Genomic DNA, 72089 nt, shown 5'->3' with positions numbered 1-72089 from the left:
TGAAATAAATGATAGCATAAGTGAGTGAGAAAAGATATGCAAATAGAGTATTAGAAAGAGTGCAAAAACATGAAATTGTCCATTTTGAACCATAGAATCCCTACAGTGTAGAAACAAGCCCTTTGGCCTAACAAGTCCACACTGACCCTTGGAGCATCCCACCCACACCCATCCCGTTATAACCCACCTAAGCTACATATCCCTGAACACTACAGGCAATTTAGCATGGCCAATCCACCTAGCCTGTACATCGTTGGACTGTGGGAGGAAACCGGAGCACCCGGAGAAAACCCACGCAGACACAGGGAGAATGTGCAAACTCCACACAGACAGTTGCCTAAGGGTGGAATTGAACCCAGGTCTCTAGCGCTGTGGGCCAGTATTGCTAACCACTGAGCCACCGTGCCACCTGGCAGGAAAAAAATTGAAAAACAGAAGCAGATTATCTAAATGATGAGAGATTTCAGATCTCTGAGATGCAGAGGGATCTGGATGTCCTTACACATGAATCACAAAATATTAGATTGCAGGAAAAACAAGTAATTAGCAAAGCTACTGGAGTGTTATCATTTAGCATGAAGGGAATAGGATTCAGAAGAAGGTAGGTTATGCTTCAGTTATATAGGACATTGGTGGGTCTACATCTGGATTACTATGCACACTATTTCTCAACTTATTGAAAGAAGGATTTAAATGTTTTGAAGGCAGTTCAGAGATGGTTGACCACACCAATACTTGCAATGAGGGAAGGTTGGACAGACTATGCTTTGTATCCACTGGAGTTTAGAAGAGTAAACAGTGACTTAAGTGAATCATAAGATCCTGAGGGACTATGATAGGGTAGAGGCAGAGAGGATATTTCCTTTTATGAAGGAATTTGGTACTGGGGGCTCACTGTTTAAAAATCAGCAGTCACCCATTTAAAACAGAGATTAAGCAAACTTTCATCTATCAGAGTGTCATGAGTTTTTGGAATTCTGTTCCTGAAAAAGAATTGGAAGCAGAGTTGTTAAACCTTTTTTATGGCAGAAGTAGTTAGATGCTTGGTAAACAAGGGGCTGCTAAATTATCAGCAATAGGGGAGGGGGAATATGGATTTAAGGTTGAAATGAGAACAGCCACGATCTTAAGTGACAGAGCAGACTCAAGGGGCCTAATGGCTGACGTCTGCTCCTTGTTTCTATGCCTGGGGTTGCGAAACTAATCAAATTTCTCATTGGACAGGCAGTAGGTGACTGAAGAGGTGACATATCAAGGCCCTTAAGTGGCAATTGACTGACCATCTAACAGCCTTAATTGCTGGAAATCTGAAAAAAAAATGCTCATAGACCTCTTGTCCAGCACAATAGTAGAAGTGGGAAGAAGGGACAAATTTCTCTCCAAGCTATACTAGCTCGTTCTGAATTGCCCTTCTCACCCCATCTCTCACCATCTCTAGGGGGGGAAACATTGTGGCCTATGCCAATCATGTAATATCCTTTCATAGTGTTGAGAAGCTATTTCAGGTTACCTCTCAGCTTTGTCTTTTCTGAAGGGAAAGCATCAAGCTGTCCAATCTTCTCCAGTAGTCACAAATTCTCAGTTCCTTTTAGGTCCACTATCTCCAGTAGTTCAGTATGTTCTTTGTAATGGAAAGACCTTCTCTATGAAGGGCTGAGAACCATAACATGTGCCAGTGCAAAAGTTGAAAAGGGTTGTTGAAGGAAAAGGCGAGTGTTAAATGGGTAATTCTGAGAGTGTGGGGAGAGGTAGTAGATGGGATTCAGGAAGATTCAGATACATACTTCCAGAATCCCAGCCTCCCCATAGGAGCGACTGACCCCTCTGCCATACATTTTCAGATGTAAAGGATTAAACACTTGCATTTTGCAGAATACAACAAAACATATCAAAAAGGCAGTTGATTGATTTTACTTTAGCTTCATAGTTACAATCAAAATCTTTTAGCATTAACATAAGAAAAACCAGCTCATATAAGTAATAATGTTCAGTTTAAACATCTATTATTTCTGTTATGAGCTTATGAATTAGGAGCAGAAGTTGACCATACAGCCCTTCAAGCCTACTCCATCATTCAATGAGATCATGGCTGATGCGTTTGTAACCCAAATTCCACATTGTCATCTATCCCCGATGTACTTTAGTTTACTACCTATACCTGCTTTAAAAATAATCGATGACTCCATCCCAACCACCTTCCGAGGCAGAGAGTTCCAAACTTGCACAACTCACTGAGAGAAAAAAATTTGACTCAATTCTATCCTAAAGGGTGACCATTACTCTATCCTCTCCTCTATCCATCTTCTATCCGCCTCCCCCTCTCTCCCTATTTATTTCAGAACCCCCTTCCCCTCCCCCTTTTCTGATGAAGGGTCTAGGCCCGAAACGTCAACCTCTCTGCTCCTATGATGCTGCTTGGCCTGCTGTGTTCATCCAGTCCTGCACCTTGTTGTCTCGGATTCACCAGCATCTGCAGTTCCTACTATCTCTGAGCCAGAATACTCCACCAGGTTAAGGCTCAGGCAGTAGAGCTATCAATGTGCTTATTGAAGCTGATCGCAGTTTCAGCATTTACAAAGTTAAAGAAAGACAAGGTACAAAGACAGAGCAAGGAAATGAGTCTGAGGAGCAAATGCCTTCACGTGCATAAAGGACAAAGGTCTTGTTCTGTCATGAACTGTTTATAATTTATAGCAAGTCCTAAATAAAATCATATATACAGACTCTGAACTGATTCAATTACAGTTGTAAGGTGATGCCTCATTGTCAGAGGTGCCACACTTGAGAGAAGATATTAAGCCGTTGGCCTGCTCTGTTGTTCTGCCCAATATTCCACCCAAAACCATAACCTGACCATTCCTCACTTTATCACCACTAGAATCCCAATAGATTCAAAATGGCTGCCATGCACATGCTGACTGCATTAAAATAATTCACACGACTGGAACTACTTTGGGATTTTCCTCAGATCATGAGCTAATTGGATGATTTTGCCGTGTGGTCAATGGTCTGGTGGCTCTTCCAGATTGCTCATTTCATTCTAATGAACATACTAGTCTTCCTGCTTTATGTACGCAACTTTCTTCCTTACGGTTGACATGTACAGTGAGATCTCTTGTGACACGGTGGTAGTGTCCCTATTTATGAGCAATGAAGCCTGGGTACAAGTCCTACCTATTCATAGACGTGTCACAACATCCCTGAACAGGTTGATGAGGAAAATCTCCTCTCTTTATATATTCATTCGCCACTGTCTTGGCCAGGCTGTATTGCCCATTTCTCAATAAGCTAATGTAGCTAATGGAATCCCATTATTTGTAAAGGGAAGTAGAGAGAAACAGGGAATTATAGACCAGTGAGTCTGACGTTGGTAGTGGGGAGGATGCTAGAGCCCATTATCAAGGATTTTATCATACAGCACTTAGAAAACGGTGGTAAAATCAGACACAGTCAGCATGCACTTACAAAAGGGAAATCGTGCTTCACAACTCACAATATATGTTGATGATTTAGATGAGGGAACTAAATGTAATATCTCAAAATTTGCAGATGAAACAAAGCTGGTTGGAAGGGTGAGCTGTGAGGAGGATGCAGAGATGTTACAGTGTGATTTGGACAGGATAAGTGGGTGAGAAAGTGTATGGCAGGTGAGTATAGATAAATGTGAGGTTATCCAATTTGGTAGCAAAAATAGGAAGGCAAATTATTATTTGAATGGCTATAAATTGAGAGAGGGGAATGTTCAACAAGACCTGAGAATCTCCGTGCACCAGACACTGAAAATAACTCAGATGTAAGAAGGCCAACAGTAAATGGCCTTCACAGTGAGAGGATTCACGTATAGGTATAAAAATGTCTTGCAGCAATTTTACAGGGCACTGGTGAGACCACACTGGGAATATTGTGTGCAGTTTTGGTCATCGGACATAACTTTTGTGGCTCAAGAGGTCAAGGCATATGGTGGGGAGGGCAAGATTGGGGTACTGAACTTGATGATCAGCCATGATCATCATGAATGTGACAGCAAGACTTGGGGGGTTGAAGAGCCTACTCCTACTTCTATCTCTTATGGTTATAACAGCAATTGAGAGTGAGCCTGGAGTCATGTAGAGGCCAGAACTCATAAGGCCTGTTGTTATTTCTCTGCAAAGACCTTAGTAAACCAGATGGCATTTTCTCCCCAACAACTGATCATCATTAATTGTAATTCCAGCTTTTTGTTGAATTCCCACCATCTGCCTTGGCAGGATTTGAACCCAGGGCTCCAGCATCTTTACCCGGGTCTCGGAATAATAGTCCATTGATAATACTACTGGGTCATTGCCTCCTGTTATGAGTTACTTTATATCCAGATCCATTGTAACAGTATCTTTCTACAATACAAAAATCAAGGCTGCTTCATCTAACACCTTTCAACAACACCATCTACTGACTAACAACAAAACCTAAAACAGGGCAGTGTGAAATATTTTATATTAAAGGCGAGTCGCCCAACAGCCATCATCTCATAAACAGATCCCTGATTGCAGCAATTAAGGCAATAAATATGATGATTATTGTAATTACTCAATGTGCATGCATTTGCTTTGACCTTTCAGGCAGCCCTTTTAATTATTTAATCAGTTTTGTAACGTGCTTGTTCACTTGCATTTGTGTGCGTCTTTGCCTTTATTTGCTCGGTTTACTTCAGTTGTTTATGATTTGTTAATTTTAAAGCAAACAGTCATTTTTTTTTTCTCGCTCTCCTTCTCCTTTTATTGTCATATTTGATTAAGTTAGTCCTTTATTCTTGTGCAGGCTCCTCTGAATCGCCCGGCTCACTACTGCGGGCTGCGCACTCTCCATGTTAGTGGAAGGCTTGTTATCAAGCAGGAAGATGTTGAAAGTGAAGTTTTGTTTTTTTTTAAAGAAAAACAATTCTGTTTTCTGCCATCTCCTTTGCTGAAGCGTTTGGGGTAGGGGAGATGAAGCTTATCTCTATTGTTTGGTCTGGAAGTGACCCACCTCCAATTTTCAGCCCTGATTACACAACTAATTTTGCTATGAGTTTATTTTACATAATATAGTCCAATTTCACACCCTCTGATTCACGTTGGGTTTCAGAGAATTGGAAAACTTCACAGCACAGAAGGATCCCTTGTTTATTTCAAGAATATACTTTATTCATAAAAGATTACCATATATTGGGTGACACGGTGGCTCCAGTGGTTAGCACTTGTGTCTCACAGAGCCAGGGGCCTGGGTTCAAATCCACCCTCGGGCAACTACCTGTGTAGAGTTTGCACATTCTCCCTGTGTCTGCTAGTGTTTATGCCTGGTGCTTTGGTTTCCTCCCACAGTCCAAAGATGTGCAGGTTAGGTAGACTGGCCATGCTAAATTACCCATAGTGTCCAGAGGGTGTGCAGGTTAGGTGGATTAGCAATGGGAAATACGGGAATGGGTCTGGGTGGGAGGCTTTCTAGAGGGTCGGTGTGGACTTGTTGGGCTAAATGGCCTGTTTCCATACTGTAGGGATTCTATGATATTATGTATACATACACACCGTCGGAAAAACAGTTTGGTTCTCTACAGTTGTATATCAAGGAAACAAACAAACATTGGAGTTTGACTCTATCCAAACAAACCAAAGGCATCTCCTACTTGAACCAGACTATATTTACATGCATTTGAGGCACCAGGAGGGTCTGATAACTGAGCGGAGCCCCATTTACCTTCAGCAGGACCACCTCAGACAGTGGTCCTTCCCCACTGTGCCTTGGAAGTAGTTGCCCCAAGGTTTAGTGCATCCCTCACCACATAGTCCTGGACCTTGGCCAGTCTGCAACACTCGGTCAGGGTCAACTCTCTATTCTGGAAGACTAACAAGTTTCGGGCAGACTAAAGAGCATCTTGCACCGAGTTGATGCTTGTCTCGGTGTGCGTCCTGAGGAACGGACGGTGGAGCTCAGAGTCCTACGTCACAGAGCCACTCAAGATGAACCACAACAAAAACCATCACTATTCAGCCTTGGTTGCTGTCTCATTGTCCACCATTCCATCCATCATTGCCCCTTATGCTGTTAAAATCCAGTTTGAAACAGTGCAACCATGCAGCACTCATGTTACTGCACTGATAATGCGGGCACCCAGAATAATAATCACATCCAGAAGAGGACCTCAATTTCAACCAGGACATTTTGAGAATTTATGATTCTTGCACCGAACATTAGTATCAAAAATATAGTGTGAGGTACAAAAAAAGGTCCAATTGCATCAATGATCACAAAATTCACACACCACCAGCAATTCTTAAGGTTTAAAGGATTTTAATTTAACCCACACAGAATGGTGAATGTTTGCAGTGGAGTCCTGTCAAAAGCCATTAATTCTGTGTTGCTTTAACACATTTTGAGTGGATTGAAATGAAAATCTGGTGAAGAAGAGGACCAAAGCTATAAAGGAACCATTACACAGCACAACATATGTCACACCCTCGACATCAGACTCCGGATGTCACATTGCAAACATCACACTTTGTTGCACTGGTGAATTAACAATATTAAAGAATATAAGCAAAGCCAGTTATAAAATCCAGGTCATTCGTCATGTGATATTAAAGCCAATGAGTAATTTATAATTCGACAAAATTCCTTGGGTACACAACACTTAACCTGTGACAAAACCAGAAAGCAGCGGAGAAACTCAACAGGTCTGGCTGCGTCTGCAGAGAGAAAAGCAAAGTTAACGTATTGGGTCCGGTGACCCTCCGTCTAGAGATGCTGTCGCATCGACTGAGTTTCTCCAGTGCTTTCTGCTTTTGTTTCAGATTTCCCACATCTGCAGTTCATTGATTTTAATTTAGCTCTTAAACTGTGAGTGTGCGAGGTTGGTTTAATTACATAAAGAAAAAGACTTGCACCTCAGTATATCTCAAATCACTCCTCAGCTAATAAAGTACTGTTTACCAGTGTAGTCACTGCTGCAAAGCTGATAACAGATTGCACAGGCAAGGTCCCTCAGACAGCAATGTGCTACTTACCCAGAGATGTTGACTGAGGAATAAACATTGACTGAGCTACCCAACATAGCCATAAAAAGAGAAATGTTGGAGAAATTCAATAGATCTGGCAGCATCTGTGGAGAAGAAAAAAACAAGAGTTAACATTACAAATCCAAAGATGAGATGTACTGGGCTCGAAATGTTGGTGTTTTTCTTTCTCTGTGCGCACTTTTATTTGAAGAAAGGCAAGGCGTTAGTTTAACCTTTCATTTGAAAGGCATTGTAAGCACTGCCTCAGCACTACACCAGACAGTCAGCCTTGATTTCCGTGTTCAGACCTCTGGGGCAGGGCCTGCATGCAGAACATTTCCAATTTAGCAACAGGAGTGCCACCTCTGAGCATTGACTGACTCCTGGACTTTGCTATGTTACAGCGGAACAATGATACCTTTGCAGGTAAATGTGACTGTGGTTTACAAAGTATGACAATGAATGTTAATTTACCCCGTCTGCATAGACAGGCACCATGGGGATATTATTTCTTTCTGGCCATGATTGCCAAATGGAATCATGAACATGCATCCTTGATATTGATTACAAATGACAAATGTCCCCAAGACAATAGAATGTTACTTTCCTTGTTTCACATTGAGTTAACTGAACTGAGCAGAGTACTGATGAGTGGTGTGATAGTAAGGTTTATGAATTGTGAATCTGGATAGAGATGGGAGCACCACTGTGGAATTGTTGCTCTAAGGTCTGCCTCCCTCATCTACTGATCCACACCATTTCCTGCCATTAATTCTAATGGTTAGGTAACTATTCAGAGCATGAGGCTGACCACTGGTCTTCCTGGTTTTCACACTGACACATGTGTCCACTGTGCTAACACATGGACATATAATTAACATCCAGCCTGCACACTTTCCCAAGAGCAGAACCTTCCCTTCTTCCACTGACAGGTTTGCATGTAAGACCATCCAGAAGACTATCCTGAGAGGTGTCCCCACCGGCTGCCAAATTATCCACAATTTTATGGGGCACAGGTGAGGCCTAGCATACCTTCCAAACCTCAACTACTTCTCATTTTCAAGAGTTAAACATAGTTCTGAGGGCTCAAGTGTTCACAGGGTATGGATGGAAAGCGGAACAGGATTGAATGATCAGCCATGAACTTTTGGAGTAAAGGACCAGGCTTGAAGGGCTGAATGGCCTACTCCTGCTCTTGGTTTCTATGTAACCCCACTGTGTCCCATAAGTGGCCAATGAATGTTTCAATTTCAAGGCCAAAGGGCGAAGCTAAGGGATGTGAGTTGGGGGCGTTGGGAGGAATGGGAGCCATCCAACTTGGACTTAGAGTGGGAGACATAGCTGTAGAGATGACAGAAGGATGAATGAATGTTTCAGCAGCAAATACGCTGAGACAAGGCGAAACCAGGTGAAGTTGAGGAAGTAGAAATCGGCAGTTGGAGGGATGATGCAGCTGCAAGGATGGAAGCTCATTTCAGGGTCAATAAAAATTGCAAACAACTCACTTACTCTCAGATTGAGAGGGCAGTGGGTTCTGTAGCTAGCAAAATGCAACTTGGAGCAAGGACTGAGAGCAATAGCTTCCATCTTTCAAATATTTAAACTGGGGGAGGTTTCCACTCAACCAGTCACTATAGACTGATATTTTCATTAGAGAGAGAGACAACCAGTAGTGGTTTAACCTGAGGGTCACTGCACCTCAGGTGAAGGGAGAGGTTGGGAAGGAAGTTCCTTCATAGTAACCTCAACCAGTGTGGGAACTGAACCCATTCTGGTGTCATACTGCATTGCAAGGCAGCCATTCGGGCAACTGAGCTAACCAGACCAACCGTGAGATGCCGATTTAAGCAGAGGGATCATTAGTAACGGTGGAGGAGTTGAGTGAGGTGTTGATGAGCTCCAGAAATGTAGCAAAGCAACACAGCCCACAGTAGATCATGCCAGTGAGCTGAACTATGTAAAAACGGAATGGTAAATCCCCTGAGAACATCAGCACAAAAGGTGGGAACACAGGTTATTGTTCACAGAAGAAATGAATGCGTACTAAACAAGTGCTGCCAGACTGAGTGATTTGTAACCAGTGCCAAAAACAAGAAAGGTAATAAAATGCAGGTTATTGTCAGAGGTAGGAGAATAAGAGCAGTTATGGTGCCTGGAAATTACTTCTATTCAAACACAGGATATTAAGAGGATAAAATATTATTTTTTTCTTTAAAGATGGCTGTCAGTAGCCTCTATTTTATGATGGGTTTTAAAACTTGTGGTAAGGAGAAATTCATACAACAGGTATAATTTAGATGGGCAAAATGAAACACTTAACGTCAATGCTGGAAGTTTCTAATAAACTGGATTCCCAGCTAATGGAACATAAAACAGAATAAAAGATAAATGACCGAAACCAAATGACACCATTGCACACCAAGGGTAGACAATTGGTAATATGCAGGTGTTTTAATGTGAACAGCTTCCTCGTGAGAAAAGTGCTGCCTTTTATTCAATCTCTCCCGTTAAGGTGGATATAAATAAATTAAAACTAAGCGCCCTGTCTCCACCTTCTGTGTTACATTACAAGGAGCACTGAATCAGGAGCAGAAAGTGGTATGGTTTCCGCGGCTATTCTCTTGATCAGGGGAAAGTTCCACGAGTTCAAGTCTCAGATTGGGGAAAGTGGGAAAATATCAGCCCTCAAAAAAAAGGGAAATCCAATCAATTACCTCCCCGCCAGTCTAATCTCAATTGTCAGCAAAATAATACCAGAAGACATAGGAGCACAAGTCAGCCATCAGCCCATCAAGACTAAATAAAAACCGAAAGAACTGTGGTTGCTGTAAATCAGGAACAAAAACAGAAGTTGCTGGAAAAGCTCAGCAGGTCTGGCAGCATCTGTGGAGGAAAAAACAGAGTTAACATTTCGGGTCCGGTGACCCTTCCTCAGAACTTCCTCAGCCCATCAAGTCTGCTCTGCCATTCAGTGAGATCCTGGCTGACTGATTATCCTAAACTCCACTTCCCTTCCTTTTCCCCATAACCCTTGATCCTCTTACTGATTAAAAATCTCTCAATCTTGGCCTTGAAAATATTGACTGACCCAATATCAACAGCCTTCTGTGGTAAAGAATTCCATCAAATCACCAGCCCCTGAGAGTAAGAATTCCTCCTCATCTCTGTCCCAAATGTGCATTCCCTTAATCTGAGATTGTGGCCTCTAGTCCTTGACTCTCCCACAGGGGGAAACAACCTTTCCATGTCTACCTTGTTAATCTGCTAAGAATCTTGTATGTTTCAATAAGGGGAGGCAATGGCCTAGTGGTATTATTGTTGGACTGCTAATCCAGAGACCCAGATAATGTTCTGGGGACCTGGGTTTGAATCCTGCCATGGCAGATGATGGAATTTGAATTCAATAAATATCTGGAATTAAGAATCTAATGATGACCATAAAGCCATAGCTGATTGTTGGGAAAAACCCATCTGGTTACTAATGTCCTTTAGGGGAGGGAAGCTGCCATCCTTACCTGGTCTGGTCTACATGGTGACTCTGGGCAATAAATGCTGCCCAGTCAGCGACACCCTCATCCCGTGAATGAGTAAAGGTCACCTTTAATTCTTTTGTATTCCAACTAGTTCAGGCCAATCTACCCAACAAAATAGCCCTCCATATCTGGTATTGGCCTTGTGAATCTTCTTTTGACTGCCTCCAATGCCAATATATCTGTGCTTAGAAAAGGAGCCCAAAACTGTCCACAGTATTCCAGCTATGATCAGAATAGTTTCCCACTACAGTTGTATGATGAAAAGGTATCATGAAAAATGCTGTAATAGGGCACTTACGCAGCAATAACACATCCTTCAATTTGAATTGTACAAGAGATACTCAACTACAGACCTCAGTCCAAATATGAACAAAGAAGTAGAACTTGTTATGGACCAGACCAGACTCCCCAAATTATGTTATGGAGACAGCTTCGAACCTAATCTTTTTTAAAAGGCAAATGTAAGGCGTTGTGTTCCAGATATGATTTGGTTGGTCCACCAAAAAGATCTAATCAAAACTTACTTTATTCTTACAATGCAGTTAAAATACAACAAAAAGAAGAATTGGCTTGACCTTACTCTATTGAAATACTTAAAAAGATAGTATATTCTTTAACCTATAATAATGAACTGTTCTGATCTAGGCAGCATCCCATAAACACACTATTGCCAAAGGCAATTCAGCAACACAGTTATTATTCTAACATAATTTCTGAAGAAGGGTCTAGACCCAAAACGTCAGCATCCCTGCTCCTCTGATGCTGCTTGGCCTGCTGTGTTCATCCAGCTCTACACCTTGTTATCTCAGATTCTCCAGCATCTGCAGTTCCTGCTATCTCTACTATTCTAACATGCTGTCTCTCTCTCCAGTCCAGCAGGAATGAAAGAAACAAATTTCCCCTTTTGATTTTTAAGAGAAAGCCTCTCTATCTGAGACTTCACTCTCGCAGCAGGGAACTCAAGTTTTCAGGTCCAGTAGACAGGAAATGCCATCAACTAACTGAAAGCAAAACTAAAGTCCTTTTGGGTCTGTGTGAGCCTGACTCCACCCACTTATGATTCTTATGTCTTACTTTAAAAAAAAACTAAGGGGAGAATTGAAAGCGGTTGACCCAACTGCCCTGTCTGACGGAAACATTACAGTACCGCTCTGACAATACCCCTCTGCGAGAGAAACAGGACAGAACACATCTATCACAGAATCGTCACAAACTCTAAAGTGTCTGCCCTTGACATCAAGGCATTTCTTCTTGAGTGAGACACCAACGGCAAAGTAAGAAGGTTAAAGATAATATAAAGTCAAAAGGCATACCATATGCAAAGGTGTGTGGCTGGCTGGAAGACTAGGAAAATATTAAAGATCAGCAAAGAGTTACTAAAAGGCAATAACAAAGCAAAGGTAAATCATGAAAGAAAACTAATGCAAAAATAAAATGGATAGCAAAAGCTTCTATAATTGTATAAAAGGGAAGAGAGTAGCTAAAGTGAATGTTGGCCCCTTGGAGAATGAGACTGAAGAGAAATGGCAGCGTCACTGAAACAATATTTTTCTTCAGTTTTCATGGTGGAGAATATTAGTACCAATCCAATAGTAAATGATAAACCAAAGGCTGTAGAACAGAGAACATAGAACTGTACAGCACAGGAACAGGAGTTTTTGCCCACAATGTTGTGCTGAACATGACAGTGAATTAAACTAATACCTTCTGCCTGCCCTTGGTCCCTATCCCTCCATTCCTTGCATATCCGTGCGCTTATCTAAAAGTCTATTAAATGTCCCTATCGTATCTGCCTCCACCATCACCCCTGGCAGTGCATTCCAGTCTCCTACCACTGTCTGTGTAAAAAACTTGCCCCTCACATCCTAAAGAACAAAGAACACTACAGGACAGGAACAGGCCCTTTAGCCCTCCAAGCCTGCACTGACATATTTTGCCCTTCTATATTAAAACTGTCTTTACTTGCAGAATCAATATCCCTCTATTCCCTTCCTATTCATGTATTCATCCACATTTCTGGAATGCTGCTATTATGTCCGCTTCCACCATCTCCTCTGGCAGCATGTTCCAGGCACTTTGTGTGAAAAACTTGCCTCTCCCATCTCTTTTAAACTTTCCCTCTCGCACCTTGAACCTGGATCCTGTAGTAATTGACCCCTCCACCCTGGGTAGAAGCATCATATTTTCCACACTATTCATGCAATTCACAGTCTTATAAACTTCAATCAGATTGCCCCTCAACGTCCTGCATTCCAGTGAAAACAAACTCAGTCTATCCATTTCTGAAGAAGGGTCCAGAGCCGAAACATCAGCTTTCCTGCTCTTCTGATGCTGCTTGGCCTGCTGTGTTCATCCAGCTCTACACCTTGTTATCTCAGTCTATCCAACCTTTCTTCATCGCTAAAATCCCCCATACCAGGTAACATCCTGGTAAACCATTTCTGTGCCCTCTCCAAAGAATCCACATCCTTCTGGTACTTTGGTGACCTGAACTGTGCGCAATATTCAAAGTGTGGCCTAACTAAGTTCTGTAAAGCTGCAGCATAACTTGTCTATCCTTATACTCAATGCCCCTTTCAATGATAGCAAGCATGCTATTAGCCTTTTTTTAACTACCTTATCTACCTGTGCTGCCATCTTCAGTGATCAGTGGACCTGTACACACAGATCCCTCTGCATATCAATTCTCCTAAGGGTTCTGCCATTCACTGTATAATTTCAACTTGGACTTTCAACCTCACACTTGTCCAGATTAAACTCCATCTGCTATTTTTCATCCCATGCCTCCAACTGATCGATATCCTCTTGTATCTTCTAAAAACCCTCCTCACTATCCGCAACTCCACCAATCTATGTATCATCTGCAAACTTACTAAATAGACCAGCTATGGTTTCTTCCAAATCATTTTTATAGATCATGAACAGCAGAGGTCTCAGCATTGATCCTTATGGAACACCACTAGTCACAAACCTCCATCCTGAAAAGCATCTTTCCACTGCTATCCTCTGTCTCCTGTGACGAAGTCAGTTCTTTATCCATCTTGCCAGCTCATCCCCGATACCATGTGACTTCACCTTGTGTATCAGTCTGACATGAGGGACCTTGTCAAAGGCTTTACTGAAGTCCATGTAGACAAAATCAACTGGTTTTCCTTCGTCAATCATCTTCGTCATCTCCTTAAAAACTCGATCAAGTTAGTGAGGCATGACCTTTCCTACACAAAACCATGCTGTCTATACCTATTAAGTCCATTTGCTACTAAATGCATACAGATCTTGTCCCTGTGAACCTTTCCCAATAATTTCCCTACCACTGACATGAGGCTCACATGCCTGTAATTTCCAGGATTATTCCTGTTACCCTTCTTAAACAATGAGACAACATTCACTATCTCCTTTGAACTTTCCCTGTCTAATCTTAAATGCATGTCCCCTAGTTTTATACATTTCAACTATGGGAAAAAAATTCTGACCGTCAACCTATTCATGCATCTCATAATTTGATATGCTTCTATCAAGTCTCCTCTCAGCCTCCGCGTGGCTTTATGAAGGGTAAATCATATTTGACTAATTTGTTAAAGTTGTTTGATGATGTAAAAAGCAAGCTGAATAATGGGGCTCCATTACAAATGGTAGATGTATATTTAGATTTCCAGAAGGCATTTGATAAGGTGCCACACAAAAAGGTGAATACAAAAGGTGATCACATTGGATTCGGGGCAATTTATCAGCTTGGATAGAGGATTGGCTAACCAACAGAAAGCAGAGAGTCAGGATAAGTGAGTCTTATCCTGACTGCAAGATGTAACCAGTGGGATATACAGGGTTTGCCAATGTTCATAGCTATCTACAGCGGACACCATTTCCCTAGCCCTACACTAATCCCTGGAACGCCTGGATAATAAAGATACCTATGTCAGGCTCCTATTTATTGATTACAGCTCTTCCTGAAACATGATAACACCTACCAAACTAATCTCAAAACTCTGAGTCCTAGGTCTCTGCTCCTCCTTCTGCAACTGGAACCTCAGCTTCCTGACACACAGGCAGCAATCAGTGAGGATGGATAACAGCACCTTCTCTACGATAATCCTGAACACTGGCAGCCTGCAAGATTGCGTACTCAGCCCTCTACTGTACTCCCTGTACTCTCATGACTTTGTAGCCAAATTTCGTACGAACGCTATCTATACATTGGCTCATGACACCATCATTTTAGGCCGAATATCAAACAATGATGAGTCAGAATGCAGGAAAGAGATAGAGTGCTTGGTGTCATGGTACAATGATAACAACCTCTCCCTCAACGTCGGCAAAACAAAAGAACTGATCATTGACTTCAGGAAGAAAGGAGGAGGACATGTCCCCATCTACATCAACAGAGCTGAGGTGCAGAGGGTTGAGAGCATCAAGGTCCTAGGAGTGTGATGGTCAACAAGGCACAACAACGCCTCTTCTTCTTCAGGCGGCTTAGGAAATTTAGCAAGTCCATAAGGACCCTCACTAACCTTTACAGATGCACCATAGAACGCATTCTATCTGGATGAATAATGGCCTGGTATGGCAACTGCTGTGCCCAGGACTGTAAGAAACTACAGAAGGTGGTGTGCACAGCCCAGACCATCACAGAAGCCAACCTTCCATCCATGGACACTATTTACAGTTCTCGCTGCTGTGGAAAGGCTGCCAACATCATCAAAGACCCCTCCCACCCCAGTAATACTCTCTTCAACCCATTCTATCAGGCAGGAGATATAGAAGCTTGAACACACACACCAATACATTCAAGAATAGCTTCTTCCCTGTTGTTTTTAGAATCTAATATTGATCTTGCTTTTGTGCACCTCCTGTGCAGCTGTAACCTTATATGCCTTGCGCTGTCTAAGTACCCTATGATCTGTATGCCCTTGTATGTTGTGATCTGACAGTGCTACTCGCAGAACAAAACTTTTCACTGTACTTAGGTGCATGTGGCAACAATAAATCAAATCAAATCAAATCAAATCCGGTCCTCGGGCTCCAACTACTTACAATCTATATTGATGACCTAGCTGTAAGGATAGAAAATACTGAAGCTAAATTTGCACATAACACTAAAAAAGGTGAGACAGTAAGTTGCAATAAAGAAATAAGAAATTTACAAATGGATATGGAATGAACGGACCAAAATTTGGCAGATGAACTTTAACATGGATAAGTGGGAAGTTATCTGTTTTGGTCAAGAAGACTAGAAAAATGACAGATTATCGAAATGGAAATAAATTTCAGAATGCTCCAGTGCATAAGGATCTTGATGCCCTTGTGCATGAACCGCAGAAAGCTAATGCGCAGAGGGAGCAGGTAACAAGGAAGGTCAATGGAAATAATGAGATCTTTTGCCAAAGGAATAGAGTGTAAAAGTAGGAAGTGATGCTACAACAATAAAAGGCATTAGTGAGACCAGAGTTAGTAGGAACTGCCGATGCTGGAGAATCTGAGAATACAAGGTGTTGAGCTGGATGAACACAACAGGCCAAGCAGCATCAGAGGAGCAGGAAGGCTGACATTTCGAGCCTAGACCCTTCTGCTCCTCTGATGCTGCTTGGCCTGCTGTGTCCATCCAGCTCTACACCTTGTTATCTCAAGTAACAAACTGTGTCAACTTCAAGAAAACTTGCACCCCATGTTTAATTTAAAGTCGAAAATAAGTTGGATATCAAAGGGTTATCTGCAATTGTTCACTTGGAAGGATAATGGAGCAAATTTAGGAATTTACAAATGAATGTCAATCAAGATCAGAAAATCTGAAGAAGAGTCTAGGCCTGAAATGTCAGCTTTCCTGCTCCTCTGATGTTGCTTGTCCTGCTGTGTTCATCCAGCTCCACACCTTGTATTCTCAGTGAGACCAGAGTGTTGTGTACAGTTTTGATCCCCTTAGTTGAGGGATAGAGTTGCATTGGCAGCAATTCAGAGGAGGCTCACAAGATTTATTCCGCAGATGACGAGTTTGTCTTATGAAGATAAATTGAGCAGTTTAGGCCAATACTCTTTAGAGTTGAAGAGAATGAGTAGAGATTTATTTAGGTTTATAAGATGGTGAAATTGGCAAAGTAGACCTAGGTAGGATATTTCTTCATATGAGGCAGTCTAGACTGAGAACTAACAAATGTAGAAATTGCTGGAAAGGCTCAGCAGGTCTGGAGGCATCTGTGAAGAGAAATCAGAGTTAATGTTTCAGATTCAGTGATTCTTCCTCAGAACTCCTAGAATGAGGGGTCAAGTTTTAGGATAAGGAGCAGCAGATTTAACACGGAGATGAGGAGAAATCACTTCTCCCAGAGGGCCATGAATCTGTGGAATTCACCACCCCAGAGTGCAGTGGGATTTGGGAAATTGAGTAAATTTAAGGAAAAGGTAGTCAGAACTTTAATTTGTAGTGTTTTGCAGAGTTATGGGAAGAGGGCAGGAAAGTGAACTTGAGGCCAAGATGAGATCAGCCATGATCGTATTAAATAGTACAGCAGCCCCAAGGAGCTGAATCGCCAACTCCTGCTCTTAGTTCTTATGTTCTAATGTCCTGGAGCTCACTCCTGAACAGCACTGTGTGTGTGACTACACCACATGGATGGCAGTGATTTAAGAAAGCAACTCACAAACACCTTCTGATTGGTAAATGGAGATCAGCAATAAAGGTTGCCTTTTCCAGCAACGCCTATATCCCATGAATAAACAAAAAGTGCCATCAGTCCATCATTCTTTTTCCAGCTCCTGATTGACTTGCTGTGCATTAAAGCATTTTTGTTTTAATTTTCTGATTTCTGGGAATTGAAGTTCATTCTTTTTTATTTCCGTGCAGTGTCTCAGGATAGATCCGAGTCTTCAAATAGCAGGGTAAAAAGCCCGATTGCTCAACCAATGATGCAAATCCCTGTGGTGAAGTGTACAAATAAAATTTAATGGTTAAAATTAATACTTAACTTTATAACAACAGGACAGTGAAGGAAATACTGCACCGTTTCACATTGTCAGTATCTAAGTTGTTCTTTCATAGTTCACATTATTAATCCTTGAGAGAGTGCAGAAAAGATTTACAAGGATCTTGTCAGAATTGGAGGGTTTCTGCTATAGGGAGAGGCTGAATAGGCTGGAGCTATCTTTCCTGGAGAGTCGGAGGATGAGGGGTGACTTTGTAGAGGTTTGTAAAATCATGAGGATCATCGATAGGGTGCATAGCTAAGGTGTTTTTTTCCAGAATAGGGAAGTACAAAACTAGAGGGCATAGGTTTAAGGTGAGAGGGAAAGATTTAAAAGGGACCTAAGGGGCAACTTTTCCACGCAGATTGTGGTGCGTGTATAGAATGAGCTGCCAGAGGAAGTGTGCAGGCTGTCCCAATTACAACATTTTAAAGGCATCTGGATGGGTAGATGAATAGAAAGAGTTTAGAGGGATATGGGTCAAATGCTGGTAAATGGGACTATATTAATTTAGGATATCTGGTCATCATGGATGAGTTGGATTGAAGGGTCTGTTTCCATGCTGTACAACTCTATGACTCGAAGAAGTGGGATTCTGTTTCCATTTAAAGCAAAAACTTGACGTTCTCTTCATCATAAGGTCAGAAGTGAGCTGTTCACTGATGCCTCACTGCCTCTACTACAGGGCAATTAGGATTGGGCAATGAATTATGGCCTTGCCAGTGATTCCCACATTCAATGAACCTCATTTTTGAAAAAATAAATATGGTACCTTAGCATAGTGATGTTCTGAGCAAATTCACAGGAAGGTATTCAAAGGAAACATGTGTTGATCTCACAAAGTGAAGTGAATAATGTGTGACAATACAGTGAAAATGCCTTAGAGTAACCAGAACATTGTGTCAAACTACAATGACAATCCCCAAGAGTAAACAGAATACAATGACAACGCTTCAGATTAAAGGGTACACTGTGCCAGTTATAATGCCTGAACCTCAGTTGAAGAAAATCCTGTGCTAGAATAAAGCACAAATGTTTAATAATTGAAATAATACCACAGCAGGTTACATTGTCAATCTTTCAGAGCAACAACTTCATTATCAACATACCATGAGAATGCAAGGATAGTTGAGGGTGAATTAATGATCATTAATCACCCAGCAATCCTATGTTTCTATAGTAACACTAACACCTCAAGAGACACAAAAAAACATGCATTTATAATGCCATCTCATGGTGCAACCACTTCCCATATAATGAACTACTGATGTTGTGCAGCAGAGTAGCAGCCATTTTTGTCATGATTATGAGCATCACTGAAAAGATCGGTTATTCAGTTAATGTTTTTGTTTGCGTTACTTGGGTTACTGTGCCATCCCTGATGACCGAGGAAGAATATCCATGTCGTGGGGAGGTCACAGAGGAGATTCTTGCGAATCATTTGGGTGATATAGGCAGAGTTTCACCAAGAAGAGAAACATGAGAAAACAGAACTCCTATTAGAGGCAGGTCAAAAATCATTAAAGGGCAGCAGTCAGATGATTAAGAAAAGTTTATTTCTTATGGTCAGTGAGGTAACAGCCAGAAGGCAGAAATTTATGGAAATCATGATAAAGGTTGATTTGGGAAAGGTTAGGACAATATGTCTGCACAAAACATTGTCAGGGTGTATGTAATGAACTTCCAGAATCAATCTGTCATCATGTTGTAAAGAAAAAAATTGGAAAAGAAAAATGCGGAATAGTTTGTGAAAAATGGAGAAGATGGAATTAAATGGACAGAGTTAATGAAGTGAGCTAGTATGGGAGCAATGGCTAAACATTGTCATTTTTTTGCAATTGCTATATAAAAAGGTTCATTGTAATGGAGGTAGCACATTAGCATGTAAAAAGGATTGGTGAGCTACAGAATGTAGGCATAAATAAGCCATTTTTGTGTTGGCAATATGTATTGAGCGGAGTCCCACAGGAAACAGGGTTGGGCCCTCAACTGTTTATAATATCCAATGATTTGGATAAAGATACCAAATGTAAGGTTATTGAAGTTGCTGATGGCACAAAGATCAGGAGGAGAGTGAGTTGTATATAGGACATAATGTGTTTGCAAAGGGATATAGATAGGATAGGTGAAAGGACAAAACATTGGTAGATCAAGTATAATATGGGAAATTGTGAACTTGCCCACTTTGACGGGAAGAGTAGAAAAGCAAAACATTGTTCAATTGCAGCGAGATTGCAGAACTCTAAATTACTTGCAATATGGGTGGTCCTCGTACATGCAAGTTTCCAAAGCATGTAGTTGAGCAAGCGATTAAGAAGGCAAATGGAAAGTTGTTGTTAATATTTAACAATGAGTTGGAAGGTTGTGGAAAGTGGGCAGGAAAGTGGAGTTGAGGCTGAAATGAGATCAGCTGTGATCGTATTAAATGGTTGGGTAAGCTCGAGGGACAGAATTACTTACTCCTGTTTCTAATTCTTATGTTCAATGTCCTTATCACAAGGACAATGGAATATAAAGTAGGGATGTTTTGCTACAGTTTTAGGTGACATTGCAGAGGCCATATCAAGAGGACTGTGTTTAGTTTTAGTCAATTTATTTAAGAAAGGACATGGTTGCATTGGAAGCAATTTAGAGGAGGCTAACTTGAGTGGGTCTTAGGATAAAGGGGTTATCTGATGTAGAAAGATTGGATAGATTGGACTTGTATTGATTGGGGTTTGGAAAACTGAGAGGTGATCTTGTTGAAACATAGAAGGTAACCTTAACAAGGTGGATGTTGAGAGGATGTTTCTCCTCATGTAGATTCTAGAAGTAGACGACATCGTTTAAAAATAAGAGGTCAGCTATGTAACATGGCTGTCCTCAGAGATCTATGGAGGTGTGCGAATATTTCTAAGGCAGATTTGATAGATTCTTTAGAGAGAGAAATGGAGTTAATGTTTCGAGTCTGAAATGACTATTCTTCAGAACTGCATGAGTTTTGAAGAAAAGTTGCTTTGGCCTCAAAACATTAACTCTGTTTCTTTCTCCTCAGATGCTGCCGGACCTGTTGAGTTTCTCTAGTGTTCTCTGTGTTTGTTTCAGATTTACACATTGTCAGTATTTTTGCCTTTGTTTGATAGACACTTGTCTAAGAATGGAGACAAAAAAATGGCAGGGACAGCAAAGCGGAATTCAGACCCCAACTGTGTCAGCCATGATCTTATCAAATGGCAGGCTTGAACAAGACAGAAGTACCGAAAGGTCTAAGCCTGTTCTTAATTTGCAAAGGTTCAATGATCCTATTGCAGAAGAATTGAGCAGGAAACTTAGAGCACTCACTACCCTTCTTTGAAACAGTTCCATAGGATCATTGATGTCCACCTGGGCTGGGAGTGGAGGGCATCCACTTGCTAGCTCATCCAAACAAAAGACTGCAGATCGCCAGCACTGGTTCATAGTGGCAGTAAGGACTGAATGCTCTGGTTAAAGTGAGAAAAGCCTGAACTCAGAACACTCTGAATGGGTACCCACCCCAGCGTGGTTCAAGGCGATAGCTGCTTGTTATTTCTAATAGGTTTTTGTTACAACACAGCAGGACTTTAGAATAACACTTACAATGGAATTCTCATCCTGCTAGCTCAAAATTGCAAAGAGTCAAATTGGTTGCTTGTTATTTCTCAATTACTTGTGTATTCCCATCAGTTGTACAGATTTTCTAATCAGCCAGGCTTCCTAATGTGAGGATCTAACAGAATTAATAAGAACATGCTTTTAATTAATCAGTCCTTGGCATCTCATAACTCTCTATTCCTCATTAAATTGCTTGTGACAACTTTTTAATATAAAGGCAAAATAACTGTGGAGAACATCTGTCCATTTATGCTGGCTGGATAATATTATTCAATGTACAACAGATATTTTATATATATATAATACATACATATATCCTATTTACACACTGGTAGCTTTATTAGTTTTGATTTTCCAGTCTTGCCATTTTTCTCATAGACGGCTTTTATAACACCACGATATTGTTCAGATCTACAATGGTTATGACATCAAGTGATATTGAGATAACACAGCAAAGTAACAATGGATGATCAACCATAGTCTAATTGAAAGGTGGAGCAGACACTATGGGCCATTTCTGTGGAAGTTTATATGTAAATTAAATCATCTAGTAAACCACACAAATAAGTAATCAAAAAAAATTCTGAAGTACTGTTCTCTTGAAAGCAAAACATTCAAAAAAAGTGTCCATATCTCAAATTTTAAACATGTCCAATATTTGGTAATTTTGTCCTGAACTGCCTCAGCCAAACATTTCAAAATTCCTCCCCACCTTCTCCTTCCTCATTGCTCCTCTACGGTGCTCCTTAAAACCTATTTCTTTGACCACATGAACAGATGAATAAGAGCAGAAATAGTCCATTGGTTCCTCAAGATTGCTTCACCATGCAACAAGATCATAGCTATTTGTTTGTGTTTCGAATTTCACATTCCTATCTACACCAATAACACATGATTGCCCTGCCTAACTAGAATCTATCCATCTCTGTCCTAAAAATAGTTAATAATCCTGTATCCACCACCTTGTGAGGCAGAGTTCCAACGTCACACAATGCTCTGACAATAGAAAAACCTTTCCTCATCTCTATCCTAAAAGGATGACCCCTAATTTTGAAATCATCTCCTGTGGTTTGAAACAATCCCACAAGAGGAAATATTATTTCCATACCCACCCTGTTGAGACCATTCATGACCATATACACTTAATCAAGGCATCCTTCACTCTTTTCAAATCCAGTGGAAACAAGTATTGTGTAACTTTTCCACATAAGACAGCTCACTCATTCCAAGTTCCAATCTAATAAACCACCTCTGTACCATCTCCAACATATCCACATTCTTCCTTGAGAAAAAAGAGACCAAAACTGTACACAGACTTCAAGATGTAGTCTGACCATTTCCTTGCATAACTGGAAGCATAACATTTTTACTTTAATATTCAGTTACTTTTGTAATAAAAAATAACATCCAGTTAGCTTTCTTGATTACATGCTGTACCTGTGCATTATCCTTTGTGACTCATGTGCTAGAACACCCAGATTTCTCTGCACCTCAGAATTCTGTGGTCATTCTCTGTTTAAATACATAGAAACATAGAAAGCTGGTGCAGGAGTAGACCATTCGGCCCTTTGAAACTGCACCACCATTCAATACGATCATAGCTGATCATGCAATTTCAAGATCCCACTCCCGTTTTCTCTCCATACCTTTCGATCCCTTTAGCCGCAAGGGCTATGTCCAGCTCTCTCTTGAATGTATCTAATAAAATGGCCCCAACAGCTCTCTGTGGGAGAGAATTCCATGGGTTCACAACTCTCTGAGTGAAGAAATTCTTCCTCATCTCAGTCCTGAATGGCTTACCCCTTATTCTTAGACTGTGACTCCTAGTTCTGGACTTCCTCAGTATTGGGAACATTCTTCCCACATCTAGCCTGTATAGTCTCGTCAGGATTTTATATGTTACTATGAGATTCCCCCTTCATTCTTTTAACTTCCGGTGAGTACAAGCCCAGTCGATCCAATCTTTCTTCATATGTCAGTCCTGCCATCCTGGGAATCAGTTTTTAAATTTTACATACTTAGCAAACAACTTCTCATTTTACTGCATTAAACTCCATGTGCCAGATTTTTACCCACTCCCCCAACCTATCTGGACATCTATTTGCAAACTCCCTGGGAGGAATCTTCCCCAGCCCTGAACAATGGGGTCAATGGTGAGAAATTTGGGAGAATCCTGTGGTATGTCCTAGAAGGCCTTTCTCGATGTCGATGCCGACAATTAGCATTTTCCAATTCTTGGATCTCAAGACAAGATTCTCACTAGTGAGCAGGGAGAGGTCTATTCCTGGGGATTAATGCTCATTATCACCCTGATCACTATCTTACCTCAATAATATACTGACCCCCATTCTCCCAGATGCTGGATAGAAACTAGATGCTGGGAATTCCCAACATGGAAGTCTGAGCGGGTGCTTGGCAACACTGGACATCCAACTTGGACACCTGGCAACAACACCTCAGGATCCGTTCCATGATTAGTAATCACAAAGAGTGGACCTTGGCATCTGACTGGTACCAACCTTGCACTATCAGCATGCCACATCTGCAATTCACTTAGAGAGCACTTCTGCACCTCAATACTGCACTTTGGCCTGTACCAGCACCTTTCATTGTAATACTGCTGCCGGGGCACTTAGCACACAAGGCCTGGCACCTCTCTCGTGGACTGGACTCGTGGGCATCTCAAGACTGTGCTTCAGTCTTCCCTTGCTGTTCAGTGCAGAATCAAAGCCAAGACAATTTGTTAGCAGTCATCAGTTAAAGGGGTTGACAGTTTGCTATATGGTATCAACCTTTCTCAATGTCACACCGATAGCATGAGTGAGCAAACACACTGCAACAACCAAATAGGCATGTCTCAAAGCCTAAGGAGAGTAACACCAGTCAAGTCCAGGGGATTTCCATCATTTGGGGGTTTCCTGTACAACCAGTCAAGTGATTCATTTCACATCAGTCCAGAGGCATGGGCACGTTCATTCAGCCACTTGCGCCATCATGGTCAAGATTCTGTCACCATAGCCAAATGTTGGACATCTCGCCACTCATCGTGGCTCTCTCTGCCCTACTGTGGGCTGTTTTCTCTTAGAATGGGACAAAAGCAGGAATTGAGTGAGATGAAAGTGGCTGTCACAGTTTGTTAGTTCTGGTGCAGGAGGGGCAAAGATGGTGAGGTGGCCTGAGAGTGAGCGAACAGACAGAGGAGAGGCCATGCAGGTCCATAGGTTTGTGGGATTGGGTGGATTGAGATGGCAAGTGAAGCAATATGCTGCATTTGACAGAGAGAGTGTTGGAGCATAAGCCTCATTGGAAATGATAGAGTGAGTAAAAGGTAGTGGAGAAAAGATGCCACCTTACCCTGGCAGGACAGAGAAGGTAATTGACATTCCTGCAGTTTTGCTGCCCATTCCTCTGTACTCTCTGATCCAGGCGGCAAGTTTAGACCAGACTAGTGTTTCTGCCCTAGGAGAGGAGGACAGCCCTCCTCTTCATCAGCCTTTCCACCAGGTCCCTGTTGGCAAAACAGTTTCCTTTTAACTTTTAACTCCCTTCAGGGGAGGCGATGGCCTAGTGGTATTATCTCTGGACTGTTAATCTAGAGACCCAGATAATGTTCTGAGGATCCGGGTTCGAGTCCCACCATGGCAGTTGGTGGAATTTGAATTCAATAAAATATCTGGAATTAAGAATATAATGATGACCATGAATCCATTATCGATTGTCAGGAAAACCCATCTGGTTCACTAATGTCCTTTAGGGAAGAAAACTGCCATCCTTACCTGGCCTGGCCTACATGTGACTCCAGACCCACAGCAATGTGGTTGACGTTTAACTGCCCTCTGGGAGTTTAGGAATGGGCAATAAAAGCTGCCTAGCCAGCGACACCCTCATCCCATGAATGAATAAAGAAAATAACTACTACATTCGGGGAAAATATCAAAAACCATGCAGAGAGCTGAGGACCGCCAGCATTTGACTGGGGTGGGGCTTGGGGGGCGCACAAACAGTAGGGATCCTGGAATATCTAGGTGATGGTGAGAGGGAGAATCAGGATAGCATCTGGTGGAAATGGCATAAAAGCGGCATATTAGGTGGTTAATGAGGTGAAGTTGGGATGATTGTGGGAGAAACTTGTGAGGCCCCATAGAGAGAAATCCTTCATGAAACTCAACACAAATGATTTCACCAAAATATGGGAAGATTCAATGCCTGACATCTTCTTCATGATGGACGCTCTGGCCTACGAATCCTCATCTATGACTAACTACCACGTTCTTGCTCCTCTCATCTAAGTCATTGATGTAAATTGTAAACAGTTGAACCCTGTTGTACAGGCCTCTGAGGATCTTCACTTATCATATCCTGCCAATCAGCCAATCTTCAATCTGTGCTAATCTTTTACCCCCTAATTTCTTTGGTGAAACATCTTATCAAATGCCTTCTGGAAATCCAACGATATTACATCTACAGGCTCCCCTTTATCCACAGTACATGTAACTTCTTCAAAGAACTGTAATAAAATGGTTAAAAATAATTTTACTTTTGCTTAAGAAACTTCTGTTTTAATGTTAAAACAAAACATGCATTCTTTTTGAGTGAGAAGCCACTTTGTTTAAAAAAACACAAAAAAAAGATTGACAAAACCAAATTTCAGACTGGGATCTGATTTATCCAGTAATAACATCAGCTGGGACCATCACACAACTTTTGCGTTAATGAACTTCGCCTTTTTTTGAAGAATTAATGTAGTTACAATAAATTAATGGTTTTGTTGCTAGAAACCAGATTGGTAGATTTGCATTCTGATAGGTATAAATTAGTATGTGTAACTAGCCAAACTGAAAAATGGGGAGAACATTTTTTTTTACATTTGTTATGACTAGTGGAGCACTGAGAATTTGAATACAGTGCATTTCATGTACCTTGGTTAAAACACTAATGATGTGAAATATTTTGCAAGGCATTAATATACAATTTTAATATACTGCAATAACTAAGATTAGCACTAATGTTAAGATAGCAGACAATTTAAGAACACACTCAACATTTGCCTGTCTATTTTATACAAGATCTTAGAACACAGAAAAGAAGCCATTTGACATAAAGTGCCTGTGCCAGCTTTTTGAAAGAAATATCCAATTAGTTCTACTTCCCCTTCTCTTTCTGATAGCCCTGCATATGTTCCATTGCCTTTTGGAAATTACTTAAATCTGCTTCCCCATCCTTTCATGCAGTGGATTTGCAGATTAAATGTATGAATAGCATTCTTTCTAGGCTGATGGTAGTTTTCAGACCTAAACAGGACTGATTGTGTCATTAAAAACAAAGTATTGTAGATGTTGGACATCTGAAATAAAAACCAAATGTGCTGGAGAAACCCAACAGATCTGGCTGTATCTGCAGACAGAGAAATAGAGTTATTGCTTGGAATCTAGTGACCTATAATCAGAACTGAAAGTGGTTGGGAATGGATGGTATTGGGTGGTATTAATACAGATAATGAGGGTGTGGTGGGAAGTATTGTGATGCAGGGTTAGAAGGATGAGCAAATAGATTTCATGGAGATGGTGAAGAGATAGAGGGGAAAAAAGAGGAAAACAAAAAGATTGCTGCTGGTAAGCTGAGAGGGAGATAAATGCTGAGTAGCATGAATGGCTGAAAATTGTTGGGTGTGCTGGGGCCACCCATACAAAACAGGACCTACACGTGTGACGGGTGGATCGCGAACACTGAGGAAGGTTTTCATGTTCTGAAATTGTTAAACTCAATGTTGAGTCTTAAAGGCTGTAAAGTACTTAGAGAGAAGATGAAACGTTGTCACTCCAGATTGCATTGAGCTTTACGAAAAGCTGGTGATAATTGTTTCGGATTTTTACATTTCTGGCTACAAGACCAGGTCAGGAACTAGGAGTTCTGCAGTGTGTAACTCACTTCTTGATTCCCCGAAGACTCCCCACCTGTCTACAAGTCAGGAGTGTGATGGATTACAACCCACTGGAGAAAGCGGCAGTAAGCTGCCTTCCTGAGACATTGCAGTCCATTTGCTGTAGGTTCCCCACAGTCCTCTTAGGGACAAATTTCCAGGACGTTGACCCAGTGGATTATGCACTCTTTGGGTGTAGTCTACAACAAGTCAGAGCAATTTAATGCCCATCAATCGAATTGAATATTCAGGGGATTCGAGTCAGGTGGCTGACTACTTTTACGCTCAAAATAAGGAGAAATTCTTTCATTTACAAAGTGTTTGTATATCTACCCGAACAAGCAGTTGAGGCCAGACTCAATCAGGATGATGTGGAGAGTGCGGCACTCCCACTGCATCGCTAGCCTTGTTAAAATCTGAAAGCTGTGGATGCTGTAAATCAGAAACAAAAACAGAAGTTGCTGGAAAAGTTCACCAGGCCTGGCAGCATCTGTGAAGAAAAAAATCAGAGTTAACGTTTCGGGTCTGGTGACCCTTCCTCAGAACTGATGGTAGCTAAAGAGGTGTCTGTTTACATGTAGACGATAGGGTGGGGAGAGGGGGTAAGGAGTAAATGACAAGTAGGGATAGAGCCCAGAGAGAGAAAAACTGTTGGACAAACAAAGGTGCCAACAATGATCTGGCTGGGAGGGTTGTTAATGGAGACTGTTAGCGGCTAACAATAGGTAGTGTGCAAAGGCAGGTTATGTGATAACAAGGCCTGGTTTGTGTCATAGGAGGCTAGGACATGGGGGAGTTTAGGATCTAAAAATTATTGAACTCGATACTGAGTCTGGAGGGCTGCAAGGTCCACAAGCAGAAAATGAAGTGTTGTTCTTTCACCTTGCACTGAGCTTCTCTGGAACACTGCAGGAAGCCTGAGGCAGAGATATTGTCTAGGGAACAGGGTGGTGTGTTAAAATGACAGGCAACTGGAAGCTCAGGGTTATTTCTGCAGGCAGAACGTAGATGTTCTGCAAAGCTGTTGTCTAGTCTATGCTTTGTTTCCCTAGCGTAGAAGAGACAACATTGTGAGCAACGAATGCAGTAGACTGGATTCTGGGAAGTGCAGATGAAGTGTTGCTTTTCCTGGAAGGTGTGTTTGGGCCCTTGGATAGTGGGGAGGGAGGAGGTAAATGGGCAGATGTGACACCTTTACCAGTTACAGGGGAAGGTGCTGTAGGGCTGTGGGCGGGTGTTGGGAGCAAGGGAAGAGTGGACCAGGGTGTCCCGGAGGGAACGGTCCCTGTGGAGGGTGGACAAGGGAGGGGAGGGGAATATGTGTCTGGGATGGGAAGGGAGGAGTCAGAGATAGACCAAGTGAATGTGAGGGTGGGGTAGAAATTGGAAGCAAAATCAAAGAACTTTTCCAATTCTGGATGAGAGAAGAAAGCAGCACCGACAATATCATTGATATATCGGAGAAAGAGTTGTGGGTGGGGGCCAGAATAGAACTGGAACAAGGAATGGTCCATGTACCCCATGAAGAGACAGGCATAACTGGGACCCATGTGAATACCCATGAGGCCATAGAATTGAAAATAGAATTGATTTCTCTTCCAATTTCCACCCTGCCCTCACTTTCACCTGGTCTATCTGTGATTCCTCCCTCCCCTTCCTTGACAACTCTGTTTCCATTTCTGGGGATAGACTGGGCACTAATACCAACTGTAAATCCACCGACTCACACAGGTACTCGGACTATATGTTCTCACACCCTGCTTCCTGTAAAGACTCAGTTCCATTCTCCCAGTTCCTCTGTCTCCGTCACATATGTTCCGATAAGGCCAACTTTAACAAGGGACCCTCTGAAATGTCCACCTTCTTCCTCAACCGAGGATTCCCCAGCACAAGGGCCCTCAACCTGGTCTGACGCATCTCCTGCACTTCCACACTCAGCCTGTCTTTTCCCTCCCGCAACAGCGATAGTGTTCTCCTTGTCCTTACCTACAATCCCACCAGCATCCACATCCAGAGGATCATCAGACACCATTTCCGCCACCTCCAACAAAATGCCACCAGGCACAAATTCCAATACCCTCCCTTGTTCTCCTTCCACAGGAGGTGTTCCCTCCGGGATACCTTGGTCCACTCTTCCCTCACTCCCAACAACTAGCCCCCACCCCCCACAGCCCCACGACACCTTTCCCTGCAACTGTTGAATGTGTAACACCTGCCTATTTATCACCTCCCTCCTCAGTATCCAAGGGCCCAAACACATCTTCCAGGTGAAGTGTTTTACCTGCACTTCACACAATCTAGTCTCCTGCTTTCACTGCTCACAATGTGGTCTTCTCTATATTGGGAGTGTACACTGGGTAACCACTTTGCGGAACATTTACATTCTTCCCACGACAAAAGACCCTGAGCTTCCAGTTGTCTCCACTTTAACACATAACCCTGTTCCCTGGCCAACATCTGTCTCATACTTCCTGCAGTGTGCCAGCGAAGATCAGCATAAGCTTGGGGACCCTGTAGCCCTCGGACTCAATATCAAGTTCAATAATTTCAGGACCTGTACGCCCCCATACGCTAGTCCCCTAACCACACACCAGGCCTTTTTGTCACATAGTCTGCCATTACACACTACCTATTGTTAGTCACTAATGGTCTCCATTAACAGCTATTCACCCTCCTAGCCAGATTGTTATCGACTCCGTTGTCTGTCCAACTATTCTTCTCTCTGGGCTCTTTCCCCACCTATCATTTACTCCTTACCCCCTCCCCCAACCATATCTTCTGCATATTAAACAACATTTTCTTAACTACCATCAGTTCTGAGGAAGGGTCACCAGACCCAAAACATTAACTTTGATTTCTCTTCACAGATGCTGCCAGACCTGCTTAGCTTTTTTCCAGCAACTTCTGTTTTTATTGCTAGCCTTGAGTTTTGTGCATAAGGCCTGAGGTGGTATCTGAACCTGGAAAGAGATGACCCAGCAGCAAGAGCACAAACAACAGTGTCACAATCGACTCTGGAACTCAAAGTCTTCAGTTGGTTCAGGCCTTCCCCTGATATTCTGATGAAAGTTTAATGTTTATAAATTAAAGGAATGTCAGGGCAACAAACTAGAACATTTTTACACCTTTACACAGCTAGTGGAAAGGCAATTGGAGTCAAATGGCTTGGGGACAAAACAAAAGCTGCCTACCTCTTGATGGAGATAGTAGGAACTGCAGATGCTGGAGAATCTGAGATAACAAGGTGTAGAGCTGGATGAACACAGCAGGCCAAGCAACATCAGAGGAGCAGGAAGGCTGACGTTTCGGGCCTAGACATTCCTGCTCCCCTGATGCTGCTTGGCCTGCTGTATTCATCCAGCTCTACACCTTGTTACCTCTTGATGGATATTTCTCACTAAGGCAATGAATCTATTGAACATTGAGACCCAGATAGTCAGGAGTTTTATTCAATATTTTGTTGCTTAGGGACTTGTGAATTGTTCATAATGAGAGACAGAATGCATGTGTGTGTGTGCGTATGTGTGTGTGAACATGTGTGTCTGTGTGTGTGTGTGTGTGTGTGTGTGTGTGTGTGTGTGTGCGTGTGTGCGTGTGTGTGTGTGAGAGAGTGTGTGAATGTGTGTGCGTGTGTGAGAGAGTGTGTGTGCATGTGGATGTGTGTGTCTGTGTGTGTCTCTGTGTGTGTGTGTGTGTGTGTGTGTGTGTGTATGAGAGAGAGTATGCGTGCGTGTGTGGGTGTGTGTGTGTGCACGCATGTGTGTGCGTGTGTGTGAGAGAGAGAGTGTGTGTGCACATGGATGTGTGTGTGTGTGTGTGTGTGTGTGTGGGAGTGTGTCTATGTCAATGTGAATGTGGGAGAGGAAATATGGAAGTACTATTGCCTCTCCTCCTGTCCTTCAACCCTCAATTAATAACTGAATGATAGGTCAAGAACATCTCTGCAAGAGTTCCTCAGGACAGTGTCCTTGGCTCAACCACTTTCAGCTGCTTTGTCAATGACTTTTCCTCTAGCATAGTGTCAGATGTTTCCTGATGATTTCACAATGTTCAGCACCATTCATGACTCCTTGGATATCGAAGCAGCTTGTGTCTACATGCAGCGAGAGTTGGACAATATCTTGCTTGGGTTGAAAAGTGGCAAGTAGTAATTGAGCTGTGCAAGTGCCGGATGATGGCCATCTACAACAAGAATGAATCTATCCATTGTTTCTTGACATTTAACAGCACTACCATCATGGAATCTCTGCTATAAACTTTCTGGGAGTTACCATTGATCAGAAAATGAATTGGACTCACTATACAAATACAAGAGAAGGTGAGGAGCTAGGAAGTGTTCTTGGGACTTTGAAACTTTGTCTATGTGTCTGGGGAGTGACGGAATACTCTGCACTTGGCTGGACAAGCACAGTTCGAGAGCACTTACAATGCTTAATTAGCAGCCACTGGCAGCTTCAATATTCACTCCCTCCATCACCAATGCAACGCAGCACCAATGTATAACACTTTCAAGATGCACTTCAAAACTCACCACAGCTCCTCCAAAAGCTCTTTCCTAACTTACAAAGACAAGGGCAGCAGAGGCATTGAAGAAAAATGACCTCTACGTGCCCTTCAAGGAATGCACCATCCCCACTTGAAACTATAACCCAAGCCTTCACTGGGTCAAAATCCTGGAATTTCCTTCCTAACTATGCTGTAGGTGTACCTACACTGCATGAACTGCAACAGTTCAAGAAGGCAGCTCATCAGCACCTTCTTCAGGACAGTTAGGGATGGGCATAAATGCTGGCCCAGTCAACAATGTCTAAATCCCATGAAAGAATATGAATAAAATGCAATTTGTTGCTGGAACAATCAGTCAAGTCATAGAGTCATAGAGGTACACAGCACCGTTTTTCGTCAAACGGATACTCATTCGTTTTTGCGTTTCAGTCGCTGGTACAGAGCATTTCTGCATGAATGTTCTCAGCTGTAGTTCTGGTATGTACTCAATGGGCTGATTGGCCTCAGTCTGTGCTGTAAATGTCCATATGACTCTTATCCTGGCAAGACAAGTGCTAATGTGGTGACCTGCCTGGTATAAGTCAACACCAGGAAATCCAGCCTGCTGTCTCCTTGCTGTCATGTACACAGCATTTTAGACACATGCATTTTCAGAGTCTTGGACTAATGTGATAGCTCTTTCAATGAGTCAACAGTGACATGATTGGTTGAAAGTCCTCTTTCCATGCTGTAAGGCTCAATAAGATAATGATGAGTAGAGCGTGCCAACTGAATGACTGATATGTGGGCTCAGATTTGTTACTGTGGCCCTGAAGTTACTCAATATGGGGGAGGCCTGGAGCAGTAGTTTCAGGATGTTTTGATCATCTGTCCGCAGCGGGTACTTGAGGTCTCAGGCATTGACAGTTCCTCTCGCTAAACTGAAAAGACAGTATCCCATGACAAGGTTGCTGGCAATTCCATTCCAGATTCTCAAAATCTAAGCAGGCTATGTTCAGCCTCAAAAGCTCATTCACACAAGCACTGTTGCCTTGCAATCTCTACAAGGGGAAGGAGTGATGCATTGTTATCACTCTTTCCTTCTCAGCATGACATTTGCATGTAGCTACCTGTTCCTGGGGGAAGATCTCCACTCGGAAGTAGTGAGTCGCTGCTCATTTCCCTTCATGTTGTGCCTGAGAAACAGTTGTATCGGGACATCAAACAACAGTGCAACGATGAGATAACAAGGTGTAAAGCTGGATGAACACAGCAGGCCAAGCAGCATCAGAGGAGCAAGAAAGCTGACATTTCAGGCCTAGACCCTTCTTCAGAAATGCTTGCAACGATGTCTCTTCCTGAAAGCAGACACAGATAAAAGACTACGCACAACTCCACGCTCAAGATCAGAACCAGTCTGGAGTGTCTCCACAAGCTTGATGGACAACGACCTAACCAATTACCCCTGAGCCGAAGACCACAGAATACACACACACGTTTGATGATCTTTTCTCTGCAGTATCCCCATTTTTCCACCCACTGTGTGCATAGAGAAAGAATATGAATATATGTCGATACAACAAACCTGGAATAGTACAGGTCAAGATTTACAAGAAGTTGATTCTGATTGATTCTGTCACTGCAACATTGCTTTGGCTGTGGGCTGGAATGAATGATAGGAGGAGGGTTGGGGAAGGGGAATTGAGCGCATTGTTCTGCGTGTTGTGACACCTGAATCTATAGATTCAACTCAGCATCAACTAAAGTTCTACTCATCTGGTTATCTCTTTTCTTCTCCTACACAGACCAAATCTGCTTGCCCTCCTTAACATGAAACTCAGCTCTTCATCTACAATGCTCAATGAAAACAAGCCAATGAGACATGATGGCAAGAGAGAGAGAGCACAGGTCCATTTTGGCCTGAAATGTAATTGATTTTGAGAAGAAGTACTGATAAAACTGGAGGGAAGGTTAATGTTCACTCATGCTAAGAGCACCAGACATCTGAAATGTTTGGTCTAAATTGCACCAATCTAGAGGTTCCTCAACATTTCTTCACAATTCAATATACGGCTAATTGTAATGCTACACTTGACCGTTTTCTTCATTGACTTGTTTAAGCCAGGTATTCTGTCCAACATATACTCGGAGTATGAACTCCATTCAATTGTAATTTAAGCCATGTCTTCATCCACAATTACAGACTTGTTTTCTCAGCTAACATTCATGGTGTGGAAAATACTGGAGTCTATTACAAAAGATGTGATAACAGAACACTTGGAAAGCATTAATGGGATTGGGCAAAGCTGTCAAGAGTTTATGAAAGGTAAATCAGGCCGAATAAATCTACTGGAGTTTTTTTTTGGCAGATGTAACAAATCGAATAGATAAGGAAGGATCAGTGGATATGGCATATTTGGATTTTCAGAAGGCTTTTGATTCGGTCCCACATAACAAATTAATGGGCAAAATTAAAGCACTTGGGAATGGGGCACATATTGAGAATTGACTGAAAGACAAAAAGAAGAGAATGGGAATAATTGGGTTGTTTTAGTAGCAAGCACTTTCTAGTGGTGTACTGCAAAGATCAGTACTGTTGTCCCGCTATTCATGAAGATATATAAAGGACCTGTATGCAATATTTCCGTGTTTGCTGACAAGACAAAACAGGGTGGGATATTGAGTTGCAAGGAAGACACAAGAAGGTTGCAAGGTGATTTAGACAAATTGAGTGTGTTGGCAAGCACATGGTAGATACGGTACAACGTAGCCAAATGTGAATTTACATACTTCAGTGTGAAAGACATAAAAGAAGAGTATTATTTAAATGGTGATACATTGGGAAATATGAAGGTACGAAGGGATCTGAGTGTTCTGGAGCACCATTCAATGGAATTAGACAGGTAGCAGCAAGCAATTAGGAGGGAAAGTGGTTTATTGGCCTTTAATGCAAGAGGATTTGAGTTCAGCAGTAGGGATGTCTTACTGCATTTATACAGGCCTTGGACGATTGCATTTATACACCTGGACTATTGCATGTAATTTTGGTCTCCCTACCTACGAAAGGATATACTTGCCTAAGAGGGACCGCAGTGAAGATTCCCTGGAGATGGCGGGACTGTCCTATGAAGAGAGATTGGTTCACATGGGCCTGTATTCACCAGAGTTTCGAAGGAGGAAAGGGGTTTGATTGAAATATGTAAAATTCTAACAGGGCTGAGCAGACTAGAGGCAGAGAGAATGTTTTCCCTGACCAGGGAGTCTAGAACAAGAGGACACAGTCTAGGAATAAAAGTTAGGCCTTTGAGGACTGAGATGAGTAGACTTTTCTTCACTCAGAGGGTAGTGAACCTGTGGAAATCTCCACCATAGAAAATTGCGAAGGCCAAGTCATGAATATATTGAAGAAAGAGATAAACATTTTTTTTATTTTAAAGGCTTTGAGGGAGATGGGAGAAAGCAGTATTGAGATAAAGAATCATCCATGATCATATTGAACAGTAGACCAGGCCCGAAGGGCTGAATGGCCAACTGTTGGTCCTAGTTCCCATGATTCACAATTTGCCACTTCCTCACCAGATGTTGCTGGCAATTAACATGTTAATAATGACACTTGCCATTAAACACGGAGCTATTTTGAAGCAAAGCCTGGGTTAATAGCTGCAAAGGTGATGGTTAGAAAGGAAGAACAACTGAAAGCCATTGAATTCCTCTGGATCACAGCTTCCAAAATAATCAGACATTCCATCAGGTCTCATGTCATTTTCTGTTTCAGACTGTGCTAGCTTGTGACATTACCCAACAGTGATGAAGACTGTGGAAGTGACAATGGTGGAGATAGAGTGACAATGACAAATTGCAACAAATGTTTTGAATAACAGGAGATGGGAAGGAAAGGATTACAGACATCTAACGCAGATACACAAACAGTGTATTGTGCGAAATATTGCAGGATCTGTGCATGTTGTTATATTGCCCTCTCTGTGCTCCCCACCAGCGCCCCCACCCCACCCTCTCTGATGGAGGTGTAAATAAAGTTTGTTCAATAATGGCTGTTTCTTGTGAATCCACATAGTGAGCTGTGTTTTACAGTTCCCTGCTGGCAAGTTTGAAAGCGGGAGTCCCTAAACATTCCTGGCCCTCCATGAGCTGCTGGCTTACCAGAGGCTGGAAACTCTGCTGCCTGTCAGTGCACCAAGTTATGGGATAGCCATTAGACATTTCATACCATCATTTGATCCTTATCTGGCTTCCCTCGTCCACAGTTTTCCATTAGATTAATACCAACAATGAGTGGGATGAGGCTTTAAGTAGGCATGAGTCATGGTTCAAACCACAAAGTTAGGTAGGGTGAAGTAAATGGGTGATAGGGATCTCCATCTACCTATTCGGTGCACCCGTGCCCATGAACATGCCACGAGGGGTCAGGCACAAGATTCTGCCCCTGGTGTTTAGTGTTTGGCTTTAGGGTTCATCAACACTAAAGCTGGCCTCACCAAAGCTTCTGATCTGTTAATCTTAACCAGAACAAAGCAATGAATAGGAACATTGATATACTTGGGGTCCACTGCAGCTGGACTGCTATCACACTTCTCCCAGATACACTGAGAGGTATTTTTAATCAAGGTGCTATGACACACCTCTGGGGCACAGTGAACTTCAACCGGGGAGTCTTGGCTCAGAGGTAGGGACACTACCACTGCACCATCAGAATCCTCACACACAGTGATAACCTCCTTCCATTGTAAACTAATTACTAGGAATTGATCGTTATGCTGAAAAAGACTCATAGAATACAATCCACATAGTGTGGAAGCAGACCAAGCAGCTCACTGAGTCCAACCAGCCTCTGAAGAGCATCCCATCCAGATCCATCGCCCTACACTATTCCAGTAACCCTACAAATCCCATGGCTAATCTGCCTAGCCTGCATATTCCTGGACACTATGGGCAATTTAGCATTGCCAGTGCACCTAACCTGCACATCTTTGAACAACAGGAGGAAACCAGAGCACCTGGTGGAAACCCACATAGACACGGGGAGAATGTGCAAACTCCACCCAGACAGTCACCCGTGGCTGGAACTGAACCTGGGTCCCTGGTGCTATGAGGCAGCATTGCTAACCACTGAGCCACTGTGCCCCACCCCCTTATAATTACATTATCACAGAACCATGTGGCAATGGTAGATCTGGAAGGGTCTTCAATTGTTCCTTATCTGGTCATTCTCATACTCTTAAGAGCTATATTTGAATGATGAGAGTATAACAATTACAGAAATAAACATTCACTGGTTTTTTAGTTTTGAAACTTGTTCTCTGTTATCCCGTTCCTGCACAGCTTCAGTTCCCCGATCATAAACAAATCACACTTTATTTTTTGCCCCTCGAGAAATGCATTCCGCTGCCACATCTCAAATGGATTAAAGAAAATTAGCTGCAAATTCAAGATCTCTTAAAAGCCCTGGGGCAAACCCAACAGGGGATTATCAGTGTTTTGCAACAACTGATCAGTGCAATGAAGGAATGTAATTTATTGTGTTGAACAGGCAGCAGGTTCATTAAAGATTTAACTGCTAAATGGAGTGCAGAAAGTATAGCATAGACCATTTTTCTGAGAAGGAATATCAAACAAAACTTTTGAAAGTTTGCTGAAACAAGTCTTGATAAAATAAAGCAAGACAGACCTGACGTAAATTTTAGTTAAACAGCTTTAAATAAAATAGAGTAGGACAGGCCCAAATGACCAAAAGGAAAATTGCCCTGAATAAAGTAAATATCCTGGTAAAACAAAGAAGACCAAGAAATGGTGAATTGCCACAGATTTAACACCTACTGCCTCTAGTGTTCAGTGACTTCATTATTCACAGTATGCAGGTAGATATAATTACTCCAGGCTAGGAATCTTGTAGTGAGTAACTCACTTCCTGACTCCCCAAGATGTGTCCACCATTTACAAGGCACAAGTCAGGAGAGTGATGGAATACTCCCCACTTGTCTGAATAAGTGCAGCTCCAATAACATTCAAGCAGTCGGCTTCATCCGCACCCCATCATGAGCACTCATCCCATCCATCTCCCTGATGCATGGGAGAATCAGTGTGTACCATCTGCAAAGATGTACTGCAACAACTCTAGAGGAGGCACCTGAGGACTGGAGCTCTGATAATTTAAAAAGGGAGAATAGGGATAGACCAGGAAATTACCAACCAGTCTGTCTAACTTCAGTAAGATCCGAAGTTATGAGAAAAAAAATCTGAGGACAATGTAGGTTTAGATATTTTCTAATCAACCTATTCAAAGATCTTTGGAGCAGGTGGGACTAGCACCAAAGCCTCCTGTGTCGGGGTAGGGACAGTACATATCTACGCTCAGAGACTTTTGTTTTAATCAGGATAGTCAGCATGAGTTTGTTAAATGGATGTAATGCTTGATAAATTTAATTGACATTATTGAAGAACTAACCAGGATTATTGATGATGGTAATGCATTTGAAGTTGTCCACATAGACTTTAGCAATGCTTTTCATGAGGTCCCCTCGTGGCAGGCTGGTCAAGGAAGTAAGAGCCCATAGGAGCTAAGGCCAAGTGGCACATTGGGTTCAAAATTGGCTGAGAAGCAGGAGACAGAGGGTGATGGTAGAGGGATGTTTTAGTAACTGGAAGCCTGTTTCTAATGGGGTTCTGCAGGGCTCAGGGCTGGAGGCCTTGTTGTTGTGGCGCGTATTAACAGGTTAGATGTAAATGTAGGGGTTATGAACAATTGGTTCATGGATGATGCAAAAAATGATAGAGAAGTATATAACGAGGAGAATAACTGTAAACTGGGAAACAGTGGACTGGTCAGCTGGGCAGAGCTGTGGCAAATAGAATTTAACCCGGAAAAGTGTGAGATACTGCACTTGGGAAGGGCTAACAAAGGAAGGAATTACAATATGGAAGGTAGGACCCTGGAAATTACTGAAGATCTCAGGAACCTTGGTGTGTGCATGGGCACAGATATGTTAAGCTAGGAGATCCATGTAGATAAGATGGTTATTGAGGGATATGGAATACTTGGCTTGATTAGCTGTAGTATAGAATACAAGAGCAAGGAGATTATATTGGAACCGAATAAAATGCAGTTAGACCATAACTAGAGTACTGGGTGCAGTTCTGTTGACCACATTAAAGGAAGGAAGTAATTGCATGAGAGAGGGTGCAGAGGAGATTTACTAAGCTGAAGGGTCCGAGCTACGTGGAATGATTGGATAGGTTGAGATTGTTTTCCTTGGAGCAGCAAAGGTTTAGAGGAGACCTGATAGATGTGTATATGATTATGAGAGATATAGATATGGTGGATAGAAAAATATCTCTTCCATTAGTGGAGGTGTCAATAACTGATATCATAGATTAAAGGTACATTTGTGATATAAAATAGGTATAGAGTGGACCCTGAGCAGAGTGGGGCTATTTTCTCCTTTTCACACTTTATGATTTACACATATTTTACATTTGAACATCTACTTTACCAACATCAGCACTCCCTTTATCTTTCCGGTTTGGCACCTCACTATCTGTTTCACTCACTCCGCCGCATGCATCAGGACCTCTAGAGTCCCAATGTGAAGTGTCAGACGTCCATCCAGCCCCAAACTATTCAGGTACCAGAAGATTTGGCTGATACATGACTAGCTCTCTGTATGAAATGGGACAGGTCTGAAGAATGACAGTGGATATTTGCATGATCTGCACTTAATCCACTTCTTTAAACAAAGTCTCCTTTTTCTTTGGAATTGATACGCTTTATTCTGAAGCCATTTGAATTCATTCCTCAAATTTTTGTATTAAATCAATTGCATTTTCATTGTTAATTAAGGGCATTTTTTCATAATGTCAGAGAGAAACATGAATTGCATGGTCTATCACCTTCAGTATTCACGCGTTCCAGCATTCATAAAATCTACTTTGTGATCTGAATGATTTTAATAGCATGATTTATGGATTCCTGGTTGGCTGTGGCAAACAATTCATAGCACTCTCATTGATTTTTATTTTAGGAGTTCCAGAGATGCTCCAAAGATCCAAGGGTAGAAAATTAAGCTATTTTGTATCTTGTAACCTGTGATCTCAAGGCAATGCAGCACAGCATCTGTGTTAAAAGGCACCACAAACAATAAATGAGATGGAGAACTAATTAATTTGATGATTTCATTTAATGCTGAGTTTTTAATAAGATAATTATTGTCTGGGAAAATTTTATGTGTCCCTCCATGACTTCATTACCCTCCTTAAGCTTGTAACCTCTTCCAGCCATAAAACCCCTGGAATATGTACAAACATATGGACATATGAATTGGACGAGGGTAGGTTAACAACCCTCAAGCCTGCCGATCCATTACTGGATAATTGCGGGATTGGTAATGTGGTTCCTTTTTTTTAAGAAGGGCATTGGAATAGACCATGTAATGACATACCAGTTGGTCTGATGTCAGTGGTAGGGAAGTCATTGGGAAAAAAATCTGAGGGACAGGATTAATCAATACTTGGAAAGGCAGGGATTGATCAAGGATTGTCACCATGGATTTGTTGGAGGAAGATTCTGTTTAACAAATTGAATTGAGTTTTTTGAAAAGATAGTTAAATATATTGATACGGATAGTGCAGTTGGTCTGGTTTACATGGACTTCAGTAAGGCCTTTGACAAGGTCCCACATGGGAGGCTGGTCCAAATGGTAAGAACCCATAGAATCCATGACAAGTTGGAAAACTCGGTCCAAAATTGACTTACGAATAGGAGGCAAAGAGTAATGGTGAGTGTTGCTTTTGTGATTGGAAGCCTGTGACCTATGGTGTACCATAGGGATTGATGCTGGAACCCTTGTTGTTATGTACATTAATGAATTGGATGAGAATGTAGAAGGTTTAATTAATAAGTTCGCAGATTACACAAAAATTAGTGGTGTTGTTGTTTGGTGAGGAGGATGGGCTCAGACTACAGTTTGATATTGAATAGATGGTAAATTGGGCTGAGAAATGGCAGATAGAATCTGTTCCAGATAAGTGTGAGGTGTTATATTTTAGGAGGTCTAAGAAAGGAAGTGTTTACACGATAAAAGTTAGGTCCCCAGGAAGTACTGGGGAACAAAGGAGCCTTGATGTACAAGCCCATAGATCTTGGAAGGTATCAGCATAGGTAGATAAGGTGGTGAAGAAGGTATACAGGATGCTTGCTTTCATTAGCCAGGGCATAGAATATAAGAGCAAGGAAGTCTTGTTACAACTTTATAAAACATTGTCTAGACCACAGATGGAATACTGTGTGCAGTCTGGTCACCACACTATCAGAAAGATGTGATTGAATTAGAGAGGATGCAGACTTGATTCACCAAGATGTTGCCTGAGATGGAAAGTCTCAATTATGAGGAGAGATTGGATAGGCTGGGTTTGTTTTCCCCTGGAGCTGAGGAGGCTGAGGAGATATCTGATTGAGGTGTACAAAATTATGAGAGGTATAGACAGAGTAGATTGTGAGAATCTTTTCCCCATGGCAGTCATTTCTAAGAGCAGAAGGCACAAGTTTAAGGTGAGGAGTAAGTGTTTTAGAGGATATTTCAGAAAAGGAAGTTCTCCCAGAAGGTGATGGAAATGTGGAATGCACTTCCTGAGAGGGTGGTGGAGGCAGGTACTCTTATAACATTTAAGAAGCATGTGGACAAGCATTTAAAATGCCAGGGCATAGTAGCCTATGGACTAAGTGCAAGTAAATGGGGTTAGTGTAATTTGGTGTTTGTTGATTGGCATAGACATGGTGGGCCGAAGGGCCTGTTACCATGTTGTATGACTCTGTGACTCTATGAACATCATGGCTTATCTTATCAATCCTTATTCCCGCCTGTAATGATTCTGAAAGAGTTCATATTGAAACTGCATCTATCTCCACCCATGATAATGTCGCAGAGTCTTTAGGTGGAGAAGAGGGAATTCAGCAAAGGAGCCTTGGTGTCCACATCCATAGATCTTGGAAGGGATCAGTGTAGGTAGATAAGATGGTGAAGAAGGTATACAGGATGCTTGTCTTCATTAGCCAGGGCATAGAATATAAGAGCAAGGAAGTCTTGTAACAAGGAGGCAGATGCATCAACTCTCATTCCTGATAGTCTTTGCCTAACTTGTCAATGTATCTTGTACCTATTGTTATCGTGCAATAAGTTACATCTTGTTGTCAAGTAAAGTGTCTTTTCTCATTAAGATTCAAGAGTGGTTTGTGTGCTACCATTTATAATTAGAGAGGCTTTTTGGCTCAGCAAAGAGGGGAGGCTTGAGGGGTTATTGTGGCACAGAGGTAGTGTCCTTGTCTCTAAGGCAGGAGGCCTGGCTTCAAGTCCCACATGTCCCAAAAGTGTGTCATAACATCTCTGAGCCAGTTGATTAGGAAATTATAGAATTCATATGGTGGCTTTCGATAAGAATGTCAAAAATCACATGAAACCAGGTTATAGTCCAACAGGTTTATTTGAAATCACAAGCTTTCAGAGCACAGCCCTTTCGTCAGGTGCAGTGAGAGGAGAGCACACAGACACAGAGTTTATAGGCAGACAGATGAAGGGCAAAGAGCTCAAAGGATCTTACAACTGGTGTGAGAGTGAACATGCCTAAAATGGCTGACTGATGGCCTCCTGTCGAATCTTTAATCATTCATACATTCCTGCATTCTAGAAATTGCAGAAGCAGGATCTGGAGAACTCTGTTAGAAAGGAGATGCAAGTTTTGATTGATTAAGATGAAAATGCCAGAATCTGTTTCAAGTCACTGTCCCAAGATAATTAAAGGTTTCATCAGTGTCTGCCTAACTTTCCAAACTTCAAATGGATAGAGAGATAGGAATATGCAAAAGTGACATTACAGGTAGGTGTGAGGCCTTGTCCAAAATTTGTTTCAGTTTTAACCTGGAATCAGGCTGGTTTTATTCCAAAAGCACACATTTCTAAAATGCCACACTGACTGACTATGACTACAAATTGTGTGTTTTTTGAACAAAATAGAACGTATCTACAAATAAACAAAATCTTGGGCGAAATGATTCACCCCATTGGTTTATAGATGTGTGCGTGTGTGTGTGAGAGAGAGAGAGAGAGTGTGTGTATGTGTGTGTGAGAGAGAGAGAAAGTGTGTGTGTGTGTGAGAGAGAGAGAGAGAGAGAGAGAGTCTGTGTGTGAGAGAGTGTAATAAGTAATCCAAAACTGTACAAATATTTAAGGGTAGAGAGATTCAAACAAGTTATCAAAGTGATGCTGTCAAAACAAGACAGTAAGGAAGATTTTACTGATACAGAACAGCATGGTGGGGTTGCCTGTAATAAGACATGAATCCAAGATCACTGTTGAGGCCATTCTCACGGGTACTGAAGCTGGCCGTAAGTTTCTGCTCGGGCGATTCTCCATTGTTGTGTATCTCGAAGGCCACATTGGAGGACATTTACCCAAAGATCAGAGGTTGAATGTCCTTGACCGCTGAAGTGTTCCCCGACTGGGAGGGAACATCCCTGTCTGGCGATTGTTGCGTGGTGTCCATTCATCCATTGTCATAGAGTCTGCATAGTCTCGCCAATATACCATACATGGTGGTTGTAGGAAGGCGAGTATAGAGGTGCAGGAATGACCTTAGCGAGATGCTCATCATCATAAATGACATGTTGAAGGCTGTGAAGAACATGATGTAGACTCTCTGCTCCAGTGAAGTACTGGACGACAAAGTGTGCTCTAACGGTCGGATCCTGTGTCTGTCTTCTGAGGAGGCCTTTGTGGTTTTTCGCTGTGGCACATTGAAATGCCTGTTTGAAGTTTGGAAAGTTAGGCAGACACTGATGTAACCTTTAATTATCTCGGGGCAGTAGCTTGAAACAAATTCTGGAATTTTCATCTTAATCAATCGAAACTTGCATCTCCTTTCTAACAGAGTTCTTCATATTTTGCCCCTGCAATTTCTAGAAAGAAGGAATGTATGAATGAATAAAGATTCAACAAGAGGCCATCAGTCAGCCATTTTAGGTTTCTTCACTCCACTCACACCCATTGTATGATCCTTTGATCTCTCTGCCCTTCATCTGTCTGCCTATAAACTCTGTGTCTGTGTGCTCTCGTCTCTCACTGCACCTGACAAAGGGGCAGTGCTTTGAAAGCTTGTGATTTCAAACAAACCTGTTGGACTATAACCTGGTGTCGTGTGACTTTTGACTTTGTCCATTCAGTTCAACATCGGCACCTCCACATCATTTTAGTTAAGAAGAGGGGATTGTTGGCAGCACTCTATCGTAATTTGAAACCACCACCGGCAGGTATAACATCACCTAGTCTTTGGTAACATCTCAACTCCTTGCTTAGCAAGTTCTACCTACCTCTGCCTTAAATATGTTCAAAGACTTTTCTTACACTGCCTTTTGATTGATGGATTGATTTGTTGTTGTCACGTGGACTGAAATAAAGTGAAAGAAGTTGTTTTGTGTGCTATACAAGCAGATCGTACCATACAAAGTGCAGCAGGGTACCAGAACAGACTGCAGAATACAGTGATCTGAGGAATAGAGTTCCAAAGATTCATGACTTTGATGAAAAAATAAACTCCTCACCTCTGTTTTAAATGGGTAAACTCCTATCTTTAAATAGCGACCTTTAGTTCTAGATTCTCCCATTAGAGGGAACATCCTTTCCCTGTACAACCTTCTCATGACCCTACAGGTTCAATGAAGTCCTCTGTAACTCTTCTAAACTTCTGTGAACATAAGACTAGCCTCTCCAAACTTGACTTGTGACATAATCTTCCCATGCAAAGTCTTAGTCTCAGAAATCTTCCTTGAATTGTTTCCCATACATTTGCATACTGTCTTAAATAAGGAGATCATTAATGCACACAGTACTCCAGACCTGGTTTCACAAGCTGTCTCTATAAATTAAGCATAACCTCTCTACTTTTGTAATCAGTACCTTTTATTATAAATGATAACATTCTCTTAGCTTTCCCAATTAGTTGCTGTACCTTCATACCAACACTCATGATGCAGCAGTGCAGTGGATAGATCTGCCCCAAAGTAGTCCACAAATCACCCTGGAATTTCCCCGAATGGGACCAACTAATCAGACACAATTCTTTCCCTCAATCCTGCCCCATAAGTAAAATGACAAGAAATGGTGAAGCGCTGCTGTTCCAATCATAGAACCATAGAAAATAAGAGCGGGAGTGGGCCATTCAGCCCTTCAAGCCTAACCTCAATTCAACATGATCATGGCTGATTATCCAACTCAGTATCCTGTCTTGCTTTCTCCCAATACTTTTTGATCCCTTCAGTCCTAAGCACTGTATCTATATCTTTCTCGAAAATCTTCAGTATTTTTGGCTCCTATAGATTCTTGTTAAACAAGGGGTTGAAAAGATTTCTGGTGTATGTGGGATAGAATCGAATTGGCAGTGCTATTTTTGTATGGCAGAGCAGGCTAGAGGGGCTGAATGGCCTGCTCCTGCTCCTAGTTCATATGTTTGTGACCCATTACTGCAAGAAAAAAAAGTTCAAAAAAAGCACCTCCTTCTCCGCTTCCACTTACCCCTCATTCTCAGCATTCTGTTGAAAGTCACACTTAGTGCTGAGTTACAGCGAGATGCCTGTTTTTATATGTTCTCAGTTAGCTCAGCCCCAGCTACAGAAAATAAGTTTTTGTCTCAAAAACAGTTCAAGTTGTTTTCTTAAGTGATTAAATTCAACTGCTCTAAGTGAACAGTTTGTGTCTCTTTGCTTAAGCCTGGAGGAAATCTAGTGGTAAGCAGTAAATTTACAGTAAATTTCAGTTAAATATTGATTGTGAATACAAACAATATTATATTTTTGAAAAGATAGTTTCTTATTCAGCCAACTTTTAGCACTCAGTTTTCATTAATCCAGTGGTTGTGGGCATCACTGGCCAGGCCATCATTTATTGTCCATCCTTCATTCTCCTTAAGAAAGTGGTGGTGAGCTGCCTTCTTTACCTGATACAGTCATTCAGGTCTAAGTACACTGGCAATGCAAAGCTATTAGGAAGGGAGTTCTAGGATTTTTGATTCAGTGACACTGTCGGAATATATTTCCAAGTCAGAATGATGGTGGAGTTTCCCATGTATCTGCTGTGCTTGAACCCTTAGTGATCATATATTTGGAAGGTGATGTCTAAGGAACCCTTGGTGAGTTTCTGCAGTGCATCTTGTAAATGGTATGAACTGCTGTCACTGAGCGATGGAGGGAGTGAATGTTTGTAAATATGAGGCGAATCAGGTGGGCTGCTTTGTGTTTGATTGTACCAAGCTTCTCGAATGTTGTCAGCCGCACTGACACTAAAATCCTGGTACTCCCATTCTAATGGCATTGTAGGTGCACCTATGCCAAATGGTTCAAGAGGGCAGCTTTTCAAGGGCAGGTAGGAATAGGGAAACAAAATTAGGCCAGGTAGAGATGCCCACATCCCATGATGCCCGTATCCCATAACAGAATTTTTAAAACTGAGCTAATGTTATGGGTTAAAATTTGCAGCTGGTAGAATTCAATTTCAGTTATTGAAATCTGGAATTGAGATCTGAACTTAGTTATGGTGACCATGAAACTGTTGCTGTTTGTTGGAAGAGGCTGTAAATGTCCTTTGGAGAAGGAAATCTGCCATTTTACCTGGTCTGCCCTCCATGTGACACAGGGCACACAGCAATGAGGTTGGCTTGCAACAGTTCTCTGGGCATTTTGGGCAGGGCAGTAAGTGCTGACCTAGTTAATAACCCACACATCCCTGAATTAATTTAAAAAAAATCCTGCACCACTTTAGAATTTTGTGTTTCATTTTGTATTATCTCTCTGCATTCCTCCTGGCAATGAGATTTACTTCCAGTCAATTTCATCTGCTATTTGTCCACCCTTTCTACCAGCCTGCCTATGTCCACGTGCAGTTTAACCCCATCCTCTTCACAGTTCACAATTCTTTAAGTTTTGTGTTACCTGAAAATTTTGGGATTGTGTCGTTCACACCCAAATCATGGATTCATAGAATTTCTACAGTGCAGGAGCAGGCCATTCAGCCCATCGAGTCCACAACTCTTCTCCAAAGAGTATCCCACCCAACCCACACCCCTACCCTATCCCTGTAACCCTGCATGTCCCATGGCTAATCCAACTAGCCTACACATTTTTGGACTGTCATTAGGCCGAGGTCATTAATCAGGAAAAGTAGGGGTCTTAACACTGACTGCTAGGAACCCTACTTTAAATGTTCTTCCAGTCCAAGAAACAATCATAAGACCATAAGGCACAGGAGTGGAGTCAGGCCATTTGGCCCATCAAGTCTACTCTGCCATTCGATCATGGCTGAGATTCTTCTCAACCCCATTCTCCTACCTTCTCCTGTAACCCATGATCCCCTTACTAATTAAGAACCAATCTATCCCTGTCTTAAAGACACTTAATGACTTGGCCTCCACAGCCTTCTACGTTAATGAGTCTGGCTGAAGAAATTCCGCCTCACCTGAGTTCTAAACGGTTGTCCATTTACTTGTGCCCTCGGGTCCTAATCACTCTTACTGGTGGAAACATCTTTGCCACATCAACTCTATCCAGGCCTCTCAGTATTCTGCAAGTTTCAATGAGATTATCCCTCATCCTTCTAAACTCCATCGAGTACAGACTCAGAGTCCTCAACCACTCTTCATATGACAATTCCTTCATCCCTGGGATCATTCTTTTTCACCAAAACTCTCTTGTTTCTGGAAATAAAGCGAATTTCATAACACAGGAAGAGGCCACGCAACTTAATTGCTCTCTCTCTCGGTGTTTATGCATAACACGAATCTCTTTCCATCTTGGTGAAGAAGGGTCCAGGCCCAAAACGTCAGCCTTCTGCTCCTCTGATGCTGCTTGATATAACTGTACCTATATCCATTACTTCCTTGTATATCTCAGATTCTCCAGCATCTGCAGTTCCTACTATCTCTTTCCATCTTGTTTCTACTGCTTCACGTTGCAACCACTCCTTGAGTTTAGTGATTTATCTTCAATTCTATATTAGCAACTGTTGAGCAATAAGAAATAAATTAAAGCTTTAAATTAGGAAAGATTTTCAATGTCGTTGTTGAACCTGCATTGCTGAAGTTTCTTCAGACAAGGCTGCCACATAAAGTTCCAGTTAATGCAATAGAATCCATGTTTGCTGGTGGGTTGAAAATTGACGGTAACCTGTAGCATTCCACAAAAAAACTGTCCTATTGATATTGCTTTTTAATGATATCTGATTTAAATAGATCAGCATTGTAAAATTCACTGGGCAGGCAATTAGTAGAGCAGTGATTGATTGTGTTCAAGAGGATTTAAACTATTTACACAAATGAGATGTAGAATAACAGATGACTGCTAATGTCGAAGAAATGCATATAGGCGTTAACAGCAGTAAATATGCATAGAATGTGAAAGAGTTCATTCTACCCAAACTGAAAAGGGCTTATTTGGTCATCAATCAAACTTGAAAAAGTATCTCCTTATTAGTGAAGTAGTTATCCATCAGATCTTCGAAGAGGCTGTGTTTATGAAGAATGATTACATTTTTACAGAAGAAAGATAACCTTATGAGACACTCGGTTCAGGTCTTCAGAATAACAAAATCAAAGGTTATTTAACTTGTAGTGAACAAGTGTTAATTGTTATTGAATACAGGACTCAGGCGTTGAGCGGGATTGTAGATTTTTCACCACTGGGTGTTCAACTATTTATTAAAAAACAAATGTTCACTCTGGATTAATTGATGCCTTGAAAGAAATAACTTCATACAGCAAGGAAACAGACACTTCGGTCCCACCAGTCCATGCCGAACATAATCTCAAATTAAAATAGCCCCACCTGCCTGCGCTTGGCCCAGACCTCTCCAAACGTTTCTTGCTTATGTGCTTATTCAAATGTCTTTTAAATGTTGTAACTGTACTCATATCCATTACTTCCTCAGGATGTTCATTCCATACATGAACCACTCTCTGTGTAAAAAAATTACCTGTCATGTCTTTTTAAAATCTTTCTCCTCTCACCTTAAAATTATGCCCCCTGCTCTTGCAATCCCTCCACCCGAGGGAAAAGACATCTGCCAGTCACCTTATCAATGCCCTTCATGATTTTAAAAACTTCTCTAAGGTCATGTCTCAACCTCTTACGCTCCAGTGAAAATGACTGAGCCTGTCCAGCCTCTCTTCATAACTCAAACCTTCTATTCCTGGCAACGTCTGGGAAATCTTTTCTGGACTGTCTCCAGCTTGATAGTATCCTTCCTACAGTAGGGCAATCAGAACTGGACACAGTACTCCAGAAAAGGCCTCACCGATGCCCTGTACAATCTCAATGTGACGTCCCAACTCCTGTACACAAAGGTTTGAGCAATGAAGGCAAGCATGTTAATGCCACCTTAATCATCCTGCAGTGCAAACTTCAAAGAATTACGTATCAGAACCTAGCACATTTCTTAAACTTGACACTTCTCACAGTCAGTGAAGTACCATTGAATTGCCATTGATGCTTCAGAGGGTAATGTTCGTCAAAGTGGCAGGATGCAGATTCCACAAGATCAGGTAGACAGCCAGCTTTACACCTACCCAGTGATTCGAATGGAGAATCAGAACTTTGTTTTTATTCATTCATAGCATGTGGGTATTGCAAGTGGGGCCAGCATTTGTTAGCCATCCCTAGTTATAGAGTCATAGAGTAAGACGGCATGGAAACAGGCCCTTCAGCCCAACCAGGTCCATGCTGACCATGGTGCCTACTCAGCTAGTTCCAACTGTACCTATCCGTGTACCTATCCAAATGTTTTTAAATGTTGCTACTGTACCTGCCTCAACCACTTTCTCTGACAGCCCATTCCATATAGCACCAATCTCTGCATAAAGAAGTTGCCTTTTTAAATCTTTCCCCTCTCACCTTAAACCTATGCCCTCTAGATTTCAATTCCCCATCCCTGGCAAAAAGACGATATGCATTCATCCTATCTATGCCCCTCATAATTTTATATACCTCAGTAAGGTCACCCCTCATTCTACATTCCAAGGAACAAAGTCCTATCCTGACCAACCTCTCCCTATAACTCAGGCCTACTAGTCCTGGCAACATCCTAATAAATCTTCTTTGCACACTTTCCAGTTTAACTATGTCTTTCCTATAACAAGGTGACCAAAACTGTACACATTACTCCAAGTGCGGCCTCACCAATGACTTGTACAACTGTAATATAATTTCCCAACTCTTATACTCAATGCCTCGATCGATGAAGGCCGGCATGCTAAATACCTTCTTCACCACCGTGTCTACCTGTGATGCCGCTTTCGATGAACTATGTACTTGTACTCCTAGATCACTCTGTTCCACAACGCTACTCAGGACCTTACCATTTACTGTATAAGCCCTACTTTGGTTTGACTTTCCAAAGTGCAACACCTCACACTTATCTGTATTGAATTGCATTTGTCAATCCTCAGCCCACTTCCCCATCTGATCAAGATCCATCTGTAATATTTGATAACCTTCCTCACTATCAACGATACCTCCTAATTTTGCATCATCCACAAACTTACTACTCATGCCTTGTACATTCAAATGCAGATCATTTATGTAAATAATGAATAGCAAAGGACCGAGCATAGATCCCTGTGGCACACCACCAGTCACAGGCCTCCAGTCTGAGAAACAACCTTCAACTGTCACCCTCTGCTTCCCACCGTTGAGCCAATTTTGAGTACAATTAGCTAGTTCTTTGGATCCCATGCTCCCATGCAAACTAACCTTCATGGCTAGCCTGCTGTGTGGGACCTCACTAAAATCCATGTAGACAACATCCACTGCCCTACCCTCATCTATCCTCTTGGGTACCTCTTTGAAAAACCCTAAAAGATTTGTCAGACATGACTTTCTGCGCACAAATCCATACTGACTATCTCTAATCAAACCTTGTCCATCCAAATGTTGGTTGATCCTGTTCCTGAGTATCCTCTCCAATAACTTACCTACCACTGATGTTAAGATCACTGGCCCTGTAGTGCCCTGGATTCTCTTTGCTCCCTTTCTTAAACAATGGAACAACATTAGCCACCCTGCAGTCTTCCAGAACTTCACCAGTGGCTAACCGTGAAGCAAAAATCTCTGCAAGGGCCTCTGCATTTTCTTCCCTAGCCTCCCACAATGTCTGAGTTGGGACTATCTTTAACCTTATCTGCCAGATCCATCTCATACCCTCTTTTTGCCCTTCTGATTTCTCTCTTAAGTGTGCTCCTCTGCTTTTAAAGTCATTTAGGGATTCACCCTTGAGAAAGATAAAAACCAGCATTGCATCCAATCAGGATCCTGAAGAGGTGAAGTGGGCAAGGCAGGAGGATAATACAATCCATTGTAGCAGAAGTAGACTGCCGTTAAATATGATCATGGCTAATCATCACTCTGTTCCACTTTCCCAACTGCTCTCCCATAACCCTTGATTCCCTGACAAAGACTCTGTTTATCTCAGTCTTAAATAAACAGAACAAAAGTAGTATCCACAACACTCTAGTTCAAAAGATTCACAGCCATCTGAGTGAAGCCAATTTAACTCAGTCTGAAATGACCAGCTCCTTCTCCTGAGGCCTTTCTAGAAAGGCTCATTTCCCGGCTTGCAGTCCCTGAAATGCTGTGGAGCTCTGGTTTGAATATAGCACCCAGCAGCATGAATGTCACAAAGCCTTGACAAGGGAGAATACTTTCACGTTTCCTGCCTCACAATTCTACAAGACAGGCACCAAAGAGGCCAGTTTGCATAGTCCTTGAGCTGCAAAATGGAAAATTGGGTGAGAAAATAAGACTGTAAGACGCAGGGGCAGAAATAGGCCTTTCAGCCCATCACGTCTTCAGCACCATTCAATGAGATCATGGCTGATCTGATCATCCTCAACTCCTCTTTCCTGCCTTTTCCCCATAACCCTCGATTCCCTCAGAGATTAAAAATCTCTCTTTCTCAGCCTGGAATATACTCAATGACCCAGTCTCGAAAGCCCTTTGCAGTAACGTATTTGAAAGAATCACTACCTTCTGAGAGAAGAAATTCCTCCTTATTTCTGGCTTAAATGGGTGGCTCCTTATTCTGAGATTATGCCCACTGGCCCTAGACTCTCTCACAGGGAGAAACAACTTCTTTTTGCATCAAATCTGTTAACCCCTCTAAGAATCTTGTATGATGCAATAAGGTCACCTCTTATTCTCTTAAGTCTCAGTGAGTACAGGCCGAAACTACTCAACTTCTCCTTATAAGACAGTCCCTCTGTACACAGGATCAGTCTGGTGACTCTTCTTCAGACTGCCTCCAATGTCAATCTATCTGTCCTTATATAAGGGGACCAAAACTGTTCACAGTATTCCAGCTGTCGTCTGACTAGTGCCTTGTTTAGTATCAGCAAAGATTCCCTATTTTTAGACTCCATTCCCTTTGAAATAAAGACCAACATTCTGTTTGCCTTCTCTATTACCTGCTGAACTTGTATGCTAGCTTTTTGCAATTCATGCATGAGGACTCCCAAATCCTGCTGTGTTGCAGCATTCTGCAGCCTGTCTCCATTTAAATAATTTTCAATTCCTCTAATTTTCTATGTAAAACTGAATAACCTCATATTTCCCCACATTAGATTCCAACTACCAGATTTTTGCCCCCTCAACTAACCTGCCTATATCCATTTGTAGCCTTTTTAAATCATCCTCACCACTTGTATTCAAACTTATTTTTTGTGTCATCCACAAACCTGGCTACAATACCTTCATTTTGCTCATCCACGTCATTAATGTACATTTAAGGTTTTAGCAAAGATCTGTAGCTCGGGTTGTTGACTTCCTCACCGATCTGGCTTGTTTTCGTTCAGACATTTTGTCACCATGCTAGGTAATATCATCAGTGAGGCCTCCAATGAAGCGATGTTGTTCTACTCCACTTGGAATTTATACTGTCCAGTCTGTTTCGGTGAGTTGTATCATTTCTGGTTCTGTTCTGTATGGGCTTGTCTATGGGGCCCAATTCTATATGTTTGTTGATTGCATTATGGGTTGAGAACCATGCCTCTAGGAATTCCTATACTTGTCTATGTTTGGTAAGGGTCCCGACCTGAAATGTCAGCTTTCCTGCTCCTCTGATGCTGATTGGCCTACTGTGTTCCACCAGCTCCACTCTATTATCTCAGACTCCAGCATCGGCAGTTCTTACTATCTCTACTATAGTTATGTTGTTCCAGTTAAACTGATGTCCTTCATTGTCTGAGTGTACTGATATTAAGGAAAGTTTGTTGTGTTATTTTGCTGCTAGCTGATGTTTGTGTATTCTGATGGCTGGTTTCCTTCCTGTCTGTCCGATGTAGTGTTTGTGGCAGTTGTTGCATGGTATTTTGTAAACTACGCTAGTTTTGCATGTTTTGGGAATGGGGTCTTTGATCCTTGTGAGTGTTTATTGTGGAGTATGCCCACAGCCAGGGAAAGAGAGGAACATAGTGAAAAAAAAACTATGATACAACACAAAACCTCCCCCTACCCTCTTTCTTGTTTTTGGTGACTCTTTAAGACTCACCTCCTTGACATAGCTTTTGGTCACATGTCCAAATATTTCCTTATATGTATTGCTATCAAACTTTTGTTCCCTTTTGCTCCTATGATTTACTGTAAGGTACCATATAAATGTAAACTGTCCCTGTGTGATCACAGCCATCAATCTCGATCCAGGAGGGTTTCTTGAAACAATATGTTTATAGTCCAACGGGGGAAGGGGCCATATTATACCTGTTACTTGGAAGTGAACCTGGCCAGGTGATTGAATTTTCAGTGGGGGAGCATCTTGGGAACAGCGATCACAATTCTGTAAGTTTTAAGATAGTTATCGATAAGGATGAGAGTATCAAATTGGAGGAAGGTTAACTACAACAGTAGTGGTCAGGAACTGGAGAAATTAGTCGGGACACCCGTTTCAGAGTAAATCCACATCAGACATGTAGGATCTTTTTAAAGGCCAATTGATCAGACCTCAGGACCAAAACGTTCCTGTGAGGATGAAAGATAAAAATGGCAAGATTCAGGAACCCTGGATGGATTAAAGGTTTATTAAAAAGGAAAAGAGGAAGTGAATGTAAGGTTTAGGAAGTTGAAATCGGACAAGGCCCTTGAGGAAATATAAAGGAAGCAGGAAAGAACTTAAACAACAAATTAAGAGGGCTCAGAGGAACCAGGAAATGTCTTTGGAAACTAGGATTAAGGAAAACTCAAAGGCATTTTGTACATAAATTAGGAGCAAAAGAGTAGCTAGGGAAAGGGTGTGTCCACCTGAGGACAAAGGAGAGAATTTATGCATGGAGCCAGAGGAAGTGGGTGAGATACTTAATCAATACTTTGCATCAGTATTTATCAAGAAAGACAAGGGTGATTGGAAGATTAGGGAAGAGTATGTCAATAAAAGAAACGGAGATGTTGGGTTTCTTTAAAAACATTAAGTTGGATAAGTCCCCAGTGGCTGATGGGATGTATCCCAGGATACTGAGGGAAGCAAGGAAGGAGATTGCTGGGGCTGTGACAAAATTATTTGTATCCTCTTTAGCCACAGGTCCCAGAAGCCTGGAGAGTGATTAATGTCACTCTTTTGTTTAAGAAGGACAACAGGGATAATCCTGAAATTATAGGCCGGTAAATCTTTAATCGTTGGTAGGGAAATTATTGAAGATTCTTAAGATTTACTCATAGTTCAAAAAGATGGACTTTTTTGGGGCAGCTACATAGCTTTATCTGGGTGCGGTCATGTCTCACAAATTTGATTGAGTTTGTTACGGAAGTGACAATGATATTTGATGAAGAAGGGGCAGTAGATGTTGTCTGCACTGACTTTACTAAAGCATTTGAAAAGGTCCCTCACAGTAAACTGGTCCAGAGGATTAAGTTACATGGGTCCATGGTGAGTTGGTAAATCGGATACAAAACTGGCTTGGTCATAGCGGACAGTGGGAAGCTGTGAAACAGTGTTTTTCCAACTGGAGTTCTATGACCAGTGGTGTTCTACAAGGACCTCTGTGGTTTTGTAGAAACGATTTGGATGAAAATATAGGTGGTCTGATTACTAAATTGGCAGATGACACAAAAATTTGTGGAGCTGTGGAAAGTGAGGAAGGTGGGCACAGGATACAGCAGGATATGGATCAGTTGGAAAGTTGGCTGGAGAAGTGGCAGATGGAGTTGAATGCAGACAAGTGTGAGATGATGCCGTTCTGGTCACCATGTTGTAGGAAGGATGTAGAGGCTTTGGAAAGGGTGCAAAAGAGGATTGCCAGTATGTTGCCTGGATTGGAGTATATTAGCTACAAGGAGAGGTTGGACAAACTTGGATTGTTTTCACTGGACCATTGGAAGCTGGAGTTAATTTGATTGAAGTTTATAAAATTATGAGAGGCATGGGCAGGTTGGATAGTCAGATTCTTTTTCTCAGATTGGAGAAATCGAATACTGGTGGGCATAGGTTTAATGTGAGAGGGGAAAAGTTTAAAGGAGATGTGCAAGGTAAGTTTTTATTACACAGAGGGTGGTAGGTCCCTGAAACATAATGCTAGGAGAGGTAGTAGAAGCAGATACAATAGCAAAGTTGAGAAGCATTTAGACAAACACAGGCAGGAAATAGAGGGATATGGACCGTGTGCATGTAGATGGGATTAGTTTACGGCATCATGGTCGGCACAGATGTGATGGGCCGAAGGGTCTGTTGCTGTGCTGTACTGTTCTATGGTCTACGTCTTTTCTGGTCCTTTGTTTCCCCACCCCTGCCCAGTTGGGATCAGACAATTCCCAGGATTAAAGCTGAGCACCTCTGGAAGTTAGCTCCCTTGTCTACTTGTGATGAGGGACTCTCATTTAATTAAGTTTGATTCAGCTCTCTTTATTATTGGCAGTGAAATTTACTTGTGGCAGTAGCTATGTCTGCTTCGTGTTGTTTGATTGTGTGCAAATTTTAGCCAGCAGTTTGGCAAACTGCACTTTGCTGATTGTAAATAAATCCCTTAAATACTGAACGGATGCATACTAAACTCACTCTCTTGGGTAATTACACTGATCGATTGCCTTCATAGCTTTTACAACCGCCAGAGAGAAAAAAAAATCTTCAATTATCAGCCACAAGCGACAACAAGATGCAGAGCCGGATGAACACAGCAGGCCAAGCAGCAGGAAAGCTGACGTTTTGGGCCTAGACCCTTCTTCAGAAATGGGGGAGGGGAAGGGGGTTCTGAAATAAATAGGGAGAGACGGGGAGGCGGACAGAAGATGGATACAGGAGAAGATAGGTGGAGAGGAAACAGACAGGTCAAAGAGGTGGGGATGGAGCCAGTAAAGGTGAGCGTACGTGGGGAGGTAGGGAGGAGATAGGCCAGTCCAGGGAGGACGGACAGGTCAAGGGGGCGGGATGAGGTTAGTAGGTAGGAGATGGGGGTGCGGCTTGAGATGGGAGGAGGAGATAGGTGGGAGGAAGGACAGGTTAGGGAGGCAGGGACGAGCTGGGCTGGTTTTGGGATGCAGTAGGGGGAGGGGAGATTTTGAAGCTTGTGAAGTCCACATTGATACCATTGGGCTGCAGGGTTCCCAAGCGGAATATGAGTTGCTGTTCCTGCAACCTTCGGGTAGCATCGTTGTGGCACTGCAATTATCAGCCACTGCTTTTCCAGTGTGGTCTGATGATTACTAATCTCTCACAAATTAAACCCAAGCTCTGCATTCCCTGACCACTTGCTGATAACCATGCCCCAAACAACACCTCGCTAAAACTGACTACCTAACCGTGAACAGTTACCCGTTGTAAAGAATTTTCTTGGCTGTAAGACACTTTGGAGTATCATGCGAGATGTTCGTTCTTAGACCCTGGAAGAAGAGAATCTAGATCAGTCAGGACTTATTGGAGTTTAGTAGTGTGAGGGTGATCCCATAGAAACCTAAAACATTCTAACAAGGCTAGACAGAGGAAACACAAGAAAGATATTCCTGATGACTGAAGAGCCCAGAACCAGGCCTCACAGTCTAAGGATAATGGGGTAGGCTATTTAGGACTGAGGTTGGAAGAAATTTCTTCATCCAGAGAGTAATGAGCCTGTGGACTTCTTTGCCACAAGTCATGGTTGAGGCCAAAATATTGAACACTTTCAAGAAGTAGTTAATTTGATTTGATATGCCATTGTCACATGTTCCTAAATACAGTGAAAAGTTTTGTCTTGTGAGCAGTACAGACAGATCATAACAAACAAGGGCATACAGATCATAGAGTGCTTAGAGCGAGGCATGCCAGGTTACAGCCACACAGGGGGTGCACAAAAGCAAAATCAAGCTTAGATTTGAAGTTAGAGAGGTCCACTTAGCATTCTAATGGTAGCAGGGAGGAAGCTGTTCTTCAACCTGTTGGTGTATGTGTTCAAGCTTCTGTATCTCCTGCCTGATAGAAGAGGTTGGAAGAGAGTATTACCAGGCTGGGAGAGGTCTTTGATTATGTTGGTTGCCCTTCCGTGGCAACGAGAAGTGTAAATGGAGTCCATGGATGGAAGGTTTGCTTTTGTGATGGTCTGGGTTGTGTACACAACCTTCTGCAGTTTCTTACAGTCCTGGGTACAGCAGTTGCTGTACCAGTTGGAAAGGGGAGGCGATGGCCTAGTGGTATTATTGCTGCACTGTTAATCCAGAGGCCCAGATAACATTCTGGGGACCCGGGTTTGAATCCCACCATGGCAGATGGTAGAATTTGAATTTAATACAATATCTGAAATTAAGAATCTAATGATGACCATGTGTCGATTGTCAGAAAAACCCATTAGGTTTACTAATGTCCTTTAGGGAAGGAAACTGCTATCCTTACCTGGTCTGGCCTACATGTGACTCCAGACCCACAGCAATGTGGTTGACTCTGAGCTGCCCTCTGGGCAATTAGGGATGGACAATAAAAGTTGCTTATTCAGCGACACCCTCATCCTGTTAATGAATAAAGGGGACCAGGCCATTATGCACCCAGGTGGGAATGCTTTCTACGGTGCATCTGCAAAAGTTGGTGAGGATCCTTATGGACAAGCCAAATTTCCTAAGCCACCTGTGGAAGAAGAAGCATTGTTGTGCCTTCTTGACTGTTCCATCTACGTGGGAAGTCCAGGACAGATTGTTGGGTATCGTCACTCCTAGGAACTTGACATTCTCGACCCTCTCCACCTCAGCTCCGCTGATGTAGATGGGAGTGTGTCCTCCTCCTTCCTTCCAGAAGTCAATGATCAGTTCTTTTGTTTTGCTAACATTGAGAAAGAGGTTGTTATCATTGCACAGTGACACCAAACACGCTACCTCCTTTCTGTATTCTGACTCATTGTTTGGTATCTGTCCTAGCACAGTGGTGTTGTCAGCAAATTTGTAGATGGCATTCATACAATATTTGGCTACACATTTGTGAGTGTACAGGGAACATTGTAGGGGGCTGAATATGCATCCTTTTGGGGTGCCAGTGTTGAGGAATTTTGTGGAGGTGGTGCTGTTACCTATCCTCATTGACTGTGGTCTGTGGATCAGGAAGCTGAGGATCCATTTGCAGAGGGCCAAGCCGAGACCTAGGTCTCGAAATTTTGAGATCAGTCTGGTAGGGATTATCGTGTTGAAAGTGGAGATGTAGTCGATAAATAGGAGCATGACGTAGGTATCCTTTTATCCAGGAATGCGTGCAGGACCAGGGAAATGGCATCTGCTGTGGACCCGTTGCGCTGGTAGGCAAATTGCAGGGGATTGAGGCAGGTTGGGAGGCTAGAGTTGATGTGGGCCATGACTAACCTCTTGAAACACTTCATGATTATGGATGTCAGAGCCACTGGGCAGTAGTCATTGAGGCATGTTGCGTGTGTTTCCTCTGGTACTAGGATGATGGTGGTCTTCATGAAGCAGTTGGGGGCTTCAGATTGTAGCAGCCAGAGGTTAAAGATGTCAGCAAACACATCTGCCAGATGGTCCACACAGGATCTGAGTGCATGGCCTGGAGACTCCATCTGGGCCAGTCGCTTTCCTTGGGTTTACTGTCAGGAAGACCAATCTGACGTCTAAAGCCATGGTGGAGGGAAAAGATGCATCCGGGGCTGTCAGAGCTGGTGACAACACGCCACTGGCATTCTGCTCAATCCAAGTGTAAAAGATACTGGTCGCATCAGGGAAGGGTGTTTCCTTGTCTGTTATTTAGTTCTGTTTCATTTTGCATCCCGTTATGTCGTGTAGGCCTTGCCACAGATGACGGTTGTCCGTGTGGTTAGTTTGGGCCTTTTTAGGGCTAAAGGGGTCAAAAGGTATGGGGAGAAAGTGAGAAGAGGGGACTGAGTTGGATGATCGGGCCATGATCATATTGAATGGCCTTGAAGCGCCAAATGGGACCTACTCCAGCTCCTATTTTCTATGTTTCTATGTTTATGTTTCTCCCTTCCCCTTTTCAGCATTGCTTCTTTCCTGCGAGCACTTCGATTCAGTTTCTCTGACTGTAAGCAGCTTCAAACCTACACCAGATGTACTTCGGGCTTTAAGGTTCAACCACGCAGAAAGGAGTTAGAGTCATGCTTAGGCCTGGCTGAGTAAATGAGACAAAAAAAAGTCCCTCTCTGGTATGCTCAATGTTTTTTATGATCGTTTCAAGCAGAATGCTAGAGGCACGGTAAATTCAGTCCGTTCCAGACACACTAGCATCTAATTTGGTTGGCACAGGAGTGCAGTGCTGAGGGAATGTTGCACTATTGATGGGCAGGGGATCGAACCGAGTCTCTGTATGGTCTGTCCCAGGAATTTATCTGAATAAGCATCACTTTATTTCTGTTTATACGGGCTGATTCACATATATTATGCATGCTGTAGGGGATCAGTTAGCTGGCTGGCTGGGTTGCAATGCAGAACTGACACCGGCAGCATTGGCTCAATTCCCACTCTGGCTGAAGTTACCATGAAGGACTCTCCTTCTCAACATCCCCCCTCACTTGAGGCATGGTGACCCTCAGGCTAAACCACCACCAGTCAGCTCCCATTAATGAGAGAGCAGCCTTATGGTCTTGTCTGGTACGATTATGGTTACTCTCCCATATGTTGCATATAGTAACAAGTGACACAGTAGCTCAGTGGTTAGCATGATTGCCTCACAGCACAAGGAACCCAGGTTTGATTCCACCCTCGGGTGACTGTCTGTGTGGAGTTTGCAGATTCTTCCTGTGTCTGTATGGGTTTCCTCCCACAGTCCAAAGATGTGCAGGGTAGGTGGATTGGCCATGGGATTTACAGGGTTGGGGGTGTGTTGGGATAGGCTGCTCTTCAGAGGGTCAGTATGGGCCAAATGGTCTGCTTTTACAACGTTGGGATTCTATAATTCTATTATATAGATCATGTGCTGAAAAGTATCAGGCATATTTGATCCAGTGCAAGGTAAGATGTGACGGTGCTGATAAAGGAAGGATGTAAAGTGGGCAAAGGCATATTGTGAAAGTTGATGACAATTGACTAAGAGGCAAGCAAGGACAAAACCTGGCTGCAACATGGAATAGCTAAACGCACCAGCATTTTGTATTTCTTTTGCACCTTTGTAAAGTCAAACTTCTTAAGACATTGCATGGAAACAGTTATCCAATCTAATTTGCCATTGACTTATTTCAGATATTTGGAGAGCTGACATAAAGCTTGATCACTGAGATAGGGTCAAGAATGTGTCATAAAGAAGGAATTAGAGAGATAGAGGCCTTGCCACAGAAGACGGTGAAGACGGTAGAGAGAGAATTTCAGAGCTCGGGCAACCTGACGTACAGCCATCAATGGTCCAGTTTCCCAAATGAAGAAGCCATATACAGGAGAGGAGTGGGAGGGAGCAGTCAACAAACCTCATTCAGCACTGTCTATTTCCTGAGACTTTGGGCAGTAGCTAACATCAGCACCATCAAATATTCCATCAACCTTCTACTGACACACACCACAAACTTGAAGACGCAATCACAATCACTTCCTGGTGTCTGAGAGATGGCACTGCTGGAGAGTGCAATAGCTTCTGCTATTCTTTGGTCAGCGCAGGGAGCTTGCGAAAGTGTGTATAACAGTTGAGAATTTGGTGCAAGAGGGAACTTGATGCAGATGTGAAAGGAAGTGCCACTTTTTGCATCCAGTACTAGGAGCATTTCTGTTACTGGTAAATATTTAATTTAATCCACCAATTAAATGAATAAAGCCAATAAGCAGAGTTGATTGAATACTTAGTCAATTAAATCAATAAAAGTGGTTAGTCAAGGATGGCAGTGCAGAAGGTCTATTACACGTGCAGCATTTGGAGAGCATTTTGATCATGGACAATCACATCAGCAGTTTTTTTTCTATACTCACTCATGGGACGTGGGGGTCTCTGCGTGGGCCAGCATTTATTGCCCATCCCTGGTTGCCCCTGAGTCCTTTATCGATCCTGTTGTTACATCCTCCAAGAGCTCCAATAAATTTGTCAACCATGGTTTCCCCTTCCATATCATGATTTTTCAAATGTGCTGCTATTACTTCATTAGCAATGGATTCCAGATGTGAAGTCAGTATCTAATCCATCCACACTTGCCATGTAGATTCTACCCAAGTCAAAGTAGCTATATTAGAGTTCTTGTGGTACAGTGTTAGTGTCCCCACTCCTGAGCCAGGAAATTGCAACTTCAGCTCGGATTTATTGAGCTAGAATCCAAAGGGTCAACTTTTCAGGGTACTATCTCTCTGGTCCAGGAAACAGTCATAGAATCCCTACAGGGTGGAAGACACCATTCAGCCCATTGAGTCTGCATGGACCCTCCGAAGATCATCCCTCCCAGACCCAGTCCCCACCCTATCACCCTATTTGCATTGGCTAACCCACCTATCCTGCTTGTCCCTGGACACTATGAGGCAATTTAGCATGGCCAATCTATCTAACCAGCACATTTTTGGAATGTGGGAGGAAACCAGAGCACCTGGAGCAAACCCACTCGGAAAGTGCAAACTCCTCACCATCACCCAAGACTGGAATTGGACCCGGGGCTCCTGGTGCTGTGAGGCAGCAGTGCTAACCATGGTTCCTCTGTGCTGCCAGTCATGCTAGGTTAGAACACAGGCCAGGCAAATAGCCAGAGACGGAGAGAGTTACTACAATTCCTATGGTAAAGGAATCCCTGATGCAGTGGAAGAAGAGCCTTAGTTTCTGACCTGATCCAGCAGGTACAAGGTTCTTGATACCAGTTGTGGTTGAGGGAAGGTTCTGCAAGGTAAAGCTGACCAGCAGGAAACTCAGGGACATTCAGTGGGGGTGTGGTAGAGGAGAGGAGTGAAAATGAACATGGTAGTGATAAGCGACAGTATAGTCCAAGGGATAGGCCATGAGCAGAAGGTACAAAGTTTGTGCAGTCTGCCCAATGCTAGGGTTAATGACGTTAAAGAATTAGAATGGGAGAGGGAGGATCCAGTAGCCCCATGATATTATGGATATGGAGCTAGGCTGTCTGTGAGATGCTGGGGAAATTTGATCCCAGGAGAAGGGGCAAATACTATGGATAGTTACCAGGGAACAGGATGGAGTCAGCTGTCAGGGAGCGAAGACACAAAACCAATGTCCTCCGCCTTCCAAATGTTGAATGAGAGTTTTTAGTCTAGCGTTGGATGTCAGATAATAGCAGACTGATAAATCAGTAGGAGTGGAAGATTCGAGAGAACTGGCTGTGAGTGAGAGCTGAGCATTGTCAGTGTTCATGTGAAAGCAAACAGTGTTTCCGACGATTTCGCCAAGGACTGGAACATTGATGAGAAACAGGAGGAGCCAATAAATGGATCCTTGACAACAGCAGATGAAATGGTGTGGATGCAGGAAGAGAAGGGGTCAAAATTCTCAGCTTTAGTTTGCTTGGTTCAGTTGGTAGCACTGTTGACTCTAAATAAAAAGGTTTTCAGTTCAAGCTCCACTCCAGCAAACATAGGTACGGGATTCCAGGCTGAGACAATAGTGACGTACTGAGGGAATATTGCAAAGCCTGGCCTGGTGAAGGAATACAAATGGTAAGGGGAGAGGGGATTGGAAGAAAGATTTCATAGTAAACATCATCTCATTCAACTCATCTTTTGTGTTCATTGATGATTACAGTAGAGTTATAGGATCAAAGTTATGCCACAGAAGGAGGTAATGTGGCTCATTGGGTCAGTGCTAGTTCTCTGTAAAGCAATCCAGTCAGCTCCATTCCCAGCTGTATCTCTTTTAGTCCTGCAAGTCTATTCCCCTCAAGTGACGATCCAGTTCCCTAATGAAATCACAGATCACCTCTGCCACCACCACCCTCGCAAACAGGTCATTAGCCTGTGCCTCTGGTTATTAATCCAGTGACCCTACCTCTGCACCACCATCTCCCCATCTGCATTAAAGCCACTATGTAAGACAAATTGTTGTTGTTGACGATGAGTAACATGTGGTGGTGTCCTTCAGCCATTTTAACCTAGGGAGGTTGCAGCTCATCTCTAACACAGGAGGGAATAACAGGAAGGATACAGACAGAGGGATAAACAGGGACAATCTGTGTAAGGATAGACAAAGGTGGTGGATGGGTGAGAGCAGTGAGCATTAAAGTACAGGATGGACACCAAGAAGTAGAGAAGTCCACACATGTGGAAGAAGTAGCAAGAATATTAAATGAACTAGATTTAATTGTAAAGTGAATTAAGATGGATTAAACAAATATGGCCACTCGTGCATTCAGCTGAAGGGTATAAGGGGTTTGAAATATGTGACCATATACTTACCTGCATTACCTGGTGCAATAGCTTTGGGAGACATGCCTTGGAGGTACAGGGCTGCCACCTGGTGTTGGGTGGACCAAATGGCAAGCATAATGACAATTGCACAGACTAACCATCAAAGGGGTCACTCCAAGTGTGCCAACATTGCCAGACAGGGTGTAAGTAGCACACAGTGTGCAGTGGATCTGTATTAAAGCTAACTGTTTATGGTGCAACAATAGCCATTTACTGTATATTTTCCATCTGGATTGGACCTTCCAAATTTCATTACCTCACATTTTTCCGGATTAAACTCCATCTGCCATCTCATTGCCCAAGTCACCAATCGATCTATATCAAGCTTTATCCTTTGACGGTCCTCATTACTATCCGCAATTCCACCAACCTTTGTCGTCAAACTCACTAATCAGGCCAGTTATATTCTCCTCCAAATCATTTATATATATTACAAACAGCAAAGGTCCCAACACTGATCCCTGAGGAATGCTACTAATCACAGCCCTCCATTCAGAAACGCACCCTTCCACTGCTACCTTCTGTCTTCTATGATCGAGCCAGTTTTTGTCCATCTTGCAAGCTCACCTCTGACCCCGTGTGACTTTACCTTCTGTATCAGCCTACCATGAGGGACCTTGTCAAAGGCCTTACTGAAGTCCATGTAGACAACATCCACTGCCCTACCCTCATCGATTATCTTCATCACTTCCTCAAATAACTCAACGAAGTTAGTGAGACACGACCACCTCTTCACAAAACCATGTTGCCTCTTGCTAATACGACCATTGATTTCCAAGTGGAAGTAAATCCTGTGTCGAAGAATCCTGTCCAATAATTTCCCTACCACTGACGTAAGGCTCACCAGCCTGTAATTAGCTGGATTATCCTTGCCACCCTTCTGAAACAAAGGAACAACATTGGCGATTCTCCAATACTCTGGGACTCCCCTTAGCCAGTGAGGATACAAAGATTTCCCTCAAGTCCCCAACAATTTCCTCCCTTGTCTCTCTCAGTATTCTGGGGTATATCCCATCAGGCCCTGGGGACTTGTCTACCTTAATGTTTTTCATGACCCCAATACCACCTCCCTTTTGATCTTAATGTGACCCAAACTATCTACACACCCTTCCCCAGACTCATCATCCACCAAGTCCTTCTCTATGGTGAGTACTGATGCAAAGTACTCATTTAATACCTCGCCCATTTCCTCTGGCTCCACACATAAGTTCCCTTCCCTGTCCATGAGTGGGCCAACCCTCTGCCTGGCTATTCTCTTTCTCTTTATATATGCATAAAAAGCCTTGGGATTTTCCTTAATCCAATGACTTTTCGTGACCCCTTTTAGCTTTCCTGACTCCTTGCTTAAATTTCTTTTGACTTTCCTTGTATTCCATCCTTGCTTCATGCGTTCCCAGCCTCCTGGTCTTGATAAATGCTTCCGTTTTCTTTTTGATTAGGCTCACAATATCTCCCGTTATCCAAGGCTCCCTAAACTTGCCATACTTATCCTTCATCCTTACAGGAACGTGCCGGTCCTGAGTTCCCAGCAACCTACACTTGAAAGCCTCCCACATACCATATGTTGAATTGCCCTCAAACATCTGCCTCCAATCTATATTCTTCTGTTCCTGCCTAAAATTGTTGTAATTAGCCTTCTCCCAAATTAGCATCTTTACCTGACAATTACAATTATCTTTATCCGTCAGTACCTTAAAGCTTACTGAATTGTGATCACTGTTCTCAAACTGCTCCCCCACCGAGACGTAGACCACCTGGCCAGGCTCATTCCCCAGTACTAGGTCCAGTACAGCCCCGTTCCTAGTTGGACTGTCTACATAATGTTTCAAGAAGCCCTCCTGGATGCTCCTTACAAATCTGCCCCATCCGAGCCCCAAGCACAAAGTGAGTCCCAGTCAATATATGGGAAGATAAAATCACCCACAACTACAACCCTGTTACTTTTACATCTTGCCAAAATCTGCCTATGTAACTGTTCTTCTATCTCCTACTGGCTGTTGGGAGGCCTATAGTAAACCCCAAACATTGTGATTGCTCCTTTCCTGTTCCTGAGCTCTACCCATATTGCCTCGCAGTATGAGCCATCTGAGGTGTCCTCCCGCAGTACAGCTGTGATATCCTTCTTAACAGGTAGTGCAATTCCCCCATCCCCTTTGTATCCCTCCTATCCCACCTGAAACATCTGTATCCTGAACATTAAGCTGCCAATCCTGTCCCTCCCTTAACCAAGTCTCTGTAATAGCAACAACATCATAGTTCCAAGCACCAGTCCAAGCTCTAAGTTCATCTGCCCTACCTATTACACTTCTCGCATTGAAACAGATGCATTTCAGTCCACCAGACACACTTTGATCAGCAACCACACCCTGCCTGCTCCTCCTCTGAGTCTTACTGGCCTTATTCTCTAGTTCCCTTTCAGTCAATTCATCTTTGCTTTGGTTCCCACCCCCTTAAGAGTACTGATAGACAGAGGGATCTGGGTGTACAGGTCACTGAAAGTGGCAACGCAGGTGGAGAAGGTAGTCAACAAGGTATATGGCGTGCTTGCCTTCATTGGCCAGGGCGTTGAGTTTAAAAATTGGCAGGTAATATTGCAGCTTTATAGAACCTTACTTAGGCTGCATTTGGAAGATTGTGTTCAATTTTGGTCGCCTACCAGAAGGATGTGGTGGCTTTGGGGACAGTGCAGAAAAGATTTACCAGGATGTTGCCTGGTATGGAGGGCACTAGCTATGAGGAGAGGTTGGAGAAACTTGGGTTGTTCTCACTGGAACAATGGAGGTTGAGGGGGGACCTGATTGAGGCCTACAAGATTATGAAGAGCATGGACAGGGAGGACAGTCAGAAGCTTTTTCCCAGGGTGGAAGAGTCAGTTACCAGGGGCCATAGGTTTAAGGTGTGAGGGGCAAGGTTTAAAGGTGATGTATAAAGCAAGTTTTTTACACAGAGGGTGGTGGGTGCCTGGAACTCGCTGGCGGGGGAGGTAGTGGAAGCAGATACTATAGTGATTTTTAAAGGGCGTCTTGACAAATATATGAATAGGATGGGAACAGAGGGATATGGTCCCTGGAAAGGTAAGGGGGTTTCAGTTGTTATGGACAGAATGTCGATGCAGGCTTGGAGGGCTGAAGGGCCTGTTCCTGTGCTGTAATTTTTGTTGTTCTTTGTTCCTTGTTCTATTGGATCTTTCAGAATGCATCACGTAGCACTTGTTCAGATTAAACTCCATCTGCTGTTTCTTTGTCAACGTCTCCAGCCTATCTATATCCTGCTGTACCATCTGACAATCCTCCTCACTAGTCACAGCATCCCCAATCTTTGTGTTGTCTGCAAACTTATAATCAGGCCACCTACATTCTCCTCCAAATCATTTGTACATATTACAAACAACAGGGGTGCAGCACTGATCCCTGTGGAATACCAGTGGTCACAGATCTCCAGTTACAAAAACACCTTTCCACTGCTACTGTCTGTCTTCTAAGACTAAGCCAGTTCTGTATCCACCTTACCAGCTCATCATGGATCCCACATGAGGTTATCTTTTGTATCAGCCTGCCATGAGGGACCTTGTCAAAGGCCTTGCTAAAGTCCATGTAGGCAACATCTGCCATCCTGCACTCAACAATCATCTTTGTTTCATTTTCAAAAACGCAATCAAGTTTGTACGACACGATCTTCTCTGCAAAAAGCCATGCTGATATTGGGTGGCATGGTGGCTCAGTGGTTAGTACTGCTGTCTCACAGCACCAGGGACCAAGGTTCGATTCTAGCCTCAGGCGACTGTCTGTGTGGAGTTTGCATGTTCTCCCCATGGCTGCGTGGGTTTTTTCCATCTGCTCCAATTTCCTCCCACAGTCCAAAGATGTGCAGGCTAGGTGGATTGGTCATGCTAAATTGCCCATAGTGTTCAGGAATGTGTAGCTTAGGTGGGTTTTAGGGGTTTGGGTGTGATGCTCCAAGGGTCAGTGTGGACTTGTTGGGCCAAAAGGTCTGTTCCCACACTGTAGGGATTCTATTCTATGAAGTTCATATTTTTCCAAATGTTAGCAAATCCTATCCCAAAGAATCTTCTCCAATAATTTCGCTACCACTGATAATCCCTGTTGCTCTTAAACAAAGGAATAACTTTGGTTATTCTGCAGTCCTCTGGAACTTCTCTTGTGACTAAAGAGGGTACAAAGATTTTGTACAAGGCCCCAACAATTTCCTCAATGCCTCCCTCAGCATTCTGGGATAGATCGCATCAGGCCCAGGGGACCTAATGCTTTCAGAACATCCAATACCTACTCCTTTGTTGTATTGACATGACCTCGAATATTAACATACACTCCCTCCTAATCTTACCATTCACCTTGTCCTTCTCCTTTGTGAATACCGATGTAAAACATTTGTTCAGGGCCTCATTCACTTCCTCTGGCTCCATGCATAATTTCTGTCCTCTGGCATTGAATGGACCTACACTTTTCCTACTACCCTATTGATCCTTATATTTGCATGAGCACCTTGGGCCTATCCTTAATCCTGTTTGCCAAAGACATTTCTTGTCCCCTTTTAGCCTGCTTAATTTCTTGTTTGAGTTCTTTCTTGTTATTTTTGTATTCCTCGAGGGCTCTGACTGCCCTCAGTTTCCTAAACCTTACGTATGCCTCCTTTTTCTTTTTCACTAAGGTCTGAATTTCTCTTGTCAACCAAGGTTCTTGAATTTTGACATCCTTATCCTTCATTTTCTCAGAAACATGTTGGGCCTAAATTCTAATCAACTGATCTTTAAAATATTCTCACATGACAGATTACTGAAGCAGCTATTTCCTGCTGAACATTGTGGTAGTTAGCCTTCCCCCATTACTCAAGGACTACTTTTATCCTTATCCATAAATACCTGAAAACTTACAGAATTATGATCACTCTTCCCAAAACACTTCCCCACTGAAGCTTTGATCACTTGGCTGGGCTCATTCCCCAATACCAGGTCTAGTATATCCCGTTCCCAAGTTGGACAATTTACATATTGTTTGAAAAAACCATCCCGGACACATCTAACAAAATCCCCTCTTTCAAGCCCCTGGCACTAAGTAAGTCCCAGTCAATGTAGAGGAAGTTAAAATCACCCGCCACAATAAGCCTGTTGTTTTCACATTTTTCCATAATCTATACACACATCTGTTCTTCTATCACCAGCTGGCTGTTGGGAGGCCTGTAGTACAACCCCATCAAAGTGATTTCCCCCTTCCTATACCTGAGCTCTACCCATATGGCCTTGCTGGATGACCCCTCCAAGGTGTCTTTCTCAGTACATCCCTGATATTCTCCCTTATTAGTAATGCAACTCCCCCACCTCTTTCTCACCTGAAACATCTAAATCCTGGAACATTAAGAAGCCAGTCTTGTCCTCTCTCAACCAAGTCTCTGTAATATCTACAACATCATAGCTACATTTATTAATCCAGTCTCTAAATTCATCTGCCTTACTTTGCCATTTACCTTACATTAAAATAAATACATCCCATGCTGCCAGTCCTGCTGTGTTCAGCAACCTCTCCCTGTCTGTTCTTCCTCTTGGCCTTATTGGCTCTAGACGCTGACTCCTCCTTAGTCATTTCATTTGCTGACCTACTGCTCCGGTTCCCACCACCTGCCAGACTAGTTTAAATCATTCCGAGTGACACTAGCAAACCTCCCTGACAGGATATTGGTGCTCATTCAGTTTAGGCACAACCTGTCCTTCTTGTACAGGTCCCACCTCCCTTGGAAGACATTGCAATGATCCACATACCTGAAGCCCTCCTTCCTAAGCCACTATTAAAGTGTACTATCTTCCTCTTCCTAGCCTCACTACATGGGGCACAGGGTGTAATCCCAAGATTACAACACTAGAGGTCCAGCTTTTCAACTTCCTACCCAATTCCCTGAACTCCTTTTGCCAGATTTCATCTCTCTGTCTGTCTGTGTCATTAATACCAACATGGACCACAACCTCTGGCTGCTCACCTTCCCCCTTCAGAATATCCTTGACCCTGACACCAGGGAAGCAACACACCATCCTGGAGTTTCGCCATCTGCCCCACCAACAGTGGCATACTTGCTGTGCCATTTGAAAATCAGGATGAAATTTAAAGCACTGTTTGAAAAAAAATGGTTGGAATTCAATAGAAGAAAGAAGGAATAGCATTTTTATAGCACTTTTCACAATCACTGGATGCCTCACAGTTTGCAGCCAACAAAGTACTTTCGAAGTGCAGTTGCTGTTGTAAGGTAGGGCACCAAGCAGCAAATTTGAATACAGCAAGCTCCCACAGATAACAAACGATAATGTCCAGTTAATATTCTACCTCGGCAGTTATGACGATGAACCATATTCGACTTGAAACATTAACACTGGTTTTCCCTCTGCAGACACTGCCAAACTTGCTGAATTTCTCCAGCGTTCTGTATTTGCTTTAGTTTAGAGATCTGTTGAACTGTGATAGACATTCTACCAAACAACTATTGATGTGTAGTTCAGCAACACAGGAATACCTATTGTCAGTCACTTAGACAACTGCTGTCACATCTGTATTTCTGTGGGTTTTTTTCTGTGTTTAAACTGCAGGAGATTTAAGTTGCAAACCTAGCTATAATCATTCGATACAAAAGCAAATCACTAGGAATGCTGGAAATCTAATAACCTTCGTCCTGTGCAGATGGGCGTTCGAATCCCAGCCTCCTGTGTGGGTGTGGAATGGGTGCCTTGTAATGATTGCACCATTGGAGCTAAACTGACTGTCCGTTTCAGCTTTGCTCATGTTAGCCCTCTCATTATTCGTTATTTGGTGTGTTGTAAATTATCCTTCCTTCTCTGCACACAATGTGATTCGACAGACCTGTACTTTCAGAGCGTTTAATGCTCTGTTGACTTCTATCATTGCAGTGGGTTTTGCTCCACTTGGGATCTCCGCCATCAGAGTTTCCAAAATGTGCAAAGACCCCTCCACATGCATGCCACTGGTACCATGTTATTGCTCGAAACTGATATCTATTACAAGCCCACCGAATCCCACAGCTACCTGGACTACACTCCTCTCACCCACCTTCCTTCAAGAATGTGATCCCCTCCTCCACAATTCCTCCACTTCCACCACGTCTGCTCCCAAGATGGGGCGTTCCACTCCTGGATATCCCAGATGTCCTCGTATTTCAGGGACCACAGCTTCCCCCCTTCAGTGGTTGAAAATGCTCTCGAGCGCATCTCTTGCGTTTCCCACACCTCAGCCCTCAGACTCCCTCCCTGCAACAAAAACAAAGTCTGAGTCCCCCTTGTCCTCACGTATCACCCCACTAACTTTCAGATTCAACGTATTATTCTCTGCCACTTCCGCCACCTGCAATCTGACCCCACTACCAAAGACATTTTTCCCTCCCCACCCCTATCTGCCTTCCGTAGGGATTGCTCTCTTCGTGACTCCCTTGTCTGCTCCACGCTCCGCACTAGCCCCGCAGGAAGTGCTACACCTGCCCCCACACCTCCCCCCTCACCTCCATCTAAGGAACCAAAAAGACCTTCCACATCAGACAGATGTTCACCTGCACATCAGCTAATGTGGTCTATTGCATCCGCTGCTCCTGATGTGGCCTCCTCTATATCGGTGAGACCAAGCGGAGGCTCAGAGACCGCTTTGTACAGCACCTGCATTCAGTTCATGACAAATGACAACACCTTCCAGTCGCGAAACACTTCAACTCCCCCTCCCACTCCCTAGGCGACATGACCATCCTGGGCCTCCTCCGGTGTCACAATGATGCCACCCGGGAACTGGAGGAACAGCACCTCATAGTCCGCCTTGGAACCCTACAATCCAATGGTCTCAATGTGGACTTTACCAGTTTCAAAATTTCCCCACCCCTGGCCTCATCCCATGACCAACCCTCCCTCTCATCCCCGTCTTCTTGACCTGACGCAACCTGTCCATCTTCTCTCTCACCTGCCCGCCTCTCCCACCTCACTGACCAGTCCCAACCATTCCCTACCTGCACTCACTTATCACCATCCCACCTACCTTCCCCAGCCCCACCTCTCCTCTCTCTATTTATTTCTAAGCTCCCTTCCCCCTCCCCATTTCTGAAGAAGGGTCCCAACCCGAAATATCAACTTTCCTGCTCCTCCGATGCTGCCTGACTTGCTGTGTTCCTCCAGCTCCACACTGTGTTATCTCTGAGAAAGTTTGGGACTTGGTGAATGAAGACCCTAGCTTAGGGGCTCACTGGAGAAAAATTTAAAACCAGCCTTTTCTTTTCATTCATTTACAGGATATGGATGTCTCCAACTAGGCCAGCATTTATTACCGATCTTTAATTGCCCAGCGGGCTGTTAAGTCAACTGCAATGCTGTGGGTCCGGAGTCACGTATAGACCAGGCCAAATGAGGATGGCAGTTTCCTTCTCTAAAAGCTGATTAATGAACTAAATGGTTTTACCCTGACAATCTGCAATGGCTTCATGGTTATCATTTGACTCTTAATTCCAGATTTATTTTTAAATGGAATTCATGGTGAGGTTCAAGCCCAGGTCCCCAGATTAATACTAACACACAGATTAATAGCCTAGCAGGAATACTTCACCATGGGGAGCCTAAACAATCATTATGCAGCGGTCAATTTATGAAGCAGATTCCCTGGGCATATGATGAGAGCAGACAGTGCTGATTCACTAAAATGCAAATGCAATAGATTTCTGAGAAGCAGTCAAGGCATAATTTGGGCTATGGCATATGTAAAATATAGCAT

The sequence above is a fragment of the Rhincodon typus genome, chromosome 5, assembly GCF_021869965.1.
Source record: "Rhincodon typus isolate 14 chromosome 5, sRhiTyp1.1, whole genome shotgun sequence".
Classification (NCBI taxonomy): domain Eukaryota; kingdom Metazoa; phylum Chordata; class Chondrichthyes; order Orectolobiformes; family Rhincodontidae; genus Rhincodon; species Rhincodon typus.
This window is presented reverse-complemented; position numbering follows the sequence as displayed.